Here is a 72,089-nt window from a genome sequence, read left to right as displayed (position 1 = left end):
AGGCAGGATTCGAACCTGCGACCGTAGCCGTCGCGCGGTTCCGGACTGTAGTGTCTAGAACCGCTCGGCCACCCCGGTCGGCTTTCAGCGATAGCAAGGGTATGCACGTCTCACAGTTCAAAGCGTACAACGATGGCACCATGAGTGTCTACAAAAGTGTGGGGGGTGGGGGGGTGCGTAGGGGGGCAGAGGTGGCGGTGAGAGGGAAGGATTGGGGGGGAGAGCGGTGGGAGAGTGAGCACTTGCCCCCTCCTAGTAGTCCGGGATGCAGACATTATTCATTACATACTTTTCACGAATTTCTGGAAACGGCTGTCTGTGATTCGACTACATCTTTTAGCATCACCAAATGCACGGGGAAGCCTTGTGGCTTTAGCAAGCACTACATAATTTTTGTATGTTTCCTTGCAAGACTGTTAACGGTAAATTATACCGTTTTCTTGTCGTGGCGGCTGTTTCGGCTCTGTTTTCCATTCATGATGGATATTAACCGCTACAGAAATTAACAAAAATAAAGTCCCCAGAGTTAGTTGTGTCAGTTTCTCGTAAATCGCTTATCATGTTCTGCGGCAAGGGACAATTCAACACCCTCCACAAAATAAACATGGCTACTGCTGCTCTTCCCTTGCTGCACAATTTAACTGTAATTTGCCAATTGTCTGTGGACAATCTCCTCGACGACTGTCACCTTATCGTGGCGAGGAGGTTTGTGCAGTCCGCTGTGCTGGAGAGGGCGAAAGCTCTTGGCAGGACCACCCATGCTAGACAGGTCTTTCTGGCGGGAGTCAGGCGAAGAGCAGTCCACAACAAAGGAGGCCAGTGGTGGTTCTTTGGCATAGGGGAGTCTATCCTCCTAGAGAAGACAACCTTGACTAAAAACAGGGAAGGACACCCTAAAAAGCCGGCCGTCGTGGCCGAGCGGTTCTAGGCACTTCAGTCCGGAACCGCGTGACCGCTATGGTCGCAGGTTCGAATCCTGCCTTGGGCGTGGATGTGTGTGATATCCTTAGGTTACTTAGGTTTAAGTAGTTCTAAGTTCTAGGGGACTGATGACCTCAGATGTTAAGTCCCATAGTGTTCAGAGCCATTTGAACCACATGAATATCCTACAAAGCCTAAAAGTATGGAGCCATAGCCGTAGTGGAAGCAGCCATCTAAGCGCAGACAACCTCAAAAGGAAAACAGATGTGTTGGGTTAGCTAAAGGTGGCAGCCCCACCACCTAGCTACCCTGGCTAAAGATCGATATTAGGAAAATGTTGAAAGCTACATGATACGTTAGCACTAAAGAAGAATGAGCACTAAAGAAGAATAACTAAAGGGGAACTAAACACTGCAAAAATTGATATAGCTGTAATATCAGAAACAAAAAAGAAACTACAAGGTTTTAAAGAAATTAATGGTTACGTTATGATATACAGTGCAGTAAGTAGAACTGAACGGGAAAGAGCTGGAGTTGCAGTTATGATGAAAAAAACACCAACACAAAATGGTTGCAGTCATGTATTTTCATCAGTCAATGATCGATACAAATAAGGTTAAAGATGTTGTGGAAGTTGGTGAATATTACTGGTGTTTATGTGCCAGAGGAGGGAAAGAGAGAAGAAACGCATCCAACCTACGTATGCATGCAGACGGCGATTAATGGAATACCTAACGCAGAAGACTTAATAACTGCTGGAGATTTCAATGCTACAATAGATGACTCTACTATTAAAGGAAAAGTGGAGCCACACGGAGAACATACTAAAAACTATAATGGAGGTCAGTTAAGAGATTTTTCTGCCTTCAATCACTTAAGTATAACAAATAAACAAATAGTTTTTCCTCATAAACATATTCATAAATTTACATGGAGTGTCAGGGATATTAGATCTGTATAGACTATGCTATTGCAAATGAGAAAGCCATCCCATTAACAGAAGACGCCAGAGTCTGCGGAGGATATGACGTTAGCATTGACCATATTCTGGTACTATTAAAACTAAGAATCCCACTGTATAACATTAAAAACACAATCAAAAAACAAACACTAGGGGTCTATAGAATACATTTGTTATAAGATCCAAGCATTAAGTGGTTGTACAGAAAACGTTTACATAAACTACTAAAACATGTACAGGAAAAAGTGAAAAGAAATAGCGGGAGTGATACACATAGCTTCCGGTGAAGTTTTATGAAAAAGAATGAAATATAAAAGCATAACTAGATACCCATCTGGAATCAAGAACTAGCAGACATCATAAAACGTAAGAAACAAGCTCACCTGAAATATCTAAAATCAAAGAAACAGTAAGACTACATCACGTATAAGCGACACATAGCAATGATTAAAAGAGAGATAAGAAAAATATAACAACAAAGCTGGCAACAGAAACAAACTAAAGCCTATAGGATTCTGAAACAATTTAGAAAAAGCGTGAAAGTTCAAGGTTGGAAAGACGAGATCTCTAACAGCTGGAACCTTTCCAGTAGTGAGGGATGCAACACAGCGCAGCATGCAGTCGTACAGAGACAAATTTTACAGTCTGTTAGACATGGCTTCATAATATTGAGTCAAACTGGGGAGACAAGGGCCACCTTCGTTCAGGCCTAGGCCGTTGAGAGTCTGTTCTGCCGACCAGTTAAACAGTTGTTTTGGAACGTGTCCAACATTCATCTCCTCGAAAGCTGGCCTGAATTAAACTTCACCCAAACAAGCTTTCAAGAGACATTTGGGTCAACTTTTATTGTGCCAGTCAGCATTAAGAAATGTAAGAGATGGACATATAAGAGATGAAAGTAATACATCAGTCGATTAACATGACCAAATGTCAAGTTTTGTAAGAAGTACATTTGGCATCAACGTTTTTGAGATATCCTGTTTGATGGTGGTCTCTTCGGATTTGCCAAATCCTAAACTCAGCGGGAGTCAATATTTCCGCGATCCATCTGTCCCTCATATTCAGGATATCTTTCCTGAAGATGGCTGACAGATGTATCGCGGAAATATCTAGCCATGTTGATAGTAGGACTCGGCAGCAAACCCGAGGAGACTACCGTAGTCTGCCAGGAACGGTATTTTCCTTTCTCCTACTGACTTGCGAGAAACAAGTTTTTAATCCTGGCTGCCTGTGTCGTGGCGCGGCAGCCAGGCGTCACGTAGCGCGAAACCAGCGACCGTGATGCTCACGTGGCGGAGAGAAGCGTTCACCCCGAGCAGCTCCAGAATGTCCACGTCTTCGCCTCTGGTCTAACACGTTTAGAAAGTGGACTTTTTAATCCGACTCTGTCGGCCGCAAATACAAACAGCTACCCCTTTCTCGAGTAAAAATGACAACAAATGGAACTGCAGTACCGCGAAAACGACATTTTACACGGACCACAGAATATATTTCCATACTATTTTTGTTAGATTGGGATAAACAAAAGTTGGAGAAATGAAGACAGAAGGAAACGTAAGTGCATTACATCGTGCTTCAGGGAATCTGAAGCAGCACACACATATCCGTAATTAACTGACAGTTTACTCTCTAAAGGAGTTTATTGAAATATGGCAGCTGTTATTGTTACAGAGACACTACGCATGCCAATTTTTTGTGAAAAAAGCGATTACAATCTGGAAATGCGATTATTAGCTTTCCAGCCAACAGAAATATTCGCACGTACACTGCATGTTGAGAGTTTCCATAAGTCGCGCGGGATTCTAATGCCAGCTAACAACATATTCTTTGTATTCGATGCCTCTTCTATTGTATGTTTTAACTTCGTACGAAGGCGTATAAGTGTAAGAAATACACGCACCGAATTTTTGAAAGCATTCTAAGACGAAACGAACAACTCACCAAGACAGGAGTTATCCGAATGGTACGGAAACCGGTAGATGTGATTACAAGTACAGACAAACAATTAATTACAATTTCGGAAAAAGAGGAAGAGCTTCTCAAACTAAGCGAGTCAATACCGCGTTACTCCACCTCCAGGTCTCGAACAAGCAGTTATTCGGCTCTGCTTTGATGGATAGAGTTATAGGATGTAGTCTACTGCTGAGGGATATTGTGCCAGGTCTGTCCAATTGGCGCGTCAGATAGTCAGAGTTCCGAGATGGTTAGAGGCTCCCACCCATAATGCTCCAAACGTTGTGGAGAGATCCGGCGAGGTTATTGGCCAAGGTAGGCTTTATCAAATACGAAGACAAGCAGTAGAAGCTCTCACCGTGTGAGGGCGGGCATTATCTTGCTAAAATGTTAGCCATGAAGGGCTACAAAATGGCGCTTAGAATATCGTCGACGTACATCTGTGCTGTAAGGGTGCCGCGGATGATAACCAAATGGTTCTGCTACGAAAAGAAATGACAACCCAGACCGTCACTCCTGGTTTTTGGCGTGCTGAATGGTGGACGACAGGCAGGTTGATATTGCACTGCCGTCCCGGGCATCTCGAGAATCGTCTTCTGCCTGGATTCTCATTGACTGGAGTAGAATTGTCTTCAGTCATGAATCCCGTTTCGAATTGAGCCCCGATGGTCAGTGAAGACGAGTCTGAAGAGGCCCCAATCAGAGGTGGGATACCAAACAGACTGTTGTCCACCAAACGACCAGACAAACAGGTGCCATCGCCATCCGCGGCACCCTTACAGCACACTGATACGTAGACGATATTCTATGCCCCCTTTTGTTGCCCTTGAAGGCAAGCCATGCTGAGCTTGCGCTTCAGCAAGATAATGTCCGCCTGCACATGGCGAGAGTTTCTACTGCTTCTCTTCGTGCATGCCGTATCCTTCCTTGGCCAGCAAATTCGCCGGATCTCTACCTAATTGAGAACGTTGGGAACATTATGGGCAGTGCCCTCCAACCAGCTGGAGATTTTGACGATCTGACTCGTCAATTGGACGCAATTTGACACGATATCTCTTAGTAGGCTATCAAACAACTCTGTCAATCAATGCCAAGCCGAATAACTGCTTGCATAGGAACCAGACGTGGACCAAGGTGTAACTGACTTGATCAATTTGTGAAGCTCTTTCTCCTGAACGAATCATCCAATTTTTTTGAAACTGTAATTATTTATTTGCCTGTACACGTGCATCACATACACCGAGTTTCATCCCATTCTGATAACTTTTTCATGGTGTTTTCTTCCTCTTAGTGTGTATTAATATCAAGTTGTGTTCTACAGTAGTTGTATGACAGGAAAGTTATATGAAAGTTTAGGCACACATGCGAAGTATCTGATAGGCATGAACAGCTGACGTTAAATAACAATGACAGATAACAATCATGAATGCATATTACTATTGGGCAATGGTAACTTCGTCACTGAGCGCCCATAAAAAGGACGCAATTATTTTTGCATTAACTGATCTGATACAGAATTTTAGTAGAACTATCAGATGCATGGAGAAACTAATATACACAGTTAAGAATGCACTTCCAGGTGAAAAACCATAGCATATGTACCGCTAAAAAACTGAGTGTAACCACTGGGAAGAGACTGGGCTGTGAAATGTGTCAGCTATCGGAAATGAAACGAATACTTGTTTGCTGTGAATAATTGGAGTAACATTCTGGTGAACTGTTTGTATTGCTGACTCCAACAGTAAAGAGAAAAACTGTTAGACTATAACATCTGATCAGTGTTATAGAGCTTCAAAAATTAACTGAAGGCGTTGTATATATACTTAAATCCTCGAAGTTAAGATTCCAAAGAAAGTTTATTGTGATTGCTAGTTTCAGTTACACAAGAGCCATCTTCAGATATAAAAATATAAAATTACATATAAGGATGCAGCAATCTCGAATTTTCTGGATACAGAATGTGTAAATATAATAATTTGACATGACATTCTTCTATAGTCAAAATGAAAGTCGTAAAACTGGAACATTGCAAGACAAAATAAGAAAGAAGCAGTTAAAATTAAAAACATACATACGTCAAAATTATCCAGGGGAATAAGAATATACATTCCTGGAAATGGAAAAAAGAACATATTGACACCGGTGTGTCAGACCCACCATACTTGCTCCGGACACTGCGAGAGGGCTGTACAAGCAATGATCACACGCACGGCACAGCGGACACACCAGGAACCGCGGTGTTGGCCGTCAAATGGCGCTAGCTGCGCAGCATTTGTGCACCGCCGCCGTCAGTGTCAGCCAGTTTGCCGTGGCTTACGGAGCTCCATCGCAGTCTTTAACACTGGTAGCATGCCGCGACAGCGTGGACGTGAACCGTATGTGCAGTTGACGGACTTTGAGCGAGGGCGTATAGTGGGCATGCGGGAGGCCGGGTGGACGTACCGCCGAATTGCTCAACACGTGGAGCGTGAGGTCTCCACAGTACATCGATGTTGCCGCCAGTGGTCGGCGGAAGGTGCACGTGCCCGTCGACCTGGGACCGGACCGCAGCGACGCACGGATGCACGCCAAGACCGTAGGATCCTACGCAGTGCCGTAGGGGACCGCACCGCCACTTCCCAGCAAATTAGGGACACTGTTGCTCCTGGGGTATCGGCGAGGACCATTCGCAACCGTCTCCATGAAGCTGGGCTACGGTCCCGCACACCGTTAGGCCGTCTTCCGCTCACGCCCCAACATCGTGCAGCCCGCCTCCAGTGGTGTAGCGACAGGCGTGAATGGAGGGACGAATGGAGACGTGTCGTCTTCAGCGATGAGAGTCGCTTCTGCCTTGGTGCCAATGATGGTCGTATGCGTGTTTGGCGCCGTGCAGGTGAGCGCCACAATCAGGACTGCATACGACCGAGGCACACAGGGCCAACACCCGGCATCATGGTGTGGGGAGCGATCTCCTACACTGGCCGTACACCACTGGTGATCGTCGAGGGGACACTGAATAGTGCACGGTACATCCAAACCGTCATCGAACCCATCGTTCTACCATTCCTAGACCGGCAAGGGAACTTGCTGTTCCAACAGGACAATGCACGTCCGCATGTATCCCGTGCCACCCAACGTGCTCTAGAAGGTGTAAGTCAACTAACCTGGCCAGCAAGGTCTCCGGATCTGTCCCCCATTGAGCATGTTTGGGACTGGATGAAGCGTCGTCTCACGCGGTCTGCACGTCCAGCACGAACGCTGGTCCAACTGAGGCGCCAGGTGGAAATGGCATGGCAAGCCGTTCCACAGGACTACATCCAGCATCTCTACGATCGTCTCCATGGGAGAATAGCAGCCTGCATTGCTGCGAAAGGTGGATATACACTGTACTAGTGCCGACATTGTGCATGCTCTGTTGCCTGTGTCTATGTGCCTGTGGTTCTGTTAGTCTGATCATGTGATGTATCTGACCCCAGGAATGTGTCAATAAAGTTTCTCCTTCCTGGGACAATGAATTCACGGTGTTCTTATTTCAATTTCCAGGAGTGTATGTAGTGAGGCATCGTCTTACCAAAAGCATTGTCTGGTTAAAGATTAGTAGGTGACACATTTAATGCGTATTTGTATTGTCTCATAGCAGAGATCATCGTGAGTACATTATTAAACCCATTGAGATAGTATTACAACTGACGACCAGTACAGCGACCAACTAGAAGCTTATTTGCAGTAAAGTAGCAATAAAAAGTTACCATGATTTTGTTCAGATAACCAATCCAGGTTTCACGTGAGGCTTTTCAGAGGTTTCATGGACATTTCACTTTGGTACGATCCCGTGAGGTCTTGAACCCAGTCCCTCTCGAGGATGAGCTCTTTGTCATAATTAATGCGTCGCACAGCTCAGTGTGCAGGCGAGAGGTGATTTAAAAGGTAATGATTTCAGGACAATATATTTCAGCAAGGTTACAGTCTGAAATGGAACAGGACTAATACCTATGTGTGCTATAATCGAACAAGAGAAGTATCCTCTGCCACGCGCTTCACAATGGTTTACAGTGTCTTGATATATATGTAGATGCAGATACACGAACGTAAGTTAAAATAAACTGTGGTAACTAGTGGTAGGTGGAGAACGCATTGCCTCTTTCAAAGCACTTTGGAAATACTGTGCGTCGCTTCAAGAATACACATCAGCAGAACTATCATCGTTGGCACCAGAACATATCCTTCATTACATCTCTCTAAAGCTATTAGAGAAATGTGAACAGGCGGGCAAGGTATGTTGCTATCGATTCTGTTCTTTTAGTCCATATAATTCGGAACATAAACTGTTTTCGAGACTCCTAGAATCTCCAAAAGCTTCTCAGAAGACAAGACTACCCTATCGTAAACATAAAGATGGCGATAACCGTAAAAGAAGGCGTTTACCGGGTCGTCAGAGCCAGCGATCGGCCGTTTAACTGCAGTAGCGTGGAGACAAGCTGAAACTTTTATTGCGCATTTTCCGACGGCGGAGCGTTGATGCAGAAGAAACACAAGGACGTTGTGTTAAATGTTTTTCCCCACGTTTATGGTGTAAAATGGAGAGTGGCAGATACTATAACGTGGAACAAGTAAGTACCATCTGAAAGTGAAATAGCGGGGCCCCTAATTTCGAATCAATGAATTTCGAAGTGTGAGTATATAGTTCAGGTGCATACTGCAGACATTGTTTTAACAACTAGCAAGAGTGCTTTGCCATACCAAATTTGTTTGCGTTGTTTAACCTTTGTCGCTGTGCGTAAAATACAGCGAATTCTGAGCCTAACATGTTTGTTTCTTCGTCAACTACAAAACGTATTTCCTTACGGAAGTATCCTGTTCGAAGGAAATAATTAATCACAGCACAAAGACATTCGAGGCCAAAGAAGATCACACCAGAAATTGCAGGTGCAAGACAACAAGCTATCTGAATAAGACGACTGCTGATTTACCAGATGAACGTATTCTCCAGGTGGTTGTGGGATGACACCTCATTTTGAGAGCAGTGAAGCTTATGGACAACCCCTCATCACCGGCTGTCATCCTTAAGGTGCTGTTTTCGAATACTTTGGAGAGAATTCGTCCGATATACTGTAGTAGCGTCAAAGCCTTGACATAATGTGTCATGATGTAACAAGATGGCTACTGCCCATCAGTTGGGGAGAGCCCGAAGGAGGCCGTGCAAAAGTTAAGGCACAGACAATTCTACTCCTCAGAAAGAGATTCCAGGCCGACGACGCGTCTGGAGACGACCCGGACAGCGATGGGATACCAACGTCACCGCCGCCCTCCCGACAACCAGGTTTGATGGTTTCGGGTGCTATTTTATTTCATAGCAGGACCCCTCTGGTAGTCATCCGAGGCACCCTTATAGTACCACGGTACCGCGACCATATTTTACACCCCATTTTGTTGCCCTTCACGGCAAGCCATCCTAGGCTTTCATTCCAGCAAGATAATGCCCGCCCGCACACGGTGAGAGTTTCTACTGCTTGCCTTCGTGCTTGGCCGTCAAGTTGGCCAGCGAAGTCGCGGGACCTCTACACATTGAGAAAGTGTGGAGCATTATGGGCAGCGTCCTACAACCATCTTGGGATTTTGACAATCTAACGCGCTAATCCGGCACGATATCCCTCAGGAGCACACTCACCAACTCAGTCAAACAATCAATGCCAAGCCGAATAACTGTTTGCACAAGAGCCAGAGGAGATGTTTCTCCTGAATAACTAATCCAATTTTTCTGAAACTGTAATAATTTGTTTGTACTTGTACATCACATCTACCGATTTTCGTCCCATTCGGACAATTTCTTCATGGTGCCTCTTTTTTTCTGTCTTAAAGTGGATGTAGGCACAGTCAGACACATACGTGTACACACACACATATAACACTAACACCCACGGACCCGCGCACTCGTACATATATTAGTGCGACACAATAAGTATCTATCTGAAACAATATTATTTTGAAATTTAATGTGAATGTATCCTGAACATGGCTCAGAATGAAGTTTTATTCTTGCTTTCTCCATCTGACACAATGCTTATAAGGCATAGTACAAATACGACAGTACAAAGCAGATACACATAATCGTGAATAGTCTTCATTATGCTAGTGGTATATCATACCCTCACGATGTTGACAAGTTAATCGGAATTTATCAGTGTTAGTGGCAGAGGCTGGCCCATGTCTTACCTGTCGCCACCACTCCACTCCCACCACTCCACCAGCTCCCCTGTCCCCTTCCCTGAGTCGGGCTGCATTTATGTACACCTTGTAAGATGGTCGTATCACTTTGATTTTTATATGTTACCTATGTGCACGTCAGAGAGAGAGGGAGTTACGCTACTGTTAAACAGTCTTTTATCTTGTCGTGACACAGTGTTTTCCTCTGTGCAGTCTAATACATTCTTAGTAGAAGTGTGGTAGGTGATTCTGTAGTGCTGTGCTGACTTGTGATTGTATGTGTTAGACGAAAAGAGATTGATTGTAAAGGACAACAATGATGAAAAAGATGTATATGTTAGAAACCGAAGAAAGTATGAATTTCGAATAACGTTATGATATATATATTCCTTTTTAAGTGGAGAAGTTTGAGGTAAACTTTATATATGTGTGAAAACAATATTGTCCATCAGTCCAGGTGTTTGGGATATTTTAAGTTTTGGATGTGAAGGTGAAATTCACGATTCGTGAGGTGTGACATCAACAGACAATATGCAGGCAGTATAAGAAGTAATAAAGATGATGCATTTTTTTATTTTTCAGTTATAGTTCTTTTCTTTTTGCGTTGTGTAGGATGGGATACTTCTATAGATATTTTTCTGCTAACATGTGTGACATTGCAAACTAAATGTCTTCTTGTGTTTACGTGTGATGTAACATAATAACACGTACTGCTTTAGCTTAAGGAAATTCCAGGTTGTTCTTTACTGATGCCATTTATTTATACATACGCTCTGTATAAATTGTTACTATAGGATGCAGTGCCATTAGTATAATAATTAAGTGTAGTACTGTTGGGAGCTCGCATAAGTCATGAAAGATGTGTAAGAAGTCATGAAAGATGTGTGAGGACGAAGCAAAAATAAAAATGCATGAAAGAGTAAGGAAATGGCTTCAAAGATGAATGTGAGATTAAATACGAGAAATGATTAGGTAGGGCAAGTATGAGAAATCATAAGGGGGCCAAGGATGAGAAATTAGGTAGGGCAAAGATCTGAAATGGGTAGGTAGGGCAATGGAGCTAAATAATATGAACTTATGAGAATGTATGAAACATATGACAGAAAGAAGCAAAGAGATCAAGTAAACAGTAGTATTTGTTGAAGTTTGGTGAAGTTATAGGCAAAATGATTAAAAGGGGCACAAAGTAAAGGGTGAAATATGATTAGATAGCATACTAATTAATGATCATATTAGTTATAATAATAGAGTTACATTTGACTGACTGCATTAAGTATTCTTTGATGTGAAGCTTGGTTACTTCATAATCCATGTTTTTCCAAATTATATATTTGTGTTATGCTTATTTTTGTGTGTGACTACTATCCTCATGTGTCTATCTGTTGTGTGTGACCACTATCTTTATCTGTGTGCTGATGCTTTTTCGCTATACTTTTGCGTATTTCACTGATGTCCACACAAGCATATTTATTTGAATAGATTTAGAATTTTCTGTTGGTCATTCTGTACATACAATAATTGTCTCTTATCATGTCCATTATGTAGTCTGTTTCACACGATTCACTGGTCCGATCTTTCTGTAATTCATTATCGTAAAACCATGATGCCATTTGTTCTTACTTTTGTTTCAAGCATAGAAATAAAATCCCATTACTCCTGTATTAACAAAAGTAATTGTATATTGGAAATTTAACAAACTGTAACTGATTGAGCATTCACTACAAATAATTGAGACATGCCAGGCCCCAAGAAATATGTCTACTGATTATATACTGGAATATTGTCTGTCACATGTCGGCATACTTAATTGATACAAGCTGCAACCGATTTTCGTAAGGAAATCTTCGATACTACAAGATGGCTTTGAAGTTATCAATGGATCTAAAGCCTACTTCAAGCAGATACTGCTACATTTTACTGTTTGTATATGAGCGGAACTGTCAACTGATAACTGTACTTAGTCTCACAGAGTATGCTTCCACACAACTTCCCACAACAGTGACATAACAGCAACAAGCAGTCGTTTGTGACAAGGACACTCTTCTACCTACTTTCATTGTGAAAATTACAACTGCCGTATACGACTGTGCTTAAGAAATGTAGGCCTTGTATGATATAGACATTCTCTAACCTACTTCCTGTGTGCTACAAAAAACAGTGCAGGTCACCAATAATACTGCAATACAAAATGGGCCATACTAACTTTCAAAACACCTCTGTGCCGAGCTTTCGCATAGACGTCATGAAACACGATAATCTGTATGTGGTGAATTCTATTGATTAATCATTGACTTGTTCTTCAGTTTTGTAAATATTTTTTTTCCTTATAGTTCTTTAACTCACGCTCTTGCAAACTATTTTTCTCTTTATATTTGTAACATGTTTTGTGTATTACTATCCATAATGTTTAGAATTTTGTTCTCATCCCTAACCTGCCTGAAATGACCAAAAAAATTTCTACTGGAGTAAGTTGGAGGATGTAAGGTGGTCATGTCATTTTGATTTTTCTATATTATCGATGTGCACTCACAGACAGAGCAAGTTACACAATCTTTGGTCTTTTAGTGTCACACTCTTTGCCTCTGCGCAGTCTGATACTTACTTCGTTAAAGTATGGTAGGTGATGGACGTATTCTGTTATGCTGTGTTGTCTCATGATTGTAGCTGTTAGACGAAGTAAGATTGACTGTAAAGGGCGGCAAGAATGAATAGGTTGTAAATATTAGAAAGCGAAGAGAATATGACTTTTGAATAACGTTCTTCTTATTATTATTATTATTATTTCAAAAAGAAGAATTCTGAGATAAACTTTACATATGTACGAAACGATTTCATCACAATATTGTCCATCAGTCTAGGTTTTTGGGAAATTTTAAATTTTGAAAGTGAAGATGAAATGCACTACTCGTGTAGTGTGACATGGCCAGACAGTATGCAGGAAGTATAAGGAATAAAAATTATGATGCTTTTGTTTGATGTTTCAGTTTTTTTTTTGTTTCCATAGCATAGAATAAGATTCTTTTCTAAATATTTTTTTCTGTTAACATGTGTGACATTGCAAATTAATTGTCGTCTTGTGTTACATATGACAGAAAGGCGAGATGAGTACATATAATGCAACATAATCATGCGCATTGCTTTAGCTTAATGGATTTTGAGGTTGCATTTGCCCTTTACACATTTGCCATTAATTGAGTTTCTTCATAATGCATATTCTCTTAGTAAATTGTTACTACAGGATTATTATAATAATTAATTAACTGTAGTACTGCAGGGAGACTTCGTAAGACATGAAAGATGTATACGAAGTCATGAAAGATGTGTAAGGAGGAAGCAAAGAGAAAAAAGTAAGAAAGGAAGTTGCACAACGTATAAATAAGCAGAGAAATGGTTACAACCTGTCTGATCCCAGTGTTATCCCATGCGAATGTGTGAGAACATTTTCGAACTGCTTACAGATTGTTTAACTGAGGTGGGACATAGGGACTAGTGCGATATTCTCCTATTCGGGTGTGGGAAACCCCCAAACAATCACACCAAGGCTGGCTCACACTCTGGTACTCGCAGTTAGTCCGCTGAGCAGAATGGATCCAGAGCCGGCACGCCTCCCCATTTGGTAGAACAATGACAGAAAACGAGAAAGGTGCGAAGAAACCTACAACTGTAATCTGAAACGTAAGTCTAGTTATTAGATCGTAATACAACAGTCGACGTAATAGTCTTGAGAGATTCAGCAACTATTTCGATAAGTAAGATGATTCTCGTTTATTGTTCCGTCCCTAGTATGTGGTTCTGAGTAGACAAGATGGGTTTCTGAAAAAACTGCTAAGATCTGAAGATGACCCAGAGTGATCGAAACATGCAATCTAATTAAAAATGTGCAACTGAGACGAAACAATAATTGAGAATTATCTTAAGAGTAAGTTCTATTTTAATTTCGTTCGCTTTTATTTAGGAGCATGTATTAATAGCAAATGTATTACATGTTCATTTCAGTTATTAGATAGTAACTTAAAACTTTTTTTTCATTTCCTACACTTTCCTGTAGAAGTATATATTAAAAAAGAAATTACCGTTGTCTCCTACACACACAGCTGCATTGTTGGACCGTGAAACAAGTTTATCTTCCGATTTTTCATTTCGATTGTTCTTCTGTAGAAGAATGTGGTTAACAGTATTCATGTTTCTTTTATTTGCTCCACGTATACTAAGTACAGTTCAGGAGCAGTGTTACATTTTCATAGAGTGCAGTTATATCGCTCCTGCGTTATTCGGAACAACCGAACGCAGAATACGTCAACAGTTCGTAACGCGCTCGGCTGAAACGGCAGTTGTAAAATAAAGAGGCCATACAAAAATGAGTGGATAAATTCAGTACTATAGGTAACGTGGACAAAATAACATAGGTGACATCGAGTTGGAAACCACTTATTTCCACGCTCTGTGGTGTCAACGTGCGAGGCTATCTGCTAGGGCTACACATGGTCCTGAATGACATTAAGTAATTTACTAACAACATTTACTTTATTAAACCAGAGTTAAATTATGCTAAACAAGTTATTGATTGAATACCGTAAACAACTAACAGGTGGTTTAAGAATACAATGAACAAGGATCATGGGTGGCAGAAGTGAGTCAAGTTCTCTGGCCCTAAAAATGTGAATAACGCAATCCGAATAGATCTGACGCTGAGCAGACTTTGATTGATCAAATCTGTTGTAGTGTCACTACATAGGTGCAGCTGAGAACAAGTGGTGATTGAGATCTGTATGCCCTGACAATGCGGGAGCGGCATTATGTTACCCTGTTTGCTTGGTGCGGTGATGTAACTTGCAGCTGGCGAGAATTGTGCGATGGAGGTGAGACGTGAGGCAGCACCTGTGATCGATCTCGGGCACGAAAGAAATGCAAAAATCTCACGGTCTAGCGATCAGGCAGACGGATCGGAATTTACTCCCTACCAGAGCCCTGAAATCACGGTACATTTCAGTCTGTGACGCACCCATTCACTGGTTGTGCCAAAGACTAATTTGGCTCACTTATACGACAGAGCACACAAGGATACCAAACGTAAAGACTGGTAAGCCAAAAACAAATAAGTGTGCCCTCAGCAAACTAGTAGTCCGAGAAGTTTTAAGTCACACTGTCGGTACAGTAAGAACGTCACCACCGTGTCCCCAGTCATAACTACCTGCAAGTGAAGTAAGTATCAGGACAGGTCCCAAGGACCAACCACACATGCCATAGCATCGTCCAGAAGTGCTTCCAGGCCAAAGTTCCGCACCCAAGTGCTTCGCACCTCTCCAGAGAAATTATCAGTTTTCCCACAAAGTGCACCAACGACACCACCTTCACACAATCTTGACCCAATCACAAGAGCCTGGAGGCGCTAAATCTCCCCTCCCACACGATAGCACAAAGTCATGTTGAACCAGGGCAGGAGTTACGAAACCTGCGTCTCTGGAAAAAAAGGATACCGCCAATTACTGGCTTTTTTAAGTTTTCGCAGAGGGGGAAGATGATTTTCTCCAGAGTCGTGTCACTTCCCATGGCAACAAGTGAACAGATACAGTCTTAAAGATCTTTATCTAAATCGTCTGTGCCTTGGAGCTTGTTAGTCCTAGCGATGAGGTTCCTTCAGACCATCGCCCCCAGCCCAGGCTTCAGCTGGTGCCGCAGTAGGTAGCTCAGCATTGTTCTGCTGGAGACCTCTCTAGACAAGAGGCTGCCCTATCTGCCCTGTACGGCTGTGGGCATGTCCGGTAAGATTTACTGAGAGATGGACACGCCGCCAATTGCTTTCAACTTCCAACATGCTGTTTCTACGAGCTAAGAACCATAAAAATACCTCATGCTTTTAGCGCCCTACCAGGCTCCATCCTCATCTGCTCAGGCTGTTAACTTTCTAGAGTCTCGCTCGAGTTGCGTCAGACTGTAATAAAATCTTTAATAATGTTCCACATGCGGAAAATAAGTGAGAGAGTCTCTCTCACAGTTTCTACAAATATACGTCTGAAGTGACTACTATGCTAGTAGCAATGTCATCTCTCCTGGCTGAAGTCTTCAGAGTAACTGGGTGGTAATTCAGACTGGTTCATGTGTAAGTCGAGCAAGCAAAGAGAAGGTGCTCTCAGTAGAAGAATTTTCTCATAACGTGGTGATAACTCAAAATAATTATTACATTGTAACTGTGGAAAGAAGCACTAATCATAATAATTTTCTATGCTATATCGCGTTTAAGACTAATAATAATAATAATAACAGTAATATAGACCAACTGCAAAAATCTGGAACGTCTGACCATAAAATAATAAAATTAATAGAAATACAAGGAAACTGTACAAAATTCGGAACGACTGACCATCTGCTTCCGATTACCATTATTCCTAAGAACGCTTTTTAACTGATATTTCACTAGTGTACATAATTTTTACATTGCAAATATGATATATCAATTCTCCTTTAACATCAGGGTGACATAAATTGCTCCTGTTAACTGACTTCGTTTTTAGTATTATCCCATACAATTACGTGCTTGGTTTTCTGTAATTCATACAACTGATTCGGTAATTACTGAGACGATCATTGCCCCTCTGGCACGTTTCTGTTCGAATCATATACTTGACTCTCAGTGATATTGTGTTTGGAAGTGCCAAGGAATTTACTGCTTACTGTAATTATTAAAAGTGCAAAAAAATTATATTCATACCTTTCCTCCAATGTAAGTAGGCAGTGCAGAATCACACGTAGTTTGTTTAGTGTCTTCCTAGAAGCATTATTTTCAACTGGATTTACATAGTCTGCATTACTGATACGATTAATAACGAACAATAGTGAGGGTATTCCTAAAATAGGTATTAAGAGTGTCATAGTTAGAAGGAACCTATCCTGCATGTTGATACTAATTTCCCTCTGCGTTCCCTTTCGTCTTTTGTGAACTTTCTGTTGGCAGCCAAAGTCGGAAGTTAAGCGAAGAAGTAACGCCGTGCTATACGAGTATTTTTCCTCGGGTGAAAGTCTTGGGCGACGCCAGTCACGAGGTCTCACCGTTACTCTTCCAATGTTTTTCACAAATTGCTGCGGGTTTTATCGAGTTGGCGTTACGGTCTTATTCATCCTTCTACGTGAGTATCTTTTCTCGCCGCTGGAGCTAGGTAATGACGTCGTTCTTCTAATCAAAAACGGTCCTGGAAGTCAGTATCATTTCTGCAGGAAACAGTAGCGCAGAGTTCATTTCCTTTTGTTCATAGTCCTCCCTGCTAAGGATTATATTACTCTACGCTTTACAGGATAGTCCTAAAGGGATGCAATCTTATGGAGGAATGTTTCTTTTTGATTGTCGATATGGTCCTCGTTTAATTGAGGAAGAAATTGGTCAGACATTACTGCAGCAACGTTGAGGTTCGCGAAGCACATAAAATGTGCGAGCTATGCCTAAATTAAGAATGCATTCACAGAAAAGCGTGGTAACGATGCATACAAAACAAGTCACCATAAAGGGACCGTATAAGAAATTCTAAATGACAGAAAATGTGTCAGATGCAGCCAAAAGTGGACATTCAATAGTGCCTTTACCAAAGAAATGCAAACTACAAATTCTTTAACTTCACAATGTTTGTGAGAAGCCTACGTAACCAGTCTGGTCAGTCTGTTGGTAGTTTTCGCAAGTATTTAAAGATGCATCCGGGTAAAATTCGTGTTTTTGAGGAGTTGTACTTTTTTCCTATTAAGAGTATTAGGAGGGAACTTCCTGTTCTGTCATTCATTCAGTGGTCACTTTCCCTCATAACAATCAAAAAAACACGTTTGTCCTTTTTCCTTTTACATCCTTTATTCCATACCTATTAGAGCAGAGTGTTTTCTTTTCTTTTCTATTTTTTTTCACCTAAATAATCCGATATGTCGGGAGTGGTATAGATATGGTCCCAATTGGGAATACTTGGGAGAACGTTTCCAATTCTGGCATTCACCTGATAACCAAGGTATTTCTTGCACAATTTTGCCCATTGTTCCAGTCGAAAAATTGAATATGTATGTATCCTCGCTAGAATCCTTGGGTGCCATTGTTCTCCGGGGTGTTGCTTGAGACGTTCTCGTCGATATAGTACTAGAGGGATTTCTTCATTACGGTCTTCTCTGGTGTCGTCTGAAACTCACAAAAACTACATTCGTGTGCTGGAATGAAGTATGTTATTCCTCCACTGAGTGTGGTCAACTAGTGACGTTGTGCCCTGGTACCCATGCTGTGGACGTGCGATTCTGTGACACTGTACAGTAGCTTAAAAACTCTCTGGCTTCTGTAATGCCAGGTATGAAAAAGAGCCCAAGAGAAGTTGTGATGTGACAAAGCGTAGTTCCACCTTGAAGGATGTATGAATGCACGTAATATATCTATATGGACTATGGAAACTCCTCGATAGCGGCAGGAGTTCTCTGTACTGAGTCAGAAAGAAGGCTCTTTGGTGTCAAAGTCACATAGGTGAATCTTCCTCACAATTCTTTCATGAAATAGTAAACAAGAAGTGCGACGTATAGATGATGCTGCAATCTGAAGACAAGCTACAGCTCACGTCGTTTTAACAGCATAACAATACAGCTCATACAGCCAACAACACTTTGACTTCCTAAGATCAGTTTTTCATGAACAAATGATTACGAACCGGTTGTGATCCTCTCTGTCTGACATCTTCTTGTAGGGTTCTTGCATCCTTGTGTGTTACCTCTCATAAGAAACTCTCATGCTGCCATTTTTGAACAGGACAATTATAGTCCATACATATGTTTCTAAGATCTGTCCCTGACATAACATATGTGGGACTAGTTCAGATATCAACTCCGTCACAGTGTCAGTATGAAGGATATCAAGACCAGTTACAACAGTTAGAGCCAGTTTGCCTCAGGAGAGGATATAATGGTTTCATGATATTCTTCCCAACTGAAACGGTGCATTAGCATCCAGGCCAGAGAGTGAGCCAGTATTGAGGATATCAAGACCTGTTATATTATGATTATTAATTTCATTAGCAGTACAGTGTAACCAATCAGCTTGAAAAGTAAGGTGGGTCAGATGCTTCTGAATCCAAGAAAAAACGCTTCTGATTATTACTGTCTTATTGGTATAGAGTTGTTAATGCTTTTTTGAGTATTATAAAGAACATAATATATAAAAATTTCCATATAGTTGCAACGAACTGAGTGCTCAAACATCGTTAAAATGGTTCCACATAATTTGTTTCTGCCTAGTTGATGAGAATACAATTTATATAATGCAAATTTCAAAGAAAAAAACAAGAAATAAGTAATACAATGAGTGTGGTGAAAATACACTACTCTCACCTTGTCTTGCAATTGTCTTATTAGTCTGTATGTTCAGTCTGTGAGCCCACGCACTTGCGCCGATGCATGCGATTGATTCAAATATCGCAATGTGGTAGGTCCTTATCGTCTTAATAGCTAATTTGTACCGAGTTGTGTTGAGTCTTGCTACTTTGTGCATAATTTTGGAGGCTTTTTCAATTGTCAGTTTGATATAATAGTTAAAAGTCTGTTTTTCGTCAAGATGCAGTCCTAGATAACGTGTGGCTTGTTTCCTCTGTATGCTTGTATTGTCTAATTTTAGAATTGAATACCTCTGTAGTGTCCCTCTGAGCAGTAAATATACAGTTTTGTTGGGAGCGATTTTTAATTTATTTTGCCGGCCGCGGTGGTCTAGCGGTTCTGGCGCTGCAGTCCGGAACCGCGGGACTGCTACGGTCGCAGGTTCGAATCCTGCCTCGGGCATGGGTGTGTGTGATGTCCTTAGGTTAGTTAGGTTTAGGTAGTTCTAAGTTCTAGGGGACTTATGACCTAAGCTGTTGAGTCCCATAGTGCTCAGAGCCATTTGAACCATTTTTAATTTATTTTCTTTGCAATAATTATTAATTTTTGAAGCAGTTGCGTGCCTTTTGTCTCTGGTGCTGCTCTCGAGTTGGCTGACACCACTACGAGCAGGTCATCTGCATACGCCGCCACACCTCTTAACCTACCGTTCAGCGTGATCAGCAAGGGCTCGATACGATATCTTAGAATATTGGTCCGCAGATCGAGCCCTGTGGATATCCCTTCGTTATTCTGTTAACAACCTTGTGTGTACCAGCCCTCTACTCCGCCACTCTGGGTTTACAGTAGTCGAGGAGGCTATTGTAGAGGGAAGCTGATGCCTCATTTCCCTTAACCTGGCGAAGAGGAACGGCCACCACAGTTTGTCAAAAGTCGATTGGTATGGTGGCCACGTATTTGTCACTGATGCTATTTCTAACTGCCAGTGTTTGGTTGATGGCGTCTTCCATTGATGTACCTTCCCTGAAACCGAATTGATGAGGCGTTAGCCCGAGGAGGCGTCTGTGTGATTGTAAGCGGTCACACAGGAGCCTTTCCTGTACCTTGGCGAGTGTGTTTAAGAGGCAGATCGGTCGGTACGTTTTGGGGTCTGTTGGCTCTTTGTCTTGTGATTTCCTGATTATTACTACATTAGCAGTTTTCCAGAGGTTTGGAATTCTACCTGTTAATAGTGCCTCGTTGAACATGTTAATAAGAAAATCTGTGAGTTGTGTTACTGTTTGTTTTAATGTTTGTGAAATTATTTTGTCTGGGCCTGGTGATTTTCGGTTTTTAAGCCTGCTGATTGCCGTCGTGACTTCTTCTTGTGAGAATGTTATGGTTACACTGCAACTGATGTATGTTTGCCTCATGCTCTCTCTTAGGTCAGCGTGGTGTCGCTCGTCTTGTATGGGGTCGTCATCTGGGTGTAGCCTGCTCAGAAGATATTCTGCTGTGCTTCTCCATCCACTGGTCATAGTGCCGTCAGCTAGTTTTAGTGTTAACAGAACTGTCGGTGTCTTAACTCGTTCTGTTTCTATCTTGAAAGGTTGTCCACAGATGTAGTTCTGCAGCTGGGTTTTGACTAAATTGGTCCAGTAGTCTTGCCTTGTTGTCTTTAGTTGTTTTTAGTGTTTCTGTTTAGCGTCACAATACAGGTCAAGTCTTATGTGTCTTTCATGAGCTGTTTTTGCTTGTTGGTAGTACTTTCTTTTGTCCCGTGACTCCTTCCTTAATCTTGCCAGTTCTGTCGACCACAGTTGTTTCCGTCCCCACGCAGTTTTTGCCCGTGGTATAGATGCTACCTGTGCTCTTTGTAGGGCTTCTGTCGGCACATGCGTTTTGTAATCTACACAGCCTTGAACAGTATTTAGTGGTGACACCTCAACAATATCTCGCACTTTTTGCCCGTCGGCTCTTCCCATGAGTAAATGCTGCTGTTCATGTTCCATGTTATGTGCACTGACATATCTGTCTGCGGTTATGGACTGCGTTGTGGTCGCTGTGTGTGGCTGCATCCAGTACCCTCCATGTGTTGACTGTTGGGAGAAATTTTGCGTTTCCTAGAGAAAGATCTATGTTACTTGCACCACCGGCGTCTCCACGGTAAGTAGGTGGCTGATCCTCCACATTCAGTATCAAGAGGTTGCATTCATTTACCACGTCAACCACTAGCTGTCTTCTGTCGTCAGTTCTATCTGACTTCCACCAGGAGGATTTTGTGTTGGTATCGATTAGAATTTTCCTTCTGAGTGCCGTGCAATGTCTTTTATTTTGTCTAAGAAAGGTTCTATATCATACGAATACTGAGCATAAATAGACGACATGAGCCATACATCCTGTCCGTCTGTTATTTCTGCTGTGGCGATGTGTTCAGAGCAAAACTGGGTGATCTGTATTACTACGAGGTTTTTATTAACTACTATTATCGCGCTTTCGCGTTTGGTGTTCCTGCTATTGTGATGTAATGTAAGGGGAGGCCTCAAATCTTCCCGTCACGCAGTGAAGGTTCCCGAACTCAGGCGATGTCTGCTCTTGTTTCCTCTAAGAGCCTACCCAGCTGCATGTTTACTAGGGTATTGCTCTGGCAATTTAGTTGTATTACCTTCAGAAGGGTTATCTAGTGAAGGAAAAACACTTGGGTGTGCTTTCTTTAAAATCCAGAAACAAAAGTCCATGTACTCTCACGAAGTCCTTGTACACTTCCTCTAGGTTCAGGCCTTCTCACCTTCGAGCACATGCCTCCCCTAAAAGCTTACACAGTTCTCTGGGGTTCGTTGGAAGATTTTCAACTCTTATGGTCATCCTGACACTTTGTTCTGTAGCTGGCAAGCAGATTTTATCCCCGTTTTCACGCTTAGTTCTTATTACATAGCGAAGAGCTGTTTGAAATATATTCTTGTTTTTTAGTCTAGTAAGCCGTAGGTTAGCTTCTAAGCTTTTTTAGTTTATGTGGTTAACGGTATTCAGCTTGGGGGGGGGGGGTGCGCTTGGTTGTGTCTGATAGGTGTTTTCGACTGTTTGTTTGTGGCTCCGATTTCGAGTGATTTTGTAGTGCAGCATGTTTTTCCTGCTCTATGGTTTCTGGTAGTGTGGAGTTTGGGCATTTCCCCTGTCACAACAATCATGAACAAGCTTGCCTCAGGAGAGGATACAATGGTTTTATGATATTCTTCCCAACCGAAACGGTGAGTTAGCATCCAAACCAGAAGGGGAGGATCGACATACTGATAAATAGTCTCAAATTAGCATGTTATTTCTAAACTTAAAACGATTTTGTAATCACTGAATTAATATCACACACCCTTTCAAACCATGAAATTTCATTTCGTTTCCTCCTCGTCTTCTGTGTGCTTATCTCTTTTTGTCGGCCAGTGTATTTAGTAGTGAACAGACTAGTACAAAAGCTGCTCCCATACTTCTTGCGCGTCAAAGAAGTCGTTCACACCACTCCTTTAGGTGACCACTTGTTAACCGACATTCGTCAGATATACACTACTGGCCATTAAAATTGCTACACCAAGAAGAAATGCAGATAATAAACGGGTATTCATTGTACAAATATATTATGTGATAACATTTTCACGTAATTTGGGTCCATAGACCCTGAGAAATCAGACGCAGAACAACCACCTCTACCCGTAATAACGGCCTTGATACGCCTGGGCATTGAACCAAACAGAAATTGGATGGCGTGTACAGGTACAGCTGCCCATGCAGCTTTAACACGATACCACAGTTCATCAAGAGTAGTGACTGGCGTATTGTGACGAGCCAGTTGCTCGACCACCATTGACCAGACGTTTTCAGTTGGTGAGAGATCTGGAGAATGTGCTGGCCAGGGCAGCAGTCGAACATTTTCTGTATCCAGAAAGGCCCGTACAGGACCTGCAACATGCTGTCGTGCATTATCCTACTGAAACGTAGGGTTTCACAGGGATGGAATGAAGGGTAGAGCCACGGGTGGTAATACATCTTAAATGAAACGTCCACTGTTCACAGTGTCGTCAATGCAAGCAAGAGGTGATCGGGACGTGTAACCAATGGCACCCCATACCATCACGCCGGGTGATACGCCAGCATGGTGATGACGAATACACGCTTCCAATGTGCGTTCATCGCGATATCGCCAAACATGGATGCGGCCGTCATGATGATGTAAACAAAACCTGGATTCAGCCGAAAAAATGACGTTTTGCCATTCGTGCACCCAGGTTCGTCGTTGAGTACACCATAGCAGGCGCTGCTGTCTATGATGCAGCGTCAAGGGTAACCGCAACCATTGTCTCCGAGCTGATAATCCATGCTGCTGCAAACGTCGTCGAAAAGTTCGTGCAAATGGTTTTTGTCTTGCAAACATCCCCATCTGTTGATTCAAGGATCGAGACGTGGCTGCACGATCCGTTACAACCATGCGGATAAGATGATTGTCATCTCGACTGCTAGTGATACGAGGCCGTTGGGATCCAGTACGGCGCTCCGTATTACCCTCCTGAACCCACCGATTCCATATTCTGCTAATAGTCACTGGATCTCGACCAACGCGAGCAGCAATCACGATAGGCTACAAGCCGACCTTTATCAAAGTCGGAAACGTGATGGTATGCATTTCTCCACCTTACACGAGGTACACAACAACGTTTCACTAGGCAACGTCGTTCAACTGCTGTTTGTGTATGAGAAATCGGTTGGAAACTTCCCTCATGTCAGCACGTTGTAGGAGTCGCCACCGGCGTCAGCCTCGTGTGAATGCTCTGAAAAGCTAATCATTTGCATATCATAGCATTTTCTTCCTGTCGGTTAAATTTCGCATCTGCAGCACGTCATCTTCGAGGTGTAGCAATTTTAATGGCCAGTAGTGTACCTCATCTCTGAGTTGCGTTGCTACTACCGCCGTAGCAATTGTCAGAATGAATCTATGTCACCCCGTCAGTCGTCAAACGCATTGGTGCGTTTCAACTCCGCCTCGGAGTCTTTGTTATGTCCGAATCACTCTGCCGTCTCCCGTGAGTGTGGCACCACGCGTCACGCCTGCAGCGTTCCTAGCGGGCTGGCTGAGAGGTGGAGGCGGAACGGCCGTGTGCCGCAGAGCTGGCTGCCGCTGCTGGTGCTGTTGTATCGAGAGGCGGCTGTCAGAGGCTGTTAGCCGTTGGCCCCAGCCGTGGGCGGAGGCCGGCTGTCGATAGCGGCGCGGACCTCGCGGCAGCTGACGGCCATTAACGCCGGGGCCGCCGCAGGCGCCGCCGCACAGGTGCGATACGGCCGTCACCGCCAGCCCCGTGTCACTGGGCGGCGGGGCGGCTCGGGGAACGCCTGCACTCCTGTCTTGCGCGTCACGTTGAGGAAACCAGCACAGGTTAATTGTAGAGCCCCTGGTAACGGTTTCAAAAATCTGTGAAAGTAAATGACTAAACACAACGCAGAAAAAAAAACACAGTACATGAAAGACAAATTCTCGAAGCTTATTTGAACGTGATGCCGGCAAGTCAATCTGGAAGACAGCCGACAGTGGCACCATCGACCGTAGTTGCCGAAAGTGGCGGTGAACCGGACTTCGCTAAATGGTTCAAATGGCTCTGAGGACTATGGGACTTAACATCTGAGGTCATCAGTACCTAACTAACCTAAGGACATCACACACATCCATGCCCGAGTCAGGATTCGAACCTGCGACCGTAGCAGCAGCGCGGTTCCAGACTGGACTTCGCTAGTATTTGCCCATTGCCAGTCTGTAGTGAGTATGCAAAGAGCTTTCCGTCGGAAGTTGCACAAGGCACCACCATTTTACAACAGCATATTGAAGTTATCCAAGGGATAAGCTGACCCTTCTTTGCTGAGACAACCGGCAAAGGTGTCAACTACTTCGACATAATGGATTTGTGGCTCACGCCACAACTTGAAACTGACAGCAGGGATTTCATCTTTCAACAAAATGTCGTCCCTCCACATTTTCGCAATTCTGAAGGAGATTGCCTGACTAAGACATTGTTACGCCACTGTAGATAGGCGTGTTGCGGCTGCTGACTCCGTGTTATTCATGTGGCTACCACGGTCGCCTTGCTATTTTCTTTTGAGGACTACCGCCAGTAACGGTAGCCTTTATGTTCCAGCTACACTACTGAACCCCGAATACTTGCGACACCGCATTGTGGCAATTGTTCTTACCGTCACCTCTAGTATGTTGCACTCGGTATGGGCAGAATTGGACTACCGGCTTGAGTTATGCCGTGATATGATGGGTAGGCACACAGAACATTTATAAGTATTTTAAAAGAAGTCTTTGAGTGTTGGTCTTTCAGACACTTATCATTTGTTACGTAGTTTTTGGTCATTAATCTGTACCTAATTTTTTTTAATGTTTCATTGGAGTTTATAACTATCCAATATTGTTTCCACTCCAAAAATGCGTGAAGATCTCGTAATTAAGGGGGTGAATAGTAGAGTCCGATAATTTTTTATCGCTAGAAGTTTTATAATTGTCATTAGTACCGTAAAGAGCGATTTTTCTAATACAGTAGTGGCCATTAATTCAACACGTGAAAAGAGAGCAAACAATGAAGTTTTACATATTCTATGTTCCTGTATTATGGGAATAACACACAAACTTGCACATGATTTCGGAGGTTATCAGGGTGCGAAATTTAGTACAAAACACAATACGCAGCTTTATCTCATTGGAACATGGCTCTAGCAGAACAATGTCACGATACCTGCCACGGCAAAAGTAGAAGCCTCGTTGAAGATCAAGCGAACTTCAATGCGAGATGCTTATACAGTTTCAACAACAAAACTTTGTCTCGAAATCTGGAGGAAAATCCAAAGAGATTCTGGTCGTATCTGAAGTATGTTAGCGGCAACAAACAATCAATGCCTTCTCTGCATGATAGCAGTGGAGATACTATTGAAGACAGTGCTGCCAAAGCAGAGTTACTAAACACAGCTTTCCGAAATGCCTTCACAAAGGAAGTCGAAGTAAATATTCTAGAATTCGATCCAAGACCAGCTGCCTACATGAGTAACGTAGAAGTAAATGTCCTTGGAGTAGTGAAGCAACTTAAATCACTTAATAAAAGCAAGTCTTCTGGACGAGACTATATACCAATTAGGTTCGTTTCAGAGTATGCTGATACAATAGCTCCATACTTAACAATCATATACAACCTTTCGCTCGACGAAAGATCTGTACTCAAAGACTGGAAAGTTGCACAGGTCACACCAATATGAAAGAAAGGTAGTAGGAGTAACCCACTAAATTACAGGTCCATATCGTTAACGTCGATACGCAGTAGGATTCTGGTACATATATTGTGTTCGTACATAATGAATTACCTCGAAGAAAACGGTCTATTGACACACAGTCAACATGGGTTTAGAAAACATCGTTCTTGTGAAACACAACTAGCTTTTTATTTGCATCAAGTGTTGAGTGCTATTGACAAGGGATTTCAGATCAATTCCGTATTTCTGGATTTACAGAAGTCTTTTGACACTGTACCACGCAAGTGGCTTATAGTGAAATTGAGTGCTTATGGAATATCGTCTCAGTTACGTGTCTGGATTTGTGACTTCCTGTCAAAGAGGTCACAGTTCATAGTAATTGATGGAAAGTCATCGAGTAAAATAGAAGTGATTTCTGGCGTTCCCCAAGGTAGTGTTAAAGGCTCTTTGCTGTTCCTTATATATATAAACGATTTGGGAGATAATCTGAGCAGCTGTCTTAGTTTGTTTGCACTGTCGTTTATCGACTAATCAAGTCATTAGAAGATCAAAACAAACTGCAAAACTATTTAGATTCTGAGACACCTTGAGCGGGACTCCAGAAAGTTAACGGCCTGAGCAGACATTGCTGGAGCATGGTAGCGCGCTAAAAGCATGAGGGATTTTTATGATTCTTAGCTGATAGTAGCGGCTTGTTCGGGGCAGGAAGCAATTGGCGGCGAGCGCATCCCTTCGTAAACCTTGCCGGGCAGGTCCACAGCTGTACGAGGCAAAATGGGCAACCCCTCGTCAGGATAGAGCTCCAGCAGAATAATGGAACGATACCTGCTGCGGAGCCAGCAGAAGCTTGGACAGGGGCGATGGTCTAAAGGAACGTGTCTACACAGTGGATTCGTAAACCGGGCATTGTGTGAGGAGCCACACATCATAAAAATTCACAGGTTTTCATGTTCGCCAACATTGCAAGAAGGCCAGCGAGCCACTTCCCTCAGCCGCCCCAATTGTATAAGTAAACTCCAGCATCTGAGAAACGTTTAGAGATGGTATCTTTATTACACCTAATAGCTAGGACTAACAAGCTCCAAGGCTCAGATTTAGATAAAGATCTTTGTAACTGTAGCTGTTTGCTTGTTGCCATGGGAAGAGACACGACTTTAAAGAAAATTATCTTTTCCCTCTGCAAAAACTTAAAAAAGCCAGTAATTGGCGGTTTCTTTTTTCTCAGAGACGCAGGTTTCTTAACGCTTACCCTGGTTCAACATGAGTTTGCGTTGTCATGTGGGATTGGAGATGTAGCGCCTCTAGAGCATTGTGATTGACTCAGGATGGTGTGAAGGAGGTGTCGTTCGTGCACTTTGCGGGAAAACGAAATTTTTTTCTGGATAGGTGGAAAGCTATCAGGTGCGGGGATCTTTGGACTGGTAAGCTCTTCTGGTCTAAGTTCTGGCATGTGTGTTTGGTACTTGGGACCTGACCTGAGACTGACTTCACTTGCGAGTAGTTTAGACTGGATTGCCTGTGGTGAAAATCTTACTGTACCAACAATGTCACTCCAAACGTCTAGAACTACTAGTTTGCCAAGGGCACACTTATTCGTTTTTGGTTTAGCAGTCTTGATGCTTGCTATCCCTGTGCACTCTGTCATATAAGTGAGCCAAATTGGTCCTTGGTACGACCAGCGAACAGGTGTGACACACACTGAAATCTACCATGATTTCACGGCTCTGGTAGAGAGTAAATTGCGATCCGTCTGCCTGATCGCTAGACCGTGAGACTTTTGCATATCTTTCGTGGCCACGATCGATTCACATATGCCGCCTCCACGTCTAACCTCCTCCGCTGCAAGTCATGTTGCAGCATGAAGTAAACAGGGTTGAATAAAGAGAATAAAAAAAAACACAGCAATGTACTGCCGCTTCCGCGTTGTCAGAGCGTACAGATCTCTATCACCACTTGCTCTCAGCTGCACCTATGTAGAGAAACTTCAGTAGATTTGATCAATCAAAGTCTGCTCAGCGTTAGATCAATTCATCTAGCGTTATCCACATTTTTAGGGCCGGAGTACTTGACTCACTAATCATCTAGTTGAACTGTCTTTGCCAACCAGGCGCCACCCAGCGGAGTGTTTAATTTCCTGTTAGCTGTTTAGGGAATTCAATCTGCACTACTGGCCATTAAAATTACTACACCAAGAAGAAATGCAGATGACAAACGGGTATTCATTGGACAAATATATTATACCAGAACTAACATGTGATTACATTTTCACGCAGTTTGGGTGCATAGATCCTGAGAAATCAGTAACCAGAACAACCACCTCTGGGCGTAATAACGGCCTTGATACGCCTGAGCATTGAGTCAAACAGAGCTTGGATGGCGTGTACAGGTACAGCTGCCGATGCAGATTCAACACGATACCACAGTTCATCAAGAGTAGTGACTGGTATATTGTGACGAGCCAGTTGCTCGGCCACCATTGACCAGACGTTTTCAGTTTGTGAGAGATCTGAAGAATGTGCTGGCCAGGGCAGCAGTCGAACATTTTCTGTATCCAGAAACGCCCATACAGGAGCTGAAACATGCGGTCGTGAATTATCCTGCTGAAATGTAGGGTTTCGCAGGGATCGAATGAAGGCTAGAGCCAGGGGTCGTAACACATCTGAAATATAACGTCAACTGTTCAAAGTGTCTTCAATGCGAACAAGAGGTGACCGAGAGGAGTAACCAATGGCACCCCCAATATGGCGATGACGAATACACGCTTCCAATGTGCGTTCACCGCGATGTCGCCAAACAGGGATGCGACGATTATGATGCTGTAAACAGAACCTGGATTCATCCGAAAAAATGACGTTTTGCCATTCGTGCACCCAGGTTCGTCGTTCCTGTCTGTCATGCAGCGTCAAGGGTAACCGCAGCCATGATCTCCGAGCTGATAGTCCATGCTGCTGTAAACGTCGTCGAGCTGTTCGTGCAGATGGTTGTTGTCTTGCAAACGTCCCCATCTGCTGACTCAGGGATCGAGACGCGAGACGTGGCTGTACAATCCGTTACAGCCATGCCGATAAGATGCCTGTCATCTCGACTGCTAGTGATACGAGGCCGTTGGGATCCAGCACGGCGTTGCCACCGATACCATATTCTGCTAACAGTCTTTGGATCTAGGCAACGCGAGCAGCAGTGTCGCGATACGATAAACCGCAATCGCGATAGACTACAATCCGACCTTTATCAAAGTCGGAAACGTGATGGTACGCATTTCTCCTCCTTACACGAATCATCACAACAACGTTTCACCAGGCAACGACGGTCAACTGCTGTTTGTGTATGAGAAATCGGCTGGAAACTTTCCTCATGTCGGCACGTTGTAAGTGTCGCCACCGGCGCCAACCTTGTGTGAATGCTCTGAAAAGCTAATCATTTGCATATCACAGCATCTTCTTCCTGTCGGTTAAATTTCCCGTCTGTAGCACGTCATCTTCGTGGTGTAGCAATTTTAATGGCCAGTAGTGTATAACTTGTTTAGTATAATTTATGTCTTGTTTGGTAGAATAAACGTTGTTAGTACACTAAATTTTGCCAACATTCGCAATAGATTAAATAGTCCAAGCAAGTTATCTATCAAGCACCGGTAACAACTTTACTTGTGTTATCTTGTTGAGAGATAACTTCACGAAGATCTCTGAGGTAGGACACAGCCATCGGACTTAATACGTCAGTAATGTAATGGCTGCTGTCTAAATAAACAGTCACGCGAACAAGAGATGATCAAGTTGCGTGCGCTATAGCACCCTGTACCGTCACACAAGGCCCTGCGTCGGTATAACGACTACGATTGTAACGCGGCAACGTTCGTTCTCTTTGGACGTTCCACGTACGAATACATCCATCGTCAAGCTGTACGCATAACTGGGACTCGTCTGAAAAGTCCTTATTACTTTTCAGTTCCTAAAGTCAGATTACTCAAAGAATACAAGCAAAGAAAAGAGTGCTTCAGGATGAAGAGGAGTCTGCATATGGTTTGCACTGTTTCGTCCAGATAAGGCAAGGCCTAATACAAACAGTGTCAAATATTCGATTCAAGTTTCCCGCAACTTACATTTTGAAAACTTTACGTACGTTTTTCTGACAAATCACTGACACTGGAGTACTTAAATTTGGGATGCAGTTAGTAAATACTATAGTGAAACATCGTGTGAAAGTAATTTTCATTTAATACAATAGTAAGGCATTTATGTAACAGAAGGGCCCTAAAATTTGGTGCACTTTTTTCACAGGTTTTTGCAGAGCTGTAAAAATCTAGCAAAAGAAGATATCCAAATTCTTTTCTACAGATATTTCTAATAACGCTATATCAAACTTCGTACAATAACGCGTTAATGTCGTTCTAATAGATGTTACAAACAAGAACTTGTAGAAAAAATTTCAGTTATTTATATTTAAAGACGTATAACCCCCTTCAGCACTAAACTTTGGTTTTTATGCTTATAACATTTCTTAACAACTATGCCAAATTTAGTTACGCTGTCTGGAAAACTTCAGACTTTATAAGTATTTTTTCTAATGGTTCAAATGGCTCTAAGCACTATGAGACTTAACATCTGAGGTCATCAGTCCCCTAGCCTTACAGCTTCTTAAACCTAACTAACCTAGGGACATCACACATATCCATGCCCGAGGCAGGATTCGAACCTGCGACCGTAGCAGCCGCGTGGTTCCGGACTGAAGCGCCTAGAACCGCTCGACCACAGCGGCCGGCAAGGATTTTTTTCAAAATGTTGCAATTTCGCATCGTCTCCCCTTGGGTACGGACCTCGTGATCCCATGTATTCCATATTCGTACAACGATCGTGGAATTCCGACAACCGCGAGCAGCAGTATCGTGGAGCGATAAACCTCTACCTCGACCTGCTATCGAATTCAGACACCTAATGGTGAAAGTTTTTTCTTTTCTTACATCAGGTATTATACTATTTTCTTGCAAATAACCAACAATCAAATACGATTTCTAACTTAGAAACCCTCACTATAATCTTTTTTCTTTATACAGGTTGTAGCTGGCGTTACTCCTACCTATGTTCTACCGTTGCGCTGAGATGCTGATCATTTGCTTATCCATAGATCATGTCAGTTTGATTTCTGTTACATTATCGTCATAGTTTTCGTACTCTAATGGCGAGCAATGTACTTCCGTTCGAGTTTTAGCAGCCTGAAAGTGCAGTTATTAATTGGCAGCTACTGCAAATGACTTGTGTGTTACATCCCATACAATAGGATAAATACGCGTGCCATGAGTCACAAAGCTTTTTATTTCCTTAACAAAAATTTCGAAATTACTTCTGCTTCTGTAACTGAGTTGAACAGATTTAAAGAAGGCTCTGAACCAGTACTCAAGACAGTGCTTTTCTTTTTTGTGTCAACACTACTCTGCCGGTATAGTGTGGTCCGCCATGGGTTCCTTTCTTGCGTGAACCTCATCTCAGAGTAGCACACTCGATCAACTCGTCGTTCAGCACAGGATAATTATTTAGATGTAATCATACGATTTCTGCGTAGAGCTGCTCCATGACGTGCTGGATAGTTATAATTTAAGTGCAGCTATTCACGGAGATCCAATGTAGGCTGTAATTACCGTATGACAGCGAAACTTTGTAGATAGGCACATTCATGCTGAACTGATTTACGCTGGAAAAGCCGGCCGAAGTGGCCGTGCGGTTAAAGGCGCTGCAGTCTGGAACCGCAAGGCCGCTACGGTCGCAGGTTCGAATCCTGCCTCTGGCATGGATGTTTGTGATGTCCTTAGGTTAGTTAGGTTTAACTAGTTCTAAGTTCTAGGGGACTAATGACCTCAGCAGTTGAGTCCCATAGTGCTCAGAGCCATTTGAACCATTTTTACGCTGGAAAAAATTAATTCCAATTTTGGCTACGAGGTGCAAATCTGGCGTAGTATACTGTTTGTATGACAATATGACATCTACACTGTCGTTTTACAAGCCACAACTTGCGTGACCGGTATGGATATCGAGAAGAGATACCGTGCGCTCTAAGTGAAAGTGGGTTTTATGTGAAAGTCGTGCTGCATTGAGAGAGTATCGCCGACAGAAAGGTCTGAGGAGAGGTCTTATGACATTAAATGGTTTCAAGAAGATGATAATGAAATTCGAAAACACTGATGAGCTTGGTGTGACACCTCGAAGAGAGAGGCATCCTACCCCGGTGGAAATTCGTGACGAGGTTGCTGTTGCCGTAACTAACCATCCTGCAGGAGCCCCGAGTAGTGCTTGTACCCGCTCCTGCGGGAGGTTCGGGTTAGTTTAAGTAGTGTATAAGTCTAGGGACCGATGAACTCAGCAGTTTGGTCCCTTAGGAATTCACAAACATTTGAACAGTGCTAGTACTCGTGCTGCGTCACGAGAGTTGTCCATCCCATGGTCAACGGTACGGGAAGTTCTGCGGCCTGTTTTACAGCAGTACCCGTACAAGACCCAGACAGTGCTGCAACTGCCACCTCAGGATCCACAGTAAAGTTCTGAATTTGCTCTTCGGTTTCTGGCATGGGCCGAGGTAGATGACATGTGGTCAGGCAATATTCTATGGAGTGACGAGGCACATTTTACACTAAAGGACGCAGTGAATACACAGAACTACCGAATTTGGAGGCTGTCAAACTACGTTTCGTGCACGAAGAGCCATTGCATTCGCTGTATGTAACTGTGTGGTGTGGATTCACAAACTCCTTTACTTTCGGTGCGTTCTTCTTTGAGGAGGATACACCCAGATGGGGTTCAGGTTAGAGATGGGCAAAACTGTTCTTTTCAGAGATTGGATCAGAACTGTTCACTCCCTGAAATGAATTAGCTCTTTTTCAGGACTCACCACTCATTTACAATAGAAAATAAATGGAAGGCACATTGCCCTTTAAACTTGGTTTATTCCAGTACTATACCTGTATTTTGATCTTATTTGATCCTATTTTGAAGTAACACAGATAATGAGTAAGAATTTTGTATTGTTTATTGAAATTTCCACGATATGACAAAGTTTTTGATTATTGATTTATTTTGCACTATCGTGGTTTTTTGGGTGATCGGAAAATGTTGTAACTTCAGATTTACATTAACAATATATTTGGCTATAATGTATTAAAATTTCATTAACCTCATACAAATACATTGCAAGCCATATATTTTTAAAGTGAACGTTTCCTTCCAAAGACGCCTAAAATCGCAAAATCCGTACCAGAATAAGAAAAAAAATATAAATTTGACTGTAAAACGAAAGTGCTGCATATAGCCTTACGCACAATAAAACAAGGAAAATATTGGTGTATCACATTTTGTGATACGTTTATCGGTTCGCTCGTAATTAAAGCGTAAATTCGAGTGTCCATAATAAAAATCCTATAGTAAGAGGAGTCATCAGGAACCTAATCTAATCAGTTTAAACAAATAAAAATAAAATAAAAACAATTGATGTATACATAACATAATAATGTAATATACATAGCGGTATTACTACGTAGAACAATATCCAGTAGGGACGAACTCCGATGCAGAGGCGCTGAGTCGAGCAGGTCGAGCCGCGAGCTCTATTACTGCGTGAGCTGAGACCGCATAGACCAGAGTGACACCTGAGTCGCTTTGCACAACGCTCTGGCTAGAGTCGAGGCGGTGGGGTGAGCGTTGAGCAGGCGAGTTCCGAGGGTGAGGGAAGCGGTGAACTCACCCGCTCCGAGACAAATCGTCCGTTCCCTTGCGAGCAGGTTGTTGCAAGTAGTTCCTATGTTATCCGCTAGGTGGCTCTCTGTCCTGTTGCTCGCATCAACTGCCCAGAGGGCAGGACGTGCGACTGAAACGATCGCCGACAGAGTGCGATGCGAAGTTAAGCTGCGCCAGACACTCACGCAGCAGACGACGCACAGAGACGGCACGGCATATGTGAAACACAAAATCCAATGGGGCACTGCACAATGCAGGCAGCCAAGGTAGAAGCAGGGCAGAGGCCGGCGCTGGCTCTGTTGTGTGGCGTGCACTGTGCTCTGACCAGCAGAGGCGCTGCTGATATGCTCCGTCTCTCTCTCTCTCTCTCTCTCTCTCTCTCTCTCTGCCGTAGGAAACGTTTGGAGCTACCGTTCTTTTTTTCTGAATCACTGATTGTTCACTCCTTTGAAAGATTCAACTCTATGAATTAGTTCAAGAGCGGATCCCCCATCTCTAGTTCAGGTGTGCCATGATGTCAGAATGTTATCGAGATCTCCTTGAAAAGCATGTGATTCCTGCTTTGGAAGAGCGCAGTTGTGTGTAAACCACTGGTTGCATGCAAAATGGGGTAACACTTCATGTTGTTCACCAACTAAAAGATCTGCTTAATGCAGTCTCCAAAAGTCTTCCAGATGGATGGCCTGCAAGATTATCTGATCTGAAGCCAGATGACTTTTGGCACTGGGGCTGTTAAAAGAAGGCGTTTACCAGAGAAATGTCTGGTCTGTACCTGATCTGAAGGCCAATACACAGGCTCTCATTGCTCAGATTACACAGGAACTGGTGCGAGCAACTCTTGATCACATCGTTTTACTGATGTAGCATGCCGTCGACGTCTCCGCTGTTCATACTGAACAAATTGTGTAAGCGGCGGTTAATAATAAAATCAACATTATGCCTTTCTCATTTGTTTGACATTTTCTGCCCATGTCCTGTCCATAACCCATTATGTATGGAAACATTTATATTCGTCTTCCTTGCGTTTAAACTACCAGACTTGCACCTGGTGGCCAAAATGGGAACTAATTTTTTTTAAAGCGTAAATCGGTTTCGCAGTAATACATTAGAATATCTTACAAGTTTCACCGCCATACGGTAATTACAGATCACAATGGCCCTCTGTGAGAAGCTACACTTACATTTTAACCAGCCGGTACATGAAAAAGTGAAATAAGACCGTCGCGTGAAGACTGATGAGGTTGTTGCGCATTTCATACTACTAGGCACATCCATCTACATGTATACTTTTCCAGCCACCTTATGATGTGTGGCGGAGCGTGTTTTGTGTAAAACTGTCACTTTGCCCTTTTTCCAGTCTCTAATGTTACGCCGAAAGAAAGACTGTCGGTAAGGCTGCGTGTGGGTTCGGATCTGTCCTGAGATATACGTAACAGGAACAAACATGCTGCTTGACTCTTATAGTAAAACACACTATCAAAATTTTAATAATAAATTACACCCCCACGCACACCGCCTTTCTTGTAGCGTCTGCCCTTGGAGGTGGATGAGCGTTTCCACGATGCGTTTAGCTCGCTATACGTGTCTGTGACGAAAGACGCTGCCTTCTTTGCATCTTCTCTATTTCGTATATCAATTATATGTAGCAGAGGTGACAGAATGACGATCAGTACTCAAGTATTGGTGAAAAAGGGTTTGCTAGGCAACGTTTTTCGTGGATGGGCTACACATCTAAGTATTCGTCCAATGAATCTGTCTGGAATCTGAATTTTCTGCAGTTAGTTTTGTTCAGTGGCTCTACTGTACGCTCTATACCATATATTTAATAGGTGTAACTGTTTCCACTGATTGTCAGTCTTTCTGTATTTCGCTAAAATTTTCTAGCATTGCGTCTTTTTTTGGATAAACAGCAACTCCAACACTGTCACGGTGGCCAGTTGATACCTGTCCGGTGTAGAGCTGATACACACATCAAAAAAAGTTTTGCATCACCTCGGTTCCGAGAGTTTCGGAACCTGTACGGAAAATTGGAATAGAGATCAACATAAACATCATTTCTGCCCTTTTTATTGCTCACGAAAACCACACACTGCATGTTGTACTACAATACAGTGAGACATTCAGGGGTGGTGATCCAGATTGCTGAAAACACTGGTACCTCTAATACCCCGTAGCACGTCCACTTGCATTGATGCATACCTGTATTCGTCAGTGCATACTGTCCACAAGTTCATCAAGGCACTGTTGGTCCAGATTGTCCCACTCCTCAACGGCGATTCGGCGTAGATCCCTGAGAGTGTTTGGTACATCACGTCACCCATAAACAGCTCTTTTCAATTTATCCCAGGCGTATACGATAGGGTTCATGTCTAGAGAACATACTGGCCTCTGTAGTCGAGCGATGCCATTATCCTGAAGGAAGCCATTCACAAGATGTGCACGATGGGGGCGCGAATTGTCGTCCATCAAGACGAATGCCTCACCAATATGCTGCCGATATGTTTGCATTATCGATCGGAGGATGGCATTCACGTATTGTACGACCGTTACGGCGCCTTCCATGACCACCAGCGGCGTACGTCTGCCCCACATAATGCCACCCCAAAGCAGCAGGGAACCTCCAACTTCCTGCACTCGCTAGACAGTGTGTCTGTGGCGTTCAGCTTGACCGGGTTGCCTCCAAAAACGTTTCTGACGATTGTCTGGTGGAAAGCATATGCGACACTCATCGGAGAAGAGAACATGATGCCAATCCTGAGCGGTCCATTCTCCATGTCGTTGGGCCATCTACACCGCGCTGCATGGTATCGTGGTCGCAAAGATGGACCTCGCCTTGAACGTCGGGAGTGAAGTTGTGCATCATGCAGCCTATTGCACACAATTTGAGTCGTAGAACGACGTCCTGTGGCTGCACGAAAAGCATTATTCAACATGGAGGAGTTGCTGTCAGGGTTCCTCCGAGCCATAATCCGTAGGTAGCGGTCATCCACTGCAATAGTAGCCCTTGGACGGCCTGAGCGAGGCATATCATCGACAGTTTCTGTCTATCTGTATCTCCTACATGTCCTAACAACATGGATTTGGTTCACTCCGAGACTCCTGGACACTTCCCTTGTTGAGAGCTCTTCTTGGCACAAAGTAACTATGCGGACGTGATCCAACCACGGTATTGACCGACTAGACATGGTTGAATTGCAGATAACACAAGCCGTGTACCTACTTCCTGGTGGAATGACTGAAACTGATTGGTTATCGGGGCCCTTCCGTCTAATAGGCGCTGCTCATGCTTGGCTGTTTACATCTGTGGGCAGGTTTAGAGCATTCTCTGAACAGTCAACTGACTGAGGATGTATAAAGGGCCAGGTATCCTATGGAACTTTTTTTTTTCTACACAGCTCCGTTTCTTAAGAATAAACAGTATTTATAGTAAAACTGAAATGGTCGATGTTTAGTTCAGGTTTTATTCGAAAATTGTTGATCTGTATGATGAAATAGAGCGATATTGTAGTAACAATAAAGAAAACAATATAGATTCACAAATATCTCTAGAAAACGCCATTTCCTCAACAAAAATGTAAAATAAAAAAGTAAGTAACATCAAAAGTATAACAAACACCGCTTTAATAATTCACCGAATTTATATAAATCATGTGTTTGTTATTCATAAACAACTTTCGCATTTGTCAGTAATAACAGATTGAAAAACGTTCCACTGCGTACAAAATAACAAGAATAATTACATTTTCTTACGTTTCTGCTTGTGAATTGTATTTGCGTCGAAAGTAATTGCTTTGGTTACATAAAAACACAGACGTTACGCTATGAACTAGCTGTTGTTACTTATAAAATGCAATTTGTGTTCCGTAAGGATGTAAAATACACATTGGACTAACACTGACTGATGTGCGGTTCTAATTATGTGCAAAACAAACAACCAAACAAACAAAAGAATAGAGTCGTCGTCGGCTCCCTGTTTCTTTCTTACACCTTCATTTATGTTCCTTTTTTACTTCCCTACCAGTTCTACCAACAGTGTCGGTAATCTTACTATTTATATCATTAACTATGTTATTTATGTAGTGTACCAATACCACCGAACCATAGTTTTGCTAGAGAGCAGCTATACTAATAGTTTATTACCTCGTCTCTCCTCAAATGCCTGTACTTGAAGAACACGTAACGGATATGATAGAATAATATTAAAAGTGATCATCTTATGTTCTCTTAGGGAAGTGGCAGACTTCGGCTATATAAGAGATGGAGTAAAGCGAAAGGCCGTCCATGGACGGACTGCCTTGAGCGGGAAGTACTTCCGCGCAACCTCGCCGATGAGGTATACGAGAGAGGTCGAACAAGTGTCGATGATTCGGTTACCAGAAGGGTTCAAGGTGCGGGCGAGGCTTAAGACCGTCTGATGCGGAAACAGCTGGGCGTCAACATCTGCTTCTTCGACTGCCGAGAGAAAGGGCTGTAAGACCTGGCGATTTCAATACTTCCACCATCACCTCTTCCTGGTTCATTCTGTGCACTGCGATGCGCTATCTCCGAACCTGCTGCGTCTTGTTAATTGTATTCACTTTCCAGGTTTTTGACATATTACCGTAACGACGCTCGTCGCTTTTCGTTATGCCCAAACTTACGCTTTCTTTCTGGTTTTAATTTTAAGAAAATATCTCTCTCTGCTCACTGGATCTATCACCTCCACCACCACCACCATCATCATCCATTAACAGTACTGAGTTCTGCGATTATAGAAATTTAAAATCCATTAAGATACATCGTTTCCTCAACTTTATTCGTCTTTGATATCCGCTGTCTGCTCTTAATTTATCAGTTTGCGAAGACCTTTGTATTCATTTCCACGTATAACAACCGACTGCGATATGACATTTTGAAATGCCCATTTCGATTTAAATTGGTATTTATCTTCTATATATACACTGATGCGAACATCCGCGGATACCCCAGTATCCTAGCGAATAAAAGTTTCCGCGGACACAAATATAACCTCTCGTCCTCCTTGAAACAAAACAATGGAGGAAACAATACGTAAATAATATTCACCGTTATTACCTCTTCGTGACTTTTGGTCAAACCTATACTTAAAGGACAATGTCATTGCTGCAAGATTTTTCGTCACGTCGAGTTACTTGCGTTCAGTATAGGCGATTGCATGATACAATGGTTGTTACAGTGATAAGTGTAGCTCCCTGACACGGTTTAGCATTATAGTGAATTAACGTAGATATTATAAACGAGGTATCTGACCAACATTTAACAATATGCAAAAAAATAACAATCTGTAAGTGTACAGAATATGGCAGGCTATGTTGTATTAAGATCTGGTCATGATCGCCCTCTGTGTTGCTATTTTGTGAAACGTAAATCACAACTCACAACTGTTAAAAGGTCTTCTCATCAAAGTTAATACACATAAATAAACAACAAAATTCTTTGTGCCACTCTTTGATAGGCAAGTAAATGAGTTTAAATTTGATATGGCTGACTCTGAAATATTTCCTGCCATTAAATCACAGCAAAACTTCAAAGACGACTGCGGACTTCAGAAAAACAAAATTCAGGCCAGGCGCAAGCAAATTTTCAGAGATGCTACGTGCCGTAGGGTTAAAGTGCTTTATAAAACTGTAGTGTCTCATGACGTGTGGAAAGACTTGTGGATGGAGATAAAGGCATGCAGATACTGTTTTCTTATCCGTGCAGATTTCTATAAGACATTCTCTCCTTATCCTTCCTTGCCATTCAGTCTCTGTGATTTACACAAGAAGGAGAATTCAAAAATCTCTTCTGTGAGCTACTCGATCTCTTTTTTACTATATATGTAAAGAGCTTTACATTCACTGCCGCTGGGCCATGGAAGCTATAGATGTTTGTCTCTTTAGCATTATTTCAGCTTCACAGTACGTCAGAACTTGTGCATTACCTCACTATATTAATGCAACTGATTTCCACTGTCTGTTAATAATTTGAAATTCACAATTTTCTTCGATAAAATATCACTCGTAAAATCTTTGTTTCGTAAATTTCATTCCATTTCTTCATATGGTTTCAGATAATTATCTCGTCAACGTTTCGCCTATTTTTCCATAGTTACCTTTTTTTTAAAAAATTATGTAATTCAGTAATAGTTTGAGCGCGCGCAGTTTCAAATTTTTTATTCTATCGCTGGATCATTAGTTTAATAAGTCACGTTTTCAAAATGTTAACACGAATTATTTTCATAAGAATGCAAAAAGCAGGAAGTCATGACAATGTTTCTATCAACTGGTGATTTAGAAAAGGCTTCTGACGATACTGACTGCAATACACTCCTTGGAAGCGTAAAATCATCTAGGAAAAAATGCAGGCAGCAAAAGGTTATATGAAACTTGTACAGAAGCCACATTACAACTACAAGAATCGAAAGCTATGAAAATGAAGCAACAGTTATGAAGGGAGTGTAATATAGATAAATTTCAATTTGTAAATGTAGCAAGCAGTAAATGAAAACACGGAGAAATTTCGAAACGAAATAAAAGTTCAAGGACAAGGAAGACAAGTTTTGAGATTTACCGGTGACACTGTAATTCAGTCAGAGACCACAAAAGACCTGGAAGATCACTTGAACGGAATGTGTAGGGCGTGAAAAGAGTATAAAATGAGCACTAACAAAAGTAAAACAACAGTAATGGAATGTAATTGAACTAAATCGGGCGACGCTGAGAAAATTAAATTGTTAACGAGACACTAAAAGTAATAGTTGCGTTTTCTTCTAGAGCAGGAAAGCTACTGACCAAGGCGGAAGTAAAGAAGGTATAAAATGCAGGCTGGTCATAGCAGGAAGAATTTTCGTGGAGAAGAGAAATACGGTAACATCTAATGTACATTTAAGAAAAGTTAACAACAATAGCAGCCCTCGGTAGTAGAAAAATGAGTCTTTTGACCCAGGTTTCGGCGCTGCTAAGAGTGCCTTCATCAGAAATAAAACTCTCAAATTGGTCTATAATATAATTACAGAATTACAGGCACGTAAAAATTTTTAATTGTAAGTACTGGCTAGTAGTACAAAAAAGAAACAGTACTTACATGTCACGTATTAAACTAAAAATCAAGCGATAAAGCTTTAGTCACAAAATTTGTAAAACAGAATACATAAAGCCAAGCCACTATGGTCTGCTCACATTCGTCGAGCTACGGTGGCATCAGACTGAGACGCCCGCGTTAGCAGTTGCGGACAGGTGAACATTACACCGAGAGTGCCATCTAGTAGCAGCAAATACAAACAGGCTGTTAACATTCAAAATGTAGACAGACAAATCTTACGATGAACATTTTTTTGTACATGAAGTAAAAGGGCAATAATTTTATCTGACAGCAGCAAACACGGTAACAATGTGTCTACATAAGAGCTTATAAATACAATTTAAAGGCTGAAAACGCAATTTTAGAAATAAAAAGGCAGCTGAATAACTCAGCAAGCATTTGAAAAAAGTTTAGTCATAATTTAAAATCGGCCTGTTCCCCTCTGAAAATCTCTGGTGTCTATAAGATTTTTTGCGACACTTCATCTTCTTACTAGATAGAAGGTGGCGACGTACCTTTACAATCAGATGCAAAGAACATATTTTTTTAAAAAAAAATGGCGCCAGCAACCAGAATTCATCTTTTGCCGACCACCTTCTGATTACACGTCACGCACCTAAAGCTGTTCACGATATCAACATTTTGCACACTGAAAAGAAAGGGCGTAGATTAGATGTTATCAATTAATTAGAAATTTTTAAACATCTTTCAAGTCATGATGGTCTCATTTCCTAATGAGCTGCTATAATTACGTAATAAAAGCTTCTTCAATGATATAAAGCCGTTAGTTGATATTTGATCTCGTGTTCCCTCTTGTAGTTACCGAAATATTTTTTCTATTCAAGTAGACTCATAATTTATTTGTTTTATTAAAGTTAACATTAAATATATTTCATGTTATACCACTCCTTTCTGCTCGCTGAGTTATTCACCTACCTTTGTATTTCTAAAATGGCGATTTCAGCCTTTAAACTGTATTTATAAGCTCTTATGAAGACAAATTGCTACCGTGTCTGGTCCTGTCAGATAAAATTATTACCTTTTACTTCATGTACAAAATAATCTTCATCGTAAGATTCGTCTATCTACATTTTGAATGTTAAGTAGCCTGTTTGTATTTGTGGCTACTAGATGGCACTCTTGATGTAATGTTCACTTGCCCGTAATTACTATCGTGAGCGCCTCTATCTGATGCTACCGTAGCTCGACGCAAGTGAGCAGTCCATAGTGGCTTCGCTTTTATATATTCTGTTTCACAAATTTTGTGAGTATAGCTTTATCGCTTGATTTTTAGATTAATACGTGACATTTAAGAACTGTTTCTTTTTTGTACTACTACCCAGTACATACACTTAAAAATGTTTCTTTCCTATAATTATGTAATTATGTTATAGGCCAATTTGAGAGTTTTATTTCTGATGAAGACACTCATGGCAGTGCCGAAACATGGGTCAAAAGACTCTTTTTTTGCGACCGAGGGCAGTTTTTGCTGTTAATTTTACTTTGGAAACGGTCCTGTTCGCACAACCATGCTCAAATCATTAATACATTTTAGTATTTGGAAGTGTTTTCTGAAAAGATTAGTTTGTGTGCGGTTTTATTATGTGGAAGTGAAACGTGGATGACAAACAGTGCAGAAAAGAAAAGAACAGGAGCTGCAGAAAAGCGTTAGAATACATGAGTAAATCGGACAAAGAAGAAAAGTTTCTGAACTGAATCGGACAGAAAGAAATATATGACACAACTTGATTAAAAGAAGCATTCAGTTCATTGGACACATCCTGAGGCTACAAGGAAAATTTAATTTGGCGAAGTGTGGATGCAAGTTATTGTACAGATATGAAGAGTTTTGCACAAGACAAAGTAACATGGAGAGCTGCACCAAACAATTTCAGGGTGAAGGGTACAACAACAACAACAACAACACGTATATGGGTTGAACAGAATTCACGTACTATTTTCTGTGTGAATACCACACTCACACCGTCAACATTTTTACTTTGTACCATTTTTCAGAGACAGAATAATACTTAATATTTGTTAACATGCATTTGATTTTTAGTTTAATACGTGACATGTAAGTACTGTTTCTTTGTTGTACTACTATCCAGTACTTACACTTAAAAATGTTTTTTTCCTATAATTTTGTAATTATGTCATAGGCTAATTTGAGCGTTTTATTTCTGATGAAGACCCTCATCGTTTGCCTCTCTCTAAAGTTGAAATAGTCTCTTTCCTATCAGGACTCATGCTTTTATCTACGAATTACTGTGTCTTTATCAACATGCAACGTACCTAAACTACAGAACAGCGAGCATCATCACTTAAAGCCGAAACTTTTCCCTAGATAGACTTCTTATTTTTTCTGGGATGACGCTTATACACAATATCGCTCTCAGCATATAGGGTGCATGAAACGGTTTAACGTAAAAGACAGCGCAGGATATTTGTCATCACAATTCGATGATTCTGCACCAACTTCACATCCAGTGTAGTTGAAAATGGCTTAAGATGATAACTGTAAAATAATATTGAGAATTAACCAAGAATTTGAGAATTATAGACGGTCATAGACTCATTCCAGAAATTCCTTGAAATAATGAAGAGATAAGCACCCTATGAGGACCTCTGCATATTCTGTAGTACTTTGCTTGATTTAATTAGAAACTTGCGCAATACATCACTTTTTTTTTTTTTACTTTGCAGTAGTGGCACATCTTTTGAAGTGCACTTTGTTTCCAGAAAGACAGAAATTCATGGCGTGCTTAATGGTGATCACGAGTCCCTCATTCACAGCTCGCTACAGCACTGAGCTGCTCGCTACCCATGCCGGGAAAGCCACCGGTAAGTGACCGCGTCCGGCTATCTGCAGGGAAGCAGAGAAAGCCTGTGAAGAAACAATTATTTGAGCCGGACTCACACTGGGCTCTCGACTCAGAAAGACTGGACACTCCCAATTCCTGGAATGACCCTTGCAGAAGCTGGGAGACAGACAGGCTCATTAAAATTCCTCAATTCTGGAGGGAGAGTATCCTAACGACGGAAAACAGAACTGCTCCCAACAAGAAACGCAAGTTTCGTAATTATTTATTGGTACAGTCTGGAAGCGTTGAAACAAATATGTATGAAAAGACACGCGCAGATTTGCGGTTGGGGGAAGGGGGGAGGGTGTCTTGGTGCTCGATTCCAGTTTGAAATAACACATGTGATAAAAAGTTTTTGTTTAGCCCGGACCAGCGGCCATTTGTAGAGTAATTTCGACATCAGCTATGTTGTAGTACAGCATATTAAGCAAGGTTTGAACATTGAACCGGAGTTGGCAATCAGGCAAATTATACGAATCAATTAATACCTTTTGCAAGGGATTTTAATCACATTGAAATTAATGTTCAACTAATGGCACCATATGTATGCGCACCGTACGGATCTTACGTGCAAAAACAAAAATGGTTCAAATGGCTCTGAGCACTATGGGACTTAATTTCTGAGGTCATCAGTCCCCTAGGACTTAGAACTACTTAAACCTAACTAACCTAAGGACATCACACACATCCATGCCCGAGGCAGAATTCGAACCTGCGACCGTAGCGGTCGCGCGGTTCCAGACTGAAGCGCCTAGAACCGCTGGGCCACACCGGCCGGCTATGTGCAAAAACTGTCAGCCTTAAAAAACTCCGGAATCGAGGCAGACTGATGGTTCTAATTTGGTAGACCGGTGTATCGGGCCTTGGACTAAGATAACATTGAACCGTTTGAAAAAATCTTGATTCGTTTTTCTGAGAGTTTTTTGAAGTGTGCCACTTCTGTGATTTAAACTTGTGCGAATGGCTTCAAACTTTGCACGAAAGTAGATAAATGGCTAAAGTCGAAACGAAATTTCCTTTCTCCAGTAGTCTTTATACGTTGTCGAGATACGATGGTTTAAAGCCGAGCTAAATGTAGCAAGTAAAATTCGTTCTTACATGAATTGAATGCGCGAAAACGGTTTAAAGTGAATCAGTACATCAAAAATGCATTCTTATGATTAAAATATAAATTCGCTTTCAAAAATCCAACTTCATTTGGATTTTTCGTATAAAATGAAACGTCCCCTTAGAAAAATTAATGAATTACTGTGCTGATAAACCTCTTACATTATTTGATTTTCAAACAGCTGAGTAGAACTGAACGTACTCAGACATATCGCTCTTTACCTATTCTGATCCACACTAAACTGACACACAATATTTTTAGCGCAACGCAATCTGACTTTCAATAATCCCTACAAAAGAATGGCCCTGACTAACATTAACCTATAACTTTCACAAATCACTTACCTCACAAAAATCTTCGTTACTCGAACTACTGCAATACAGCGAGCGCCACTACTGCCAGCTAAATAAAAGATTCAAACTACTGAAGACACTAACTACTGACAGGCATAGTTACCAAATGAAAGATTTTGATAGAGAACAAACAATGTATTTACCTTAATATCTACAATAGCATATACTCCAACAATGCAAACCAACCACAGCCTTCACAGAGAACAGTCAGTTATTTTCATATAGAGCGCTATGTGGCGTTACCAACATAAAAACCTAAACAGCCTACTTACAAAAAAACACTTTTTTCCTGAGGTTTCTGGCGTGCCACTTCTTTGCTTCAGACTTGTGCGAATCGGTTCAAATTTTGTAAGAAGCTAGACAAATACATGTAATTAAAGGTCGTCCTACTGATTTGCGAAAGCTTTAACGTTTCCAAGATATGGAGGTGTAGATTTGCGCGTGAGATGCGCGTAAAATCCGTTTCTACGCGAATAGCTCCAGCTAGGACGGTTTAAAGAGGTACATATGACAGTAAAAAATATGTTCTACGTTAATTATAACAAGCGTTTGCTAAAATCTTTCATCAGCCGTATTTCATGACTGAAAAATCACGGGTTTGAACATGAAACTCTCTTTCACAGAAATGCGTTGCATTTTAAGCGCTGCATTTGGATATAATTAAAAAACTGGTTGTTAGAGTTGATTATGGTTTCGTTGTTTATACGTTAAAGATTTTATTCGCCAGTGGCTTAAAAATCATTGAAATATCTTTTAACTACAAAACAACGCATGTACCAAACCAGAATTACGTCCAACAAAGAAGACTTCTTACAAATCTCTCGTACGACCTGTCCTAGAATGGCGCTCCAGTGTGTCGGACCAGCACGAAGTAGGACCAACAGGGAACATTAAAGGTATACAGAGAAGGCAGCACTAATTGTCATAGAATTGTTTGATCGATGGGAGAGTATCACAGAGATTCCGAAGAAAATGAACTGGCAGACACCTGAAGGTAGAAGCAGCTAACTTGAGAAATCCTATTTACAAAGTTTCAAGAACTGGCATTATGTGATATATCTTGCAATATACCATAATCGTCTCCAACGGGTATCGCGAAGACGAAATTCGGCTAACTGCAGCACGCGCAGAGACGTATAACAACCATACCGCCCCGCTCCATACGTGAATGGAACCAGAAGCAGCCCTAATAACTGGTACAACACAACATATCCTCTGCCATGAACTGCACAGTAGTTTGCAGAGTACAGATGTGGTGGTAAGTATAGGTATCTTGAATAGTGGCACCTGTAGAGGCCAGTGTTGATGAGTGCATCACTCGTCCACTCATCTTCACTTGTAGTCAATGTAAAACAGTTACATGGAGAAAGGCCTTTGTTTCTGCTTTGCTGCAGAGTCCTTTTTTCCGGTTTTGTAAGAAAGGAAGAGCTCCATATGAGGCACTGCGTAGCACTCCTCGCATACACTAAGATATTTACTCTGGCGTTCACAGGGAAGACAGCTTGAGAAACATTTCGGTTCCGACAAAGTCTGATTTTGAAACAGCACTCCGCCTAGCAGGAGGCCTACACAGCATACGGGCCATATCCTTGCCTTTGCCAAACTGACATCTCCCGGTGCAGAAAATTGAATGGATGGAGCGGAAAATTACTTTCTCTTCGATGGGCATTGTGAAGGCGCACGTCGAACGCGCCTGCCACGACGGCTCTTGTAAAAGGTGCTCGTGCCTTGTACGACAGCCGAGCCAAAGATCCTTCCTCAAGATACAGTCAGAGAATTATTATGACACATGGTTCATTTCTTTACGTCAAGGCAATATTCTGTCATCATTACTTACTTTGCAGAGTATTCAGTGTCACAGTTTAAGAGCATTAATTTGTACTGAGATAAAGGATGTGTAACAACAGCAGTGCAGAGCATAAGAAAAAGGGGCTGTTTCAGAACTTACAGTACAATCAGTAATCTTTTACAATAAGGTTACGCGCTCAGAGTTTTAACAAACAGTGCCGCGCGGGATTAACCGAGCGGTCTCAGGCGCTGCAGTCATGGACTGTGCGGCTGGTCCCGGTGGAGGTTCGAGTCCTCCCTCGGGCATGGGTGTGTGTGTTTATCCTTAGGATAATTTAGGTTAAGTAGTGTGTAAGCTTAGGGACTGGTGACCTTAGCAGCTAAGTCCCATAATATTTCACTCACATTTGAACTTTTTTTTGTTAACAAACAGTATTTAGCAGGCAATGAGTATGAAGTGTACCAAGTATAACAGTTAATGTTTCCAAGTTTGATTTCTTTCTGTTGACTGCAATTGAACCTGTGACTGATTGAATACGTAAAGCCTGTGATTGACGTTTGATTACAAGAAAGATATATAATTATTATGTCAATTACAACATTCTCCAGAATGACAAATACAATTTATTTCACAAAATTAAATCCAAATATTATCGAATGTAGTGGGGCAGTGCCAGAGCAGGAAAATAAAGCATCAGACATTATGGACTCGTATGGCTGTCAACAATAAAGAAAGTATATAGTATTTATGGTTTCCTCCAAGTCTGTCCATAGTCAGAGTTATGTTCTCATTCACAAGACCTCCGCAGAAAGGAGAGGAGCTTAATTAAGCTGACGACGGACATGTAATGTCATGCACGCCATAGTTCTCAAAATCGTCTGCATTTTTAAGTATCCACACAGAGACTCGCAGACGGACTTCGTGAGCGTTTACAAGTGAAATTCAAATTACTCCTTGTCGGCAATGTTAGATGATTTTGACATACATTAAGGTCAGTTAGCATTTTTTCTGTGGTTCAAAAAATGCTGCTGTGGAGAACTTGACGTACCACTATCTGTAACGCAGCACTGAGAAAGTATTAGTTCATTATGTTTTCAGTTTTGTAGTCATTTGCGTAAGGGGAAAAAGAAAGTTGCTATACAGTGGTATACTAGGAGTAGCATTTGAACTCGAATCTGATGAGGCACTGTAGTTGCTTCAAATTGCTTCTGACCAGTCTTAGCCCGTTCATTTCCCCAATTTAGGTAAATGACTTACTACTTAGGTAACAGATAGCATCAGTACTCAATAATTGTTTCAGATTCAAATTAGTGAAGTACTAGTTAAGCTAATAATGTAATGAAACGAATGAAAGTTCGCACCAGCTTATAACTGAATGCTGAGCTGGGAACCGAAAGTGGTATAGCAATGTTCCTTCTGGCACACTTTGTTTACATTTTTTGAGGTGACATGGGCAGGTAGTACCCTACCTCTGGCGTCATAGGCCACACCCCGTTGTCTATCAATACACAACAAGAAGAAACGCACCCCCCCCCTCCCCCCATTATCTATGACGCCATTCACAATTCAAGACGCCACACTTCATTTCTTGGAATGGTGGCGGCCATCCCTGTAATTTACAGATCATTAAAGTGAAATAGCCAATCACAATGTAGCAACAAAGCCGCCGGGCTGGCTACGTTTGGAAGGATCTGAAGTACCTCAATTTTTTGGACCATGTGCAAAAGTATTTATCAGAAAAAATTACGTAAAGAATGTATTACATAAACTCCATCGTCAAGATTAAGCAACCCTAGCGAACGGTCATAGTTCGAGCTCTGTACCACACTTTGTGTGAGGAACAATGGTCCTTCAGATTAAAAATATTTCCACATATGAACTGGCCTGTATAACACATGAGTTGCGTAAAGTGACACAATGTTAATTCACCATATGAAATATCTGCAATAATACGTAAACTTCATGGGCAACACAATGCTTATGTCAATATCATCTAAAATGTTGGTCAAAACTGATGCACAAAACATGACTGTGACTCTCAAATTGAGTACCCCAATGCTATTTCCATGTCCAAATTGTTACAAAATACATGTGGTTAGAAAATAACCTGCTAAGCAAGCAGTTGGCATTTCATTTTTAGGCCTAAATGAGACTACATACAGAAACACTCCTGATAAAGCCTTTAACCGTTCACAACACCTGTTGACTAAAATACTATGATAAACAGGCAAGTACCCACACAAATTGGCTGTCTGAATTACTATTAGCAGCTGGAAGGGTGAATTAATATGTGACAACAAAAGCTTGATGCTGACCCCTCAGATAAATTGCCGTAATGCTAATTCTATATCTGATCTATATCTCTCCAAGACTCACTTAGAACGCAAAGTAGGCAGCTGACACTTTATTTTAAGCCTAAATCAGAGTACGGGCAAAAACGAATTTTTCAGGAAAGGCTATGACGTTTATCGACCGGAATTATAGTGTTAAGACTCTCTAAAACATGTACAGAAGGTATTTCTCACAATTAGTTACTAAATAATACCAAGTTCAAATCGTTACGCCCCGAGATACGAGATGTAAAAACACGTAACATAGCCAAAGACAGACGAACTGACCAAGCACCATTTTAGAGGGGGAGAAGGCGTTTTGACAAAATCTTTATTGCATTGTCGACAATAGTTAAACAACATATTTTCGTAATATGCAAATATAAGTTCGTAATGCTTCGAATACGAGCTGTAAAGATGGCTACAGACAGCAGTGCACAAGATTACAAACACACAGAGAGAGAGAGAGAGAGAGACAGATGGTTCCAATGGCTCTGAGCAGTATGGGACTTAACTTCTGAGGTCATCAGTCCCCCAGAACTTAGAACTACTTAAACCTAACTAACCTAAGGACGTTACACACATCCATGCCCGAGGCAGGATTCGAACCTGCGACCGTAGCGGTCTCGCGCTTCCAGACTGAAGCGCCTAGAACCGCTCGGCCACAACGGCCGGCAGAGAGAGAGAGAGAGAGAGAGAGAGAGAGAGAGAGAGAGGAAACTTCGATACCTCTACAATAAAGTCTTTGTACCAAAATAAAATTATTTATCATAATACGTAACAGGTTCGACTACAAAACACATGCTGGTTGGTATGGAAGTCCAATTCCATCCTCTCATCAGGATCGAAAATTCAAACATTGCACCAAAATAAAATTGTATTATTTCTCGAAGTACGTAAGGTTTCGAGATCAGAGCACACATGGCACTACGAAAATGTCTTACTTGTTCTGTAAGATTAAAATAAAATTAAAAAAAACGTGGACCGCATATTTTTACTACTATAAAACTTATGGGACAGTCGACGAGCTTAAGTCAATCTTTATGCCACACATTAAAGAAACCAAAAAACATAAAAATTGGTTCGATAACATTAGAAAACACACAAGGGAACCGCTGCTGATCTAACTTAAAACTTAAAGCATACTTATTGGCGAGAATAGTTTTATCATTGTACCAAAGTAAATTTGTCAAAAACTAACCTTAGTGTGGCTATATTAGATATCAAAACCAGCCACAAATTATAGTGCCCCCTGCGCTAGGGTATTAACTTTATCATGCAGTACAAAACATTTGTCATCTTCTGCAATAATGCTAAATCATGCTCGCGTACAGCAGAAACTACCTGACACTTCCATGAAGTAGCATACTGATTAGTGGAAATACGCAGTTGTACAGGTATGAAAAGAGGGGTTGCTATACTTCGAACCACTTTTCAAAGTGTCCAAAGTATTAGTTACCCCATGCTAAGGTACTAACTCCAACTTGCAGTACAGAAGTTTGTCATCATCTGCTGATAACGCGAACTTACGCTGACACATAATGGAGACTTCATGGCACGTTGAAAGATTGGATGCATCTATCGTTATTATTATCTTGTCACTGGCAGTTACAACTTTCAGATATTTCTCGGATTGTGCTTTCATCCCACACGTCAGCTTCCTTGCCTGTTGCTTTAGCAATTAGGATGAAACGGCTAAATCATTGTCCAATAAACAATAATTTAAGGTTGCACAGTGTAATGATGACTTGTTAGCAACCAGGTGTCGGAAAGTGACCTGGGAGGCTCATGAACGTTCTGATACATTGCACATAGCTTCACTGAAAGTGCCTTAACGCTGAAGCTTGCTACTGTATAAACTCAATTGTTCACTTTCATTGTGCAAGCCGTAGTAGGGGAAGAGACCTAGGACTGTTCTGGATCCTCTTGCTTTACAGTGGAAAGCTACCATATTTTACAAAGCTGTTATATTTACTACTCAAGACACGTTAAATAGTTTAGATGCACCATATAATCATAATTAGAAAATTACAAAAGCAGCAAATAGTTCCATAACACACGGAAGTTGAAGACAGCAAAAAACTATTAGGAATGCTTTCACTTAAGGAGGAACTGAGGTTGACAGACGGCAGGTCCACAATGCAGTTACGATCGTCACGGGATTTGCTTATCAGTATGGTTGCCCTGACAGTGATAGAGCACTTGGAGGCATATAGTTGCTCTGGTTGATCAGGAGGTTACGAATCCTTCCTTCATTTGATTATTATTTCCTTGGTGTGTTTCGCTGCTGCTAGTTGCAGAGATAAACGCGTTACCATTACGTATTTTCAGAGGGCTACAGCCTGGCAGGTATTTGCAGAAGGAAGTGTCGTCCGAACAAAAGGCGAGTCTAGTGCGGCTCTCTCTCTCTCAAAGTGGACCTCATGCAAGGAGAGTGAGTCAATAGCTTGGCCTGACGAGAGCTGGGGCCGGCTGTGAGCGGCGGCTGGCTCCATTGTCCTATAGCCGGCCAGTGCGCATAGCAAGCAACAGGGATCGCACCCAACTGCATGGAGACGCCTTCCAAAACGCTTTTCGCCGGAAGACTCTCTCCCTACTTGCAGGTTGAAGGGACGAATGACTGGCTTCAGAGATCAGTATCTGCAGGCATTATGAAAGTTCAGTTTCCAAGTAAAAGCTAGACCCCTACAGCTGGGTTGCCAACAATGTGTCTCACGTCTAGTGATTTCCCGCGCACGCAGCACGCGAGCATTTTGGGTGGAAATCAGAAGGTGGAGTAAGAGGACGTAACGGGACACCACTAAGTTTCTGGTGGGAGGTAACTCTGTTGGGACAGCGACGTCTGCACATCTGCAGGAGGGAGAGAAACCGGGGATATTTGTTTACGTGACTGGCGTGGAAATATGCCATCACCTGCTATTGGTTGATATACGGTTTCGGCTGTGTCCACGTGGAGTAATTTTGGAGAGCAAGGCGCACAGCGACAGGTGTTATTGGGATTAGCCGGTGACAAGAAGCCCAGGCAAAAGATCGGTAGTGAGAAGCCGAGGCAAAGAGTCGGTGGTGAGAAGCTTCGGTGGAGAGTAGGTGCCTAAGCCAGAGTCCAACGTTCATGAAGGAGCACAGGCGGCCTTTGTCCCAGGTTTCAGACTGAGATTCGTTGAAAGAATCCTAAGGAAATGCAGTCCGAAAACAAAGGAAGTAGGTTACAGTACACTTGTTCGCCCACTGCTTGAATACTGCTCACCGGTGTGGGATCTGTACCAGATAGGGTTAGAAGAGATAGAGAACATCCAACGGGGAGCAGCGCGCTTCGTTACAGGATCATTTAGTAATCGAGAAAGAGCAACGGAGATGATAGATACTCCAGTGAAAGACTCTGCAAGAGAGACGCTCAGTAGCTTGGTACGGGCTTTTGTTAAAGTATCGAAAACATACCTTCTCCGAGGAGTTAAGCAGTATATTGCTCCCTCTACATATACCTCGCGAAGAGACCATGAGGATAAAATCAGAGAGATTAGAGCCCACAGAAAGGCATACCGACAATCCTTCTTTACACGAACAATACGAGACTGGAACAGAAGGGAGAACCGATAGAGGTACTCAAAATACCCTCCGCCACACACCGTCATGTGGCTTGCGGAGTATGAATGTAGATGTAGATGTAGATGTAGATTTGCAGCCGATCACAGTACTGAACACGGAGTCCACATGAGGCAACCGTCTGTGGTAAATATACCCGCAGTTCCGGCATTCAGAGAATTCTGCAGTTTCGCTTATTAAGCTCACCATGTTTAGCATTTAGTGGCAGCAGCCGATCAATTTTTGCATGTACTGCCGACAGTAACTTTTGCAGCCCAGAATCACCATCTCACTGAGTATAATCGTTCAGATAGTGTTACCAAGAAGTACTTACATAGGTGCATAGCCAACTGAATACATCAGTTCTCATCAATGTGATTCATTGATCCGAACTAATTCTATATTATTTTTCTTATTACAAAACACCATTTCTCACATGTTTTTGTATTAATAAATCCAATTGTTATAATGAAACCTCTCATATTAACGTTAATAACTCCATGAGTCATATAATTATGCCATTCTAATTTCATTTGTGGCATATTTCACCTGATATGTATTTATTTATGTCGAAGAGTTAGCATCAGATTCACTATTGGGCCAAAATTTAATTAATTGCCATTTTACATTCCAAAGATATTAATGTAGTGTTTCTTAAGGGTTGATCTGTATAAGAGGGAAACTCCGTTCCAGAAGTAAATGTGTGGGAGATCCCACAACTACTGGTATTTCGTAAGTTCATCGTTAGTAATAATAGATAAACTATTATTATGTTGCATTACTCACATATAGATGTGAAAACATGCTTGGCTATTACGTACCATTCATTACTGCAACAATGGAGACAGAGAAGGGAAGTAACACTAACAGAGATCTGTGAGCCTACAAAGCTCTTGTTAAGTCCCAAAGCATTGTAGAATAATATAGCAACACCAAAGGTTTCCTAACATGACGGAGCTACTAAAATAAGTGTAATCGACACATAAAACAATACAAAGCTAACATAATCCAATACCTTTTTCACAAAATCAGGCAGAAGTGCACTGACAAACATGTCTGACCATTTACCTAATTCAGCCAGAAGTGATTTAAAAGCACACCAGCAACTGAAATGATTTCACTGCTCAGGAGAGGGACTGAGCGAAGTTCATTAAGAATGAAATGATCAACCAAAGCTCTCACACCAGTTGAAACTTTCTCACCTTTTTCTGACTCCACCTCCCTCTCTGTTGTTGCCACGCTCACACTGCCAAAAGAATACTTCCTTTGTTCAAATGGCAGAGAGGATAGATTCGAAATTTCCAGTGACTTGCCCACTTGAGGCTTTGCGTTTTTCTGCCCCTCCCAGGTACTGGACCTCTCTGTATGTAGACAGTGATGCTGATTTGAGAAACCGCTTCTCTCTGTCTAGAAGTAGTGGGGGAGAAAATTTATTATGTTTGGAAACGCCCAACCAACTTTCCCATCTGTTAGGGCTTGTTTCCCTCTCTGCCTGCCGGCTATGATAGTTTTCAGATATCCATGCAATGACTCAGTGACAGTCACACATGGAATTAGGATACTGGAAATTAAAATAGCGCCCAAAGGAATAATGAAACAAAAACACCTAGCTCCATTTTTTTCCTCAGAGACCTAATTGAAGTCTTAAGAGGGTAAGCACTTACCATGACAGACTCAATATGGTGCAGCCAATGTGATGCACAAATGCCTAATTTAATATATATATATATATATATATATATATATATATATATATATATATATATATATTAAATTAGGCATTTGTGCATCACATATGTGTGATATATATATATATATATATTAAATTAGGCATTTGTGCATCACATATATACAGAGCCATATTGAAGCAAAATTGTAACAAATACCCCATGCATCACCAGCCAAATGGTAACAAAATGCTGCACGTTATAGCAAAAATGTAACAAATGGCTGCATATGTCGATATGTTATAGCCAGACCGTAAAAAGTTGTCACACACATTGTCATGTTGCAGCAAAATTGTAACAAACTTCTCCGTACATCACTACGTTACAGCAATATTGTAATAAATTCTCCATACAACAACATTTTGTATCAAATTTGTAACAAATTATCCCACACATCGACATTTTACAGCAAAAATGTAACAAATTGCCCCATTCATCATTATGTTACAGCTAAAATGTAATCACGTTTACATGCCAAGGAGCGGCAAAAGTGTACCAACTTGCCCTACACTTTGCTACTGTATGGTGGATACAATGGGGGCAATAATGTTCAATTGATAGGATGACGGGCTACATCCCAGATACTATACTACCAAGTGGGGTAGGGGCAGTGTTTATCACATTGGACTAGCATGCAGGAGGACGACCGCCCAAAACCGCATCCGGCCATCCTGATTTAGGTTTGCCGTTGAGTTCGCTAAATCATTTAAGGCAAATTCCAGGATGGTTCCTTAGAAATGATGCAGCTGCTTTCCTTCCCCATCCTCGCCTAATCCGAGCTTGTGTTCCGTTTCTAATGACCTCGTTATCGGTGGAACATAAACATTAATCTCCTCCTCTCCAGATACTATTCAGGGCGATGATGGTCAGTTGACATACAGTGACTACCAGTACCCCAAATGCAATTGTGGGGGAGGGCAATGATTGTCAGTTTATAAGGCGACTGCCATTTTGGGACAATTATGGTCAGTTGAGGTGACTGTCATTAACCCAAATATTGGGGCAATAGCGGTCAATTGATGTGCGGTGATTACCATTTCCACAAATACAAGTGAGTCATTGACAGTCAGTTTACATGGTGACTGCCATTACGGCAGTTACGGTCAGTAGATTAGATGACTGCCATTACCTCTGGTTACTACTACTGGTTGGGACAATGATGGTCAGTTGACATGGTGACTAGCATTACTCTGAACACACGGGGATGCTATTTGTACTATCATGTGACAGTGGATGTCAGTTACTGTATCTCAAATAGTGCTGCAACGTCAGAAACCGGACAGCGTGCAGGTACAGCGCATGTCAGCTACTGGATCTTAAAAATTGTTTTGCAACACCAGCAGCTGAAAGTGTGTATCTGCAGAGGGTGTCCGCTATAGAAAGTTCAGCTACTGGATCGTAAAACTTCGAACGGGACAGACTGAAATTTCAAAAAGTGTCACAACGCATCTCATTCACACAGACTGTCATAACGGAGTGGAACCGATCGGAATGTCAAAGAGAATTTCTTTAACGCATTTCATGTACAGAAGCTCTCCTGCATACCTTGTGTGACCAACACTCCAAGAAGAAAAAGGATGTCTCGGAAAAATAATTTAGTCACAGCCTAGAAGATGGTTTCTAGAACGACACTTTCAGTATGCCGGTATGCAGAGGAGCGTGTGCTGTTTCGAAACATACTGGTACATTAACACGTAATTAAAATACTGTTCGTCGTTCGTAGCTAATAGACTAGTCTCATTTAAAAATATATATACCGTTTCTCGCGTGTAATTCTGTCATTTGTGACTTTATACTTCTTTCAGCTGTGGCTTCAGCAATACAATAGAAGATACAAGATTCCTGGTTTTAAAGAATGGCGACAAGATTTCTTGTCATGGAATGTATGTATTCAGTAACTCTTCCAAAAGTCAAATGCAGTAGCTTTAGAGGCTATTCAGGTCCCAGGTTCAGAAGCCCCATCTGAACGTGAGCCTGAAAAGGCTCGAAAATTAGTTTACGGAAATTAATATTTAGTAAGTAACTGGTAGCAGTAATCTCTATTCAAATTTCATTAGTATACCCTCACGTGTCCTACAACAAAACTAATGGATAAGCTTAAGACAGTATTAATCTGCTTCGAACTTTCATCACTGCATTATTGACATAGTTATTATTGCAAGAATGTTGCTCACTACCATGTGTGATTTATTTACGTTGGTTAGTTCCATTCCTTAATTTCATTCTTGAGATATCATGAAACGCCAATATTGACAATTTTTTCGTTATTCTGTACAACTTAATTGCTATATACAAGACAGATGGTGTCACTGAACACCTCCAGTCACATCTCTTTGTGCAGGAACGACGAATGGCAACAGCTTCGAGATTCCTTTTGCCACCAAAAGCCGTGAAAGAGAATAGATTCTGCATATAGCCGTATTTTGAGTTGTAACGCTCATTTTGAATGACGAAAGAGATGCAGTATGGTTTCTCGCTGTCGCAGCTCTAAGATGCTCTGAGCTACTGTTCTGTTGTCTCACTACTTGTCGTCATTCTTTAAAACCAGGAATCTTGTACATGAAAACGAAGGCTTTTATTAGATTGGCATTCTCGTTTTGAGGAGGAGATCAGTGTTTAACGTCCCGTCGACAAAGAGGTCATTAGAGATGGAGCACAACCTCAGATTAGGGAAGGATGGGGAAGGCAATCGGCCTTTCACAGGAACCATCCCGGCATTTTCCTGAAGTGATTCAGGGAAATCACGGAAAACCTAATCAGGACGGCCGGACGCGGGTTTGAACTGTCGTCCTCCCGAATATTCTCATCATGATTTTGGTGGCTTCTGGCAAGTATTTTGGCACCAACAGAAGGGGCCAAACATATAAGAGACTCACTGGAACGTCAAATATAAGGTCAACAGCTTCGCTCTTAGACCTAACAATTATCGGGGTGATGCTACAAAACGGAATGCATTCTGTATGTCACTATGTTTGTGTGTGTGTGTGTGTTCGTTGCCAGCCGTAGAATGGGAATCTGTAGCTGTAGGCTGCACCCACTCCCCCCTCCGTGACACGCACGCGCATACTCTGCCAGATTTCCACAGCCACTTCCCGTCGTGAACAAGCCATTGGAACTTGCTCTTATCCGGCAACTTTCTGTAGTCGTAAATGCTCCTGTTACGCTAATTTATGTTGACATTTTTCACTAATAAGCTCCTTGTAATACACCGCATTCACGATGGTATCTCATTTAACAACGCTACCGAATTCTTTAGTCTAGTAATACGTGTTACAGAATTCTAGGCCGGCCGGAGTGGCTGTGCGGTTCTGGGCGCTGCAGTCTGGAGCCGAGCGACCGCTACGGTGGCAGGTTCGAATCCTGCCTCGGGCATGGCTGTGTGTGATGTCCTTAGTTACGTTTAACTAGTTCTAAGTTCTAGGCGACTGATGACCTCAGAAGTTAAGTCGCATAGTGCTCAGAGCCATTTTGAACAGAATTCTACTGCAGCGTCCAACCAGCAATTCAGTGACGATACTGAAAACATCGTCATACCTTGCATGAGTCTAGGAGAGATATTATTCACTTCGATGTAAGACGGGGTACAGAAAATAGCATACAAGCACGCTCGCAAGCAAAAATCAAGACTGATGCTACTAACCACGTGAGTTTGAACGTCGGTCAGAAAGAAGCGAAGCCCGTGAAACCAGACAGTTTTATCAAGTACGCAAGAACTTCAGGAATAAATTGCTCCGATGAGTAGACAGACATTTATCTCAGTCAATAAAAGGCAACACGACACCGTAGTAATTAAATCTGTATTCGGAAGGATTATTTGACGTGGCTTCACAACTCAGAACAGTTTGGAAGAACAAGAAACTTATGGAAGTTCGACGATTCAATGCAATAATTAAGTTGTTATACGATACTTTATCATTATTTATTACGCAACTTAAAAGTAATAATAAACGAATTATAATCAGCACTCTTTCGTAGAGAATGTTTCTTGTCCTTCCCTCTTCCTCATTATCATGCCTCTCCTTCTCGCCGTTATCTACGTCTCTTCGATGCAGTGTCATACTTGAGTACAGTGATTTTATGTCAGATAAGGAGGTCCCGTTCTATCTTAGTAGCTCCAATAAGCCCTGGGAACGGATGTGGCAGCTGTAGACGACCAAGTGCAGACATTTCCCACCTTTCTCAAGCATGTTCAATTCAGTTCATTTATAGGGTGGATATCATTAAACTTTCACTATCTGAACCAGTGTAGGTGGAGAACTATTTACCGTATGGGCACCATACTTCACAGGAATGAACTGCAGGATTTGCGTTGTAAGTGCTTATAGTGTAATGACTTGCCGTCAAACCCCAATACTGGTACGGCGACGTAGGGTTGAGACACAAGCATCAGTGTGCATTACAATTGCAGACCGTCAACATGGGTCTGGACAAGGTGAGTGGGGGTTAAGGAACGTGATTTAGAAATTGAATTATCTGGCAATTTCGGAATTGCTCCTGAAAGAGGCGGACGGCTAACTGCACCACAAATTGTTGAAGAAGTTACTGTTGCAATGGTTGAAAATGCTGGACGTAATGTGCCATCTTCAAGAAGAGCAATAGCTGTGTAACGACAGCTGAACGTTCTGTGATTCACCGTTCGATAAGTGCTGCGAACAGTTGTGAAACGGTATCTCTAGTGCAGTTGCAGGCTGTTGTGGCTGGGGCTGGTCATCACATTGAACAACGTTTGTAATCTGGAACATAATACACAATTAACAAATGTTACCCTCTGATGTTGAAGTTAAAATGGTTTTTTAATACACAATTAATGAATATTACCCTCTGATGTTGAAGTTAATTTTTTTTCAATGGTTTATTTCTCTTCCGCATGTCCTGACAAAAGTTGCTACAAAATTTCCATGTCATTGTCATTTTTCTTGGCGGCTCTCTCAAGTAGGGTATGTTTAATCATTAATACTCGTTTAAGAGGAACAAGACGACGAACAACTATCCGATATCGGGTAACAACTTGACAGGCTATTTCACTTAATTAAGCTAAACAACCACTCGGAACAGGTATTTATGCGAAATGAGGAATGTCACATTGTTTGTTATGAGGCTGGTTTCGCTGAGATGGATGGCGTCCTTCCAGCTGACACGTGTCTCACATCCTGTCAGCCTGTCACATGCCATGAGCCGCGGCGGGCGTCCATCAACCGCTGTACCACTATAAAGACCACTTCGCAGTATTTAAAAACAAATTCTGCAGTATTTGCTTTTTATTTATTGGGTCATGACAGCGCCGGATATCGACCGACTGGCGGACCGATGCAGATTCTGTATTCTGCACTCGTGTAGTTACTCGTCCATTAAGCAAAATCGATCTAAATCCAAAGAGTTCTATTCGGAATAATTTCTTCTCTTCATCATTGTGTGAACTGTCTTAATATGATGAACCGAAGTACCATCCTGATTGCGGCTGCCTGCGCACATGGTACGATACACCTTACAACGTACGGGGATATAATAAAAATGAAACTTCTTGTTTCGTTACTGCTACCTGGCTTCGACTCTGTTTCAGTGCGCCAATATACCCCCAGTATCGTTTGCATCGAATTAATATGATAATATATTTTATTAATAAAACTTCTATTCTATCAGTAGTTTGCTACCTACAGAAATGATAATGCTTTGATTATGGTCTGTTATTAAATCTTACTTTTATTCTTTAAAAATAGCATAAGCAATATTCCTAATCTAAAACATTACAATCAAATTAATTCCCTAAGCTAACTATCCCACCATTGGCACGATGGAGACTCTATCCCTAATCGTCCCTTTCCCTAACCTACGTAGGTTAGTACTGGCCACGCAAGAGGTTTTACTGAAGTTGCACCTAGACGGACACACAGAGCTCAAACAAGAGCTAGTGGACTAGTGGTACGCGTACGCAGTTTCAGTTACAGTGCCCTACTTTTTGCAGGTGTTTGCTCTAATATCGCCATAATTAAGCACGAAGATTACGACAGTCGTCCCAGGCACCAGCGTGATGTCGCCTTTCCCCTGTGAGAGCTCTTGCGGAGCAGACCCCCAGCGTCCTTCTAGCACCGCCGCCGACACCAGAGTTCCGATCTTGTGCCCGCCAAACTGTGCCGTTCCTCGCACGTGTATCCCTACGCGTTTTTTTTGGCCAGTCAGGACTCTGAATTTTCGCGCGGTTGTTGTTGCCGCCTAACTTTGCCGTTCCTCTCACATGTATTCCAACGCTTTTCGGCCAATCAGGACTCTAAAACTTCGCGCGGGTCTCCCACCTTCCATGGACGCACCATATATGCGTCCCGTTAGCCGCAGCGGCGGAAGTCTCTCTCTGTCTCGCACGTACGCCCTCTCTCTCTTCTTCCACCTGTGAGGTCTCAGGCTCCCCCAATACCCCCTGTGGTCACAAGTGTCGCTCAAGCGACAAAGCAGCCGCCGCGTTACCGGCCAGCAGCCGGCCGACATCACAAGCAACTCTTTTCTGTGTCCGTCCAAACCACCTTCCCAATGATAATATGCAGGGTTCTAAAATCTTACGTACCAGTATTAACCTTGATATGTTGATACTAGTATCGTTCTGTCAAGTGGCTATCTCTATCCGTGTGGTATTTGTTATATAGCACCTTACATGATATTTATTCAGAAAATAATTTCTGAATAAATATCAGGTAAGGGGCTAAAATATGCCACCTTACAACCTAGTTGTGTGTTCTCCAAGACAGCCCCCACGCCACACTCTCTGCATATACCGCTGATTGGGTTTTTGTATCTATGGAAACATCGGTTGTCTCCCAGCACCAGTTTGCATTTACAGTCGATGTCCAGATAAACTTCGTAGTGGATGTTTTGAATTAATACAGGAACAAGTCGCTTCTTACTGCTTTGAGAAAGATATTAAAGAACAATATTTTTTTCATAAGCTGTGTAACTCATGCATGACACAGTGCTTCTTTTTAATTTCGTATTTATTCCGACCTGAGGCGCCCTGCCACGGTTCGCACGACTCCCTCCGTCGGAGGTTCGTATCCTCCCTTGTGTGTGTGTGTGTGTGTGTGTGTGTGTGTGTGTGTGTGTGTGTTGTACTTAGAGTAAGTTATTTTAAGTTAGATTAAGTAGTGTCTAAGACTAGGGACAATGACCCCAGCAGTTTGGTCCCATAGGAACTTACCACAAATTTCCAAAATATTCCGACCTGTTTCCGTCTTGAACCATCATCCAGGAAAAAAGAAAAAGGCTCTCACTTGTCATGAATGATACAAGATTTCCATCCTTACTGCAGTTACAACTACTTGTGAAGAAGATGAAATAAGATAAAAGAAGATCCTTTCTTATTGTGGGTGTCCTGCAGCTGTCGCCGAGTCCCGCATCTCTGTCGCCAAATGCTTCCATCTCGCCATTCTTCCTCATCTTCTTCCATTCCTCTTCCCTAGATCGCTTCATGGACACCACTTAACCACACTTTCCGTGGTCTTCCTCTTGTTTTCCTTTCCGGGTCATTGCCATGAAATTACTCTCTTGGGCCCTCTGTTTTTATCCATTCATTTGACAATCCCAAACCATCCTTTAATTTATCCTTAATACTATAATGAGTCTGCGTCCTTTCTCTTATTTCCTCATTTCTTAGGTAGTCAAACAGGGAAATTCTACAGGCCCTTCTCAAGTGGTCCATTTTTAAGGCTCAAAGTCTCTTTTTATTTCTTTCTGTGAGTTACCAGCACTCACTCCTAAAGGTTCTTATTGGTTCCACGATAGATTTGCATAAGTCAGTTTTAACCTTTAAGCTCATTTTTGACGACCAAAATACAGGGTTTAATGTTTGGGTAGCCTCCCTTCCTTGCTTGATCCGTTGTCGGATATCTATCACATCTTCCACCACGTGATTGGCTACTACTCAGGTACTTAAACTCTTTACACACTTTAAAAAGATGTCTGTCAATGTTCAGGTTACTTCCTTCTTCTCCGCAACATAGATATTCCGCCTTCTCAATATTACTTTTCAGACCCCACTTTTTCACAAAATTGTTCAAATGGCTCTAAGCACTATGGGACTTAACATTTGAGGTCATCAGTCAAAATGGTTCAAATGGCTCTGAGCACTATGGGACTCAACATCTTAGGTCATAAGTCCCCTAGAACTTAGAACTACTTAAACCTAACTAACCTAAGGACATCACACACACCCATGCCCGAGGCAGGATTCGAACCTGCGACCGTAGCAGTCCCGCGGTTCCGGACTGCAGCGCCAGAACCGCTAGACCACCGCGGCCGGCTGGTCATCAGTCCCCTAGACTTAGAACCACGTCAACCTTACTAGCCTAAGGACATCACACACATCCATGCCCGAGGCAGGATTCGAATCTGCAACTGTAGGATCTCACTTTTTATACTCCCGCAACAACTTCTTGAGCTTGTAAGTTATATCCTCTTCATCGTTTGCTACAACAGCATAGAAAAGTGTGTACATACACAGGTTCCCTACTTCAATCCACATGGTTGGATTGGGTGGGTTTTGAGTTGTACGTGGATAGTTCAGCCAGCGAGCATTTTCCCGCGAAAGGCTAGTCCCGTTCCATTACCCAGTTCTAACCTGTCACTTAAGTTTCAAAAGAACGCGCATTCCGCTGCACTGTGAAAATTTATTTTGGAAAGAGTTTACGCCCCATCTCTGACGTGCTCTTTGTGTACTAGACGTTGAACGCCGATGTTTATTTCCAGCGTAACAGATTTGTCGGTAGTATATAAAAGCATATTTCATAATGCACAGTTTTTGGCATTAAATGCTGAGCGACTTCATGTGACGTAGCGAACGTGTGTTTTAAAATGTCTTTTTCTCCTACCGTTCTTTTCACGGTGATACTAGGTTGTTTTTTGTGTGTAGCTTACCATTGCTTGTGTGCCTCCGTATTATCATTCTCCCAACATAATTACTTAACCTAAGATACAATAAAAATGGTCTACAAGATACGCCTGCGAATGTATGGATGTATCGTATACAATCAAATGTTTAAAGGTCATTAATTTTATGACATTGCTTTATTAGCGACACCTTTCGAGCCGCTGCTCTTTATCATTAGGCATCAAAGTATACAAATCACTTAAATAATATTTACTCTGCTATTACTATTTGGTAGATTATCGCTAATTTGTTGTATTGCCAGCATCTTCACTAAATTCAGGTGCCTCTCTACGGAGAAATCTATGGTTTATTTCTTGCCAAAAGAAGTGACCTCATATAGCCTAAATGTTTAGGGCGATGCTATGCTGGTGACTTACTGCATTATACTTTTCCATTTTATTCATGATCATTAGAGTATTTATTATCTTATTAGTAAAGGTACTCACCCTTGTTTTCGCAGAACTTTAACACACTTTTCAACGTCAAAAATTTTACATTTACAGTACAATGTACTAATACACTACAACTCGACGTACAGGTGATCCTTACGGAAGACTGTACGTTTACATTCCTTGATGAATCGGGATGAGCACTGTAAGTAGGCTGTTAAGGTTTTTATGTTGGTAACACCGCGTAGCGCTCTGTATGAAAATCACTGGCTGTGCTGTGTGCAGTCTGTGGCTGGTTGGCATTGTTGGAACATTCACTATTGTTGTGTTGGGCAGTTGGATGTGAACAGCGCGTAGCGTTGCATAGTTGGAGGTGAGGCGGCAGTAGTGGTGGATGTGGGGCGAGAGATGGCGGAGTTTTGAGAGCGGATGATCTGGACGTGTGTCCATCAGAGACAATAAATTCGTAAGACTGGATGTCATGAACTGATATATATATTATGACTTTTGAACACTATTAAGGTAAATACATTGTTTGTTCTCTATCAAAATCTTTCATTTGCCAACTATGCCTATCAGTAGTTAGTGACTTCCGTAGTTAGAATCTTTTATTTAGCTGGCAGTATTGGCGCTCGCTGTATTGCAGTAGTTCGAGTAACGAAGACTTTTGTGAGGTAAGCGATTCATGAAAGGTATAGGTTATTGTTAGTCAGAGCCATTCTTTTGTAGGGATTATTGAAAGTCAGATTGCGTTGCGCTAAAAATATTGTGTGTTAGTTTAGTGATGATCAGAGTAAGTAAAGAGAGAAATGTCTGAGTACCTTCAGTTTTGCTCAGCTGTTTGAAAATCAACTAACGTAAGGGGTTTATCAACACAATCATTCATAATTTTTTCTAAGGGGGCTTTACAGCACTAGTGGCTCGAAATGGGTCATTAATAATTTAATGTCATAAAAGTACTAATCCGTAAATACTGTGACTGTTTGCTATACATGCATATGTACTTTATTATGACACAGTAACGAAAAACTAATCTTCCAATATCATCAGTGATTATTTGATATTTGTGTCCTCGTGTTTTAATTGTTTGTGTGTTGCGTTTCTGAGGCACAATTGTGGTATTAGCCCTGAATGCGTTCAGACGGTTATGCCAAAAATGGGTTAGATCCAGGTATCGTGTGTTTCCGAGTGTCGTGGTCTAGTGTGATGTGCTACAAAAATGGGTCTAAAAGAATTGTAAAGGTTAAGTTGGATATTTTATTAACAGAAATTTGATCTTAATTAGTAGTGTTCAGTAGGATGTTTCAAATGAATATCGTTCAAAAAGCACCCAACACACGTAAAATCTTTCCCATATCGTAAAAAAAAAAAAAAAAAAAAGCCAGACTCATCCCCCACAAAGGACGGTAGAGAAAGCTCAGCAGTTACCACGTGTTAGCTACCAGCTAACCTGTCTACGTCCTCACCATTACCGTGCATCTGTAAGCTCGGCCAGTGGCGTGGTGGCGACAGGACGCAATCATCGCTCCTGGAGAAACCGGGAAGCTCATACCTCGCATGTCCCGCCAAGAAATGTCCGAAAGAGGAAATGCTGCGTGCAGCCGCTTGTGAACAACTCCAGGCGGCATTTCAATAGAATGTGCGTTATGCAATCTGCCACGTGTTTCTGTCTCGCTTGCCAGAGAAAGAGGTTTCCTGCGTCATGTGTAAATTTCATCACCCATCTCTACAAGGCTGCTTTTTCATCCGATACGTGCTATTCAACTTCACCGTTGGTACTAACGTTCGCTTTGCCTGTTTACAAGCACACATGAGGAAGATATGGATGAATGACAGATGCAAAGTAATAGAGAAACTAGAAAAGGAAGGACAATATGAAATGATGTATATATTAGCTACTGTCCTACTCTATCAAGTAAAGAAACGCAGGACAAGCATGGAAATAGAAATAAGTGACGTTACTATGGTTCATAAACCGAAGTATGTGTTGAGAAGGTGGCGAGATTATGTACAGCGCCTATATGAGGCCCATTCAAAATCCAAACGATAGTGAATTAGGAGACAAGAGTTCTAGAAGAACACAAAGAATGCTGCATCTTGGAAGGAGAAGTAGAAAGGGCTTTAAGAGAGACGAAAAATAATAAAGCAAGTGGAATTAATGGATTACCTGCAGCTTTTTAAGAGCCTTGGGAGTAGTGGCGTGAAAGAGTTAACATGTAACAAAATATATGAAGAAGGTGAATGGCCGGTTGACTTTCTCTCGACATTAAGGATACCGATTAAGAAGGAAAGAGTGTCAAAAAATGTGAGAATTTTAGAACTATGAGTTTGGTTTCTCATGCAACAAAAGTTTTATCACCGGTGACAAGTAGAAGACTTCACGGAAGACTGAATTTAGAAGAGGGAAAGGTACAGGAGATATAGTTGGACTGCTGACAATTATAGATGAAAAATACATTGAAGGACGAAGAGAAGTTTATACTGATTTCATTGATCTGGAGAAAGCCTTTCATAGAGTAAAGTGGAATAAATTAACGGACATTCTCAGGAAGAATGGTGTCGTCTTCAGGGACAGAAGGCTGATTAAAAAACTATACCTACAAATACGAGAACAGTTTGGGAATGAGATGACAGAAGAAAGCACAGATGGAAGGGGAGTAAGTCTCTCTCTGATTAACACATATTTGGATCATATTATTCAGAAATGTTTGAAACAAAATAGAGGGGGCAGGTTTGTGATACAACGATAAAATGAAATGGATTTGCGCATGATATGGTGTTACTGGCAAAGAGCGAAACAACTGTGAAGGGAATGTTAAAAGAGTTAAATAAGACACTTAAGGAATACAGAATGAGATTTAATAAGAAAAAGACAAAACGTATGGTGATAAATGCAATAAAAGTAAGAACAATCGTAAAGCTAGGAAAAGAAGGCATAGATCAAGTTAGTTCTTTCAGTTATCTGGGAAGCACTGTTAAGGACGACGTTAGATGTCATAAGGAAGTGAAAACACGTATAGCAATTGCCAAGGATGCATTTAGCAAGAAGAGGAGGCTTCTATGTGGGTGCAAGGACAGGGACCTGAGGAAGAGACTCATGAAGTGCTTCGAATGGAGCGTGGCATTATACGAAGCTGAGATGTGGATACTAAGAAAAGAAAGAAAGAAGAATAGCATTTGAGTTGTAGATTCGGAGAAAATCTTGAGAAGAGTAGGGGAAGAGAGAGAAATTTTGAAGGTAATGAGGAACAAGAAACACAATTGTCTTGGACACTGGATGAGAAAATATTTTCTTGTGGATTCTATGGAAGAATAAGAAGAGGATGCAGAAGATACCAGAAGATGGATAGCATAAGAATGGGAAATAGTTATGAAAAAACGAAGAGGGTAGCAAATATCAGTACGCATGAAGAGCTGCAGGGAAAGACCTGCCCTAGAGCGGAACACTGACAATGATGATGATGAAGATTACAAACACAGTGTGACATTGTGAAAGAGGCTTAATAATAATACAACACAGGAATGGTTACATCAAGTGTGAAGGTGTGACGAAAGCAATTGAGAATTCATAGGGATAGAATTATTGGCACTAGATTGGGAAAACAATTGATTAAAGGTAGCACTCCAAAAGGTTTTAATTAATAAATGAACATAACTCAACAAACAAAGTGAGATTTGTAATGTCCGCCTGAGTTGTGGTTGGATGGTAGGCTGATTTGCGGGGAGGTTATCGGTCCCATCGGAATAGGGAAGGAAGTCGGCCGTGCCCTTTCAAAGAAACCATCTCGGCATCAGCCTGAAGCGATTCAGGGAAATCATGGAAAACCTAAATCAGGATGGCCGGACGCGGGTTTAAGCCGTCGTCGTCTGCTGGGACTTGGTTTTATTACAAACACGACCGGTGTCGGGAAAATTATTTCCCTTCTTGAGGTGTATAAATTTAGTAGTCAGTTCCAAGGTGGTGGCATGCCGTGGACGGCATACTGCACTGTGGTGGAACAGGCAAACGTGACGGTGTGGTACCATGGATTTAATTACATGTTTGTCAGTTCATGTTTTATTCTCAGACGCTTATTTTATTTTGACATGTGCAGTAAATTTAATCAATGATTACGAATACTGCGTTTTAACTATTGAATTTACGGTACTGGTTACTCATGTGCCCTAGTATGCTGTGCGTACTACTACCTCAGTTATTTGTATAAAAATTCGGCGCATCTAGGACATCTCCAGCTCTTAAACTATGTACCTAGATATATAGAGTTTGACACTGGCGCCTACATCAGAATATTTTCTGATACATATGGATGGTATGCATGGTTGTTGATCAAGTTAATATTTTTATTTTTCTTGTATATCACTATACCTGCCGTAGATTTTGCTTTAACTAATTGAACTTAGTAGCTTACTCCACCGTTTTTCAATTTGTAAAAGATCTGAAGATGGTAATGACGCAAACTGATAAATGTAAACTGTATAATTTGTATGGTCAATGTGGACCTTTATAAATAAAGACAATAAAATATGGGTTACGATATTGTATAAATGGTAGCCTGACGGAAGTCTCATGTCGGAGAAAGTTAGAGAAACCGTCTCTAACAGTAACATGACTCGCAGAACAAATGGTTCAAATGGCTCTGAGCACTATGCGACTTAACTGCTGAGGTCATCAGTCGCCTAGAACTTAAAACTAATTAAACCTAACTAACCTAAGGACATCACACACATCCATGCCCGAGGCAGGATTCAAACCTGCGACCGTAGCGGTCGCTCGGCTCCAGACTGTAGCGCCTAGAACCGCACGGCCACTCCGGCCGGCCGACTCGCAGAACAAAGTGATGTTAAAAGCAACCGTCGCTACGTATACCGCTTTACTATATGGGCAGTAATTTGTCCTTTAGTTCGTTCTTCTGACAACAATTTGTTGAAAAGATAAATTAATCATATTTGGGCCATCCCTTTTCATGATGTCTTTACTTCTAGAAGAACGTAATCGCGTTCTTGTCGGGTTTCTTTCCTCTCCTCCCGCCAATTCAGATACGAATCTCTTTATCCATCCAGGGAGCTGCGAATTAGTAGAGCATTATGTTTGACGTCTTTAGCTTTCATGACACTCTACTGATTTAAATGTAACGACGAAAATGACTTAATCCATATTGTATCTGATATTTTCACCATTTTTACTATCAGCAGTGCTTCCTCAATTCCTCGTTGTATAGAGCCCTGAAAATTTAGAATGCGCAACTGTAAGCAATCCCAGTCGAAACATCAGTTTCACGTCACAGTGTTCATCTGACTCTTTGAGTGATATTTTATAGAAAGCACCGAAGCTGAAATCGTTATAGGTACGGAAAGCTGGCTGAAGCCAGAGATAAACTCTGCCGAAATTTTTACAAAGGCACAGACGGTGTTTAGAAAGGATAGATTGCATGCAACCGGTGGTGGTGTGTTTGTCGCTGTTAGTAGTACTTTATCCTGTAATAAAATAGAAGTGGATACTTCCTGGGAATTATTATGGGTGGACGATATACTCAACAACCGAGCTAGGCTAATAATTGGCTCCTTTTACCGACCTCCCGACTCCGCAGCATTAGTGGCAGAACAACTGAGAGAATATCTGGAATACATTTCACATAAATTTCCTCAGCATGTTACAGTCTTAGGTGGAGATTTCAATTTACCGATATAGACTGGGACGCTCAGATGTTTAGGACGGGTGGTAGGGACGGAGCATCGAGTGACGTTATACTGAGTGCACTATCCGAAAATTACCTCGAGCAATTAAACAGAGAACCGACTCGTGGAGATAACATCTTGGACCCACTGATAACAAACAGACCCGAACTTTTCGACTCTGTAAGTGCAGAACAGGGAAGCAGTGATCATAAGGCCGTTGCAGCATCCCTGAATATAGAAGTAAATAGGAATATAAAAAAAGGAAGGAAGGTTTATTTGTTTAGCAAGAGTAATAGGAGGCAGATTTCAGGCTACGTAACAGATCAAAACGAAAATTTCTGTTCCTACACTGACAATGTTGAGTGTTTATGGAAAAAGTTCAAGGCAATCGTAAAATGCGTTTTAGACAGGTACGTGCCGAGCGAAACTGTGAGGGACGGGAAAAACCCATCGTGGTTCAACAACAAAATTAGGAAACTACTGCGAAAGCAAAGAGACCTTCACTACAAATTTAAACGCAGCCAAAACCTCTCAGACAAACAGAAGCTAAACGATGTCAAAGTTAGCGTAAGGAGGGCTATGCGTGAAGCGTTCAGTGAATTCGAAAGTAAAATTCTATGTACCGACTAGACAGAAAATCCTAGGAAGTTCTGGTCTTACGTTAAATCAGTAAGTGGATCGAAACAGCATATCCAGACACTCTGGGATAATTGAAACAGAGGATGACAAGCGTAAAGCTGAAATACTAAACACCTTTTTCCAAAGCTGTTTCACAGAGGAAGACCGCGCTGCAGTTCCTTCTCTAAATCCTCGCACGAACGAAAAAATGGCTGACATCGAAATAAGTGTCCAAGGAATAGAAAAGCAACTGAAATCACTCAACAGAGGAAAGTCCGCTGGACCTGACGGGATACTAATTCGATTCTGCACAGAGTACGCGAAAGAACTAGTCCACCCTTCTAACAGCCATGTACCGCAAGTCTCTAGAGGTTCGAAAAGAGCACAGGTTGTTCCAGTTTTCAAGAAGGCCCGTCGAGCAGATGCGCAAAACTATAGGCCTGTATCTCTGACATCGATCTGTTGTAGAATTTTAGAACATGTTTTTTGCTAGCGTATCATGTCTTTTCTGGAAACCCAGAATCTACTCTGTAGGAATCAACATGTATTCCGGAAACAACGATCGTGTGAGACCCAACTCGCTTTATTTGTTCATGAGACCCAGAAATTATTAGATACAGGCTCCCACGTAGATGTCATTTTCCTTGACTTCTGGAAGGCGTTCGATACAGTTCCGCACTGTCGCCTGATAAACAAAGTAAGAGCCTACGGACCAGCTGTGTGGCTGGATTGAAGAGTTTTTAGCAAACAGAACACAGCATGTTGGTCTCAATGGAGAGACGTCCACAGACGTTAAAGTAACCTCTGGCGTGCTACAGGGGAATGTTATGGGACCATTGCTTTTCACAATATATATAAATGACCTAGTAGATAGTGTCAGAAGTCCCAAGTGGCTTTTCGCGGATGATGCTGTAGTATACAGAGAAGTTGCAGCATTAGAAAATTGCAGCGAAATGCAGGAAGATCTGCAGCGGATAGATACTTGGTGCAGGGAGCGGTAACTGACCCTTAACGTAGACAAATGTAATCTATTGCGAATACATAGAAAGAAGGATCCTTTATTGTATGATTATATGATAGCGGAACAAACACTGGCAGCAGTTACTTCTGTAAAATATCTGGGAGTATGCGCACGGAACTATTTGAAGTGGAATGATCATATAAAATTAATTGTTGGTAAGGCGGGTGCTAGGTTGAGATTCATTGGGAGAGTCCTTAGAAAATGTAGTTCATCAACAAATGAGGTGGCTTACAAAACACTCGTTCGATCTATACTTGAGTATTGCTCATCAGTGTGGGATCCGTACTAGGTCGGGTTGACAGAGGAGATAAAGAAGATCCAAAGAAGGGC

This window comes from Schistocerca cancellata, chromosome 1 (genome assembly GCF_023864275.1).
Source record: "Schistocerca cancellata isolate TAMUIC-IGC-003103 chromosome 1, iqSchCanc2.1, whole genome shotgun sequence".
Classification (NCBI taxonomy): Eukaryota; Metazoa; Arthropoda; class Insecta; order Orthoptera; family Acrididae; genus Schistocerca; species Schistocerca cancellata.
The sequence above is the reverse complement of the archived record's forward strand: the minus strand, read 5'-3'. Positions refer to the sequence as shown.